The sequence below is a fragment of the Tachyglossus aculeatus genome, chromosome 17 (genome assembly GCF_015852505.1).
Source record: "Tachyglossus aculeatus isolate mTacAcu1 chromosome 17, mTacAcu1.pri, whole genome shotgun sequence".
NCBI lineage: Eukaryota > Metazoa > Chordata > Mammalia > Monotremata > Tachyglossidae > Tachyglossus > Tachyglossus aculeatus.
The window spans coordinates 56,855,769-56,915,310 of NC_052082.1; the positions used below are offsets into that span (position 1 = coordinate 56,855,769).

Below are 59,542 nucleotides of genomic sequence, written 5' to 3' on the forward strand. Positions count from 1 at the left end.
GGCGGGAGGAGGCATCCGTGGCTTCGTGGCGTGGATCGGATCCAGGGTGGAAAATCCCCACGATGCCTTCTGCCAAAGGAGTAATCCGACTCTGGTGGGGCGGGGTGGGAACGGGAGGCCTTGGCATGCAACGACAGCAGGAGTCTGATCCCCCAGAAGAGTTTTCCCGGCCCCTCACGGAGCCGGGAAGGCTCCAGAGGCCCGGGATCCGTACAGGCCCAGAGCGGGCCCTGGGACGTCAGGTAATAATAATAATAATAATAATAATAATAATAATAATAATAATGGCATTTATTAAGCGCTTACTATGTGCAAAGCACTGTTCTAAGCAGTGGGTCTATAAGGGGGATTGATTAGCTCCCCAGTCATTCATTAGCTCCCCAGTCTACAAGGGGGAGAGACAAAACATGTAACAGGCATCATTCATTCATTCAATCGTAATTATTGAGCGCTTACTGTATGCAGAGCACTGTACTAAGCGCTTGGGAAGGACAATTCAGCAACAAAGAGAGACCCTCCCTGCCCACAACGGGCTCACAGTCTACAAGGGGGAGAGACAGACAGCAAACCATGTAACAGGCATCATTCATTCATTCAATTGTAATTATTGAGCGCTTACTGTGTGCAGAGCACCGTACTAAGCGCTTGGGAAGGACAATTCAGCAGCAAAGAGAGACCCTCCCTGCCCACAATGGGCTCACAGTCTACAAGGGGGGAGACAGACAGCAAAACAGGCATTAGAGAAGCAGCGTGGCTCAGTGGAAAGAGCCCGGGCTTTGGACTCAGAGGTCATGGGTTCAAATCCCGGCTCCGCCAACTGTCAGCTGGGTGGCTTTGGGCAAGTCACTTCACTTCTCTGGGCCTCAGTTACTTCATCTGGAAAATGGGGATAAAGACTGAGCCCCACGTGGGACAACCTGATTCCCTTGTATCCTCCCCAGCGCTTAGAACAGTGCTGTACTGAGTGCTTGGGAGAGTGAGCTCTGCACACAGAAAGCGCTCAATAAATACGATTGAATGAATGAATGAATGGCGCACCATTCTTTAGATTGTATTTATTGAGCGTTTACTGTGTGCAGAGCGCTGTACTAAGCGCTTACCTCGGGACCAGGCCCGACTCTGCCCAGAGACGCCCGTGGGTCTCGAGCAGGTTCAGGGGTCCCGGTGAGGAGACCCAGCTGGGCCCGCACGACCGACACAACGGTCCGGCTCTAACCAGATTGATCTGCCCGGGGTGGCTCTGCTGTGGAAACTGAGGCACAGAGAGGCGAAGCAGCGTGCATCAGTGGAAAGAGACCGGACTTTGGAGTCAGAGGTCGTGGGTTCAAATCCTGGCTCTGCCAACCATCAGCTGTGTGACTTTGGGCAAGTCACTTCTCTGTGCCTCAGTTACCTCATCTGTAAGATTGTGAGCCCCCCGTGGGACAACCTGATCACCTTGTATCCCCCCAGCGCTTAGAACAGGGCTTTGCACATAGTAAGCGCTTAACAAATAACCGTCATTATTATTATTATTATTCTCTGCGCCTCAGTTACCTCATCTGTAAAATGGGGATTCATTCATTCATTCATTCGATCGTATTTATTGAGCGCCTACTGTGGGCAGAGTACTGTACTAAGCGCTTAGGAAGTACAAGTCGGCGACATATAGAGACAGTTCCTACCCCACAATGGGCTCACAGTCTAGAAGGGGGAGACAGACAACAAAACAAAACATGTGGACTGGTGTGAGCCCGCTGGTGGGTAGGTACCATCTCTAGATGTCACCGACTTGGACTTCCCCAGCGCTTAGTACAGTGCTCTGCCCACAGTAAGCGCTCAATAAATACCATGGAATGAATGAATGAATGAATTTCTTTATGTATGGACCGTCTCTAGATGTTGCCCACTTGGACTTCCCAAGCGCTTAGTATAGTGCTCTGCCCACAGTAAGCGCTCCATAAATACGATTGAATGAATGAACGAATGACAACCTGATGACCTTGTAACCTCCCCAGTGCTTAGAACAGTGCTTGGCACATAGTAAGCGCTTAACAATACCATTATTATTATTATTAAGGAGCTCTTCCAGGGTGGGTGGTGGTGGTCACGCAGTGAATCAGGGCGGAATCGGGATTAGAATTAGAGCTGTGAGCCCGCTGGTGGGTAGGGACCATCTCTAGATGTTGCCAGCTTGGACTTCCCAAGCGCTTAGTACAGTGCTCTGCACACAGTAAGTGCTCAATAAATAATAATAATAATAATAATAATAATAATAATATTAAGTGCTTACTCTGTGCAAAGCACTGTTCTAAGCACTGGGGAGGTTACAGGGTGATTGGGTTGTCCCACAGGGGTCTCACAGTCTTAATCATCATCATCATCATCATCATCATCATCATCATCAATCGTATTTATTGAGCGCTTACTATGTACAGAGCACTGTACTAAGCGCTTGGGAAGTACAAATTGGCAACATATAGAGACAGTCCCTACCCAACAGTGGGCTCACAGTCTAAAAGAGTGGGCTCACAGTCTAAAATCCCCTTTTTGCAGATGGGGTAACTGAGGCCCAGAGAAGTGAAGTGACTTGCCCAAAGTCACCCAGCTGACAATTGGCAGAGCAGGGATTTGAACCCATGACCTCTGACTCCAAAGCCCATGCTCTTTCCCCTGAGCCACGGTGAATGAATGAATGAATGAATGAATGAATTTATTACTGTATGTATGGGCCGTCTCTAGATGTTCAGGCCTTCCCAGACTGAGCCCCTTCCTTCCTCTCCCCCTCGTCCCCCTCTCCATCCTCCCCATCTTACCTCCTTCCCTTCCCCACAGCACCTGGATATATGGATATATGTTTGTACATATTTATTACTCTATTTATTTATTTTATTTGTACATAGCTATTCTATTTATTTTATTTTGTTAGTATGTTTGGTTTTGTTCTCTGTCTCCCCCTTTTAGACTGTGAGCCCACCATTGGGTAGGGACTGTCTCTCTATGTTGCCAACTTGTACTTCCCAAGAGCTTAGTCCAGTGCTCCGCACATAGTAAGCTCTCAATAAATACGATTGATGATGATGATGTTGCCCACTTGGACTTCCCAAGCGCTTAGTCCAGTGCTCTGCCCACAGTAAGCGCCCAATAAATACGACTGAATGAATGAACGAATGAACTGTGCTCCCTGGCATGGCCGCCCCTTGGTCAGGGAAGACTGAAAGTGCCAACCTCGCTGGCGGAGGACGCCCCGGGCTCGCTGATTCGACCAGGCCGGGGACTCGTCGGCCTTGCGGTGTCACTGGGGCAAGGGTGAGGCCACGGGGGTTGGCCGGGGCCGGTGGGAGGGGTTGGCGGCCACCAAAAGAGACCGACCCGGAGACCGCTCGGCTGCCAGGCCTGCTCAGCGGTGGGGACACTGAGTCACTGTCACCCTCATCTGACCTCCCCCACGGGCCCCGGACGGGGACAACCGATACAATAATAATAATAATAATAATCCTGGTATCTGTTAAGCGCTTACCACGTGCAGCCCCGGATGGTAATAATACAGTAATAATAATCCTGGTATCAATCAATCAATCAATCGTACTTATTGAGCCCTTCTTGTGTGCAGAGCACTGGACTAAGCGCTTGGGAAGTACAAGTTGGCAACATATAGAGACAGGTCTGTTATCTGTTTTCTGTTATCCTGGTATCTGTTTTAAGCGCTTACCACGTGCAGCCCCGGACGGCAATAATACAGTAATAATAACCCTGGTATCAATCAATCAATCAATCGTATTTATTGAGCCCTTCCTGTGTGCAGAGCACTGGACTAAGCGCTTGGGAAGTACAAGTTGGCAACATATAGAGACAGGTCTGTTATCTGTTTTCTGTTATCCTGGTATCTGTTTTAAGCGCTTACCACGTGCCATTCATTCATTCATCCATTCATTCAATCGTATTTACTGAGCGCTTTCTGTGTGCGGAGCACTGTACTAAGCACTTGGGAAGTCCAAGTCGGCAACATATAAAGACGGTCCCTACCCAACAGCGGGCTCACAGTCTAGAAGGGGGAGACAGACAACAAAAGAAAACAATTTAATGAAATAAAATAAATAGAATAAATATGTACAAGTAAAATAAATAAATTCATTCATTCAATCGTATTTATTGAGCGCTTCTTGTGTGCAGAGCACCGTACTAAGTGCTTGGGAAGTCCAAGTCGGCAACATATAAAAACGGTCCCTACCCAACAGCGGGCTCGCAGTCTAGAAGAGGGAGACAGACAACAAAACAAAACATATTAATGAAATAAAATTAATAGAATAAATATGTACAAGTAAAATAAATAAATTCATTCCTTCATTCACTCAATCGTATTTATTGAGCACTTCCTGTGTGCAGAGCACTGTACTAAGCGCTTGGGAAGTACAAGTTGGCCACATAGAGAGACGGTCCCTACCCAACAGCGGGCTCACGGTCTAGGAGGGGGAGACAGACGGCAAAACAAAACAGATTAACCAAATAAAATGAATAGAATAAATGTGTACAAGTAAAATAGAGTCATAAATATTAATTCATTCATTCAATCGTATTTATTGAGCGCTTACTGTGTGCAGAGCACCGTACTAAGCGCTTGGGAAATACAAGTTGGCCACATGGAGAGACGGTACCTACCCGACAGTGGGCTCACGGTCTAGAAGGGGGAGACAGACGGCAAAACAAAACAGATTAACCAAATAAAATAAATAGAATAAATGTGTACAAGTAAAATAGAGTAATAAATATTCATTCATTCATTCAATCGTATTTATTGAGCGCTTACTGTGTGCAGAGCACTGGACTAAGCGCTTGGGAAGTTGGCAACATATAGAGACGGTCCCTACCCAACAGTGGGCTCACAGTCTAGAGCAAAACAGATCATATTAATGAAATAAAATTAATAGAATAAATACGTGCCGGGCACTGTGCTGAGCGCCGGGGGTAGCCAAAAAGTGGGCATCGATCAACCGAGCTACACGAAGAGTTAAGGAGGGTCAAGAAGCAGAGCTGCCTGGCGGCTAGAGCCAGGGGGAGAAGGAAGGCCTGGGTTGGGAGCAGGAGGGGAACGTGAAGGGAGTTGGCTGGACTCCCAGGGAAGGATGACCTCGCCGAGTTTAACTTTCGCAACCCTGAAATCTCGGGAGGCCAGCGGGAGGCCGGACCCCGGCACAACGGTAGTGATAATCGTGGTATCTGATAATCGCTTAGTACAGTGCTCCGCACACAGTAAGTGCTCAATCAATCAATCAATCAATCAATCATATTTATTGAGCACTTACTGTGTGCCCAGCACTGTACTAAGTGCTTGGGAAGTCCAAGTTGGCAACATATACAGTCCCTACCCGACAGTGGGCTCACAGTCTAGAAGGGGGAGACAGAGAACAAAACCAAACATACTAACAAAATAAAATAAATAGAATAGAAAGGTACAAGTAAAATAAATAGAGTAATAAATCTGTACAAACATATATCATAAATAGAGTAATAAATCTGTACAAACATATATCCATATATACAGGTGCTGTGGGGAAGGGAAGGAGGTAAGATGGGGGGATGGCGGGGGGGACGAGGGGATACAATAAATACGATTGATTGAGCGCTTACTGTGTGCGCAGCACTGTACTAAGCGCTTGGGAAGTCCAAGTTGGCAACATATAGAGACAGTCCCTACCTGACAGTGGGCTCACAGTCTAGAAGGGGGAGACAGAGAACAAAACCAAACATACTAACAAAATAAAATAAATAGAATAGATAGGTACAAGTAAAATAAATAGAGTAATAAATATGTACAAACATGTATCCATATATACAGGTGCTGTGGGGAAGGGAAGGAGGTAAGATGGGGGGATGGAGGGGGGGACGAGGGGATACAATAAATACGATTGATTGACTGATTGATCTGTTCTTAATACTCTGGGCCATCCGTCGACCCGTGGGGTTGATTGAGGGCTTGGGTTGGTAGGCGTGTTGAGAAGCTGCGTGGCTCAGTGGAAAGAGCCCGGGCTTTGGAGTCTGAGGTCGTGGGTTCAAAACCCGGCTCTGCCACTTAGCTGTGTGACTTTGGGCAAGTCACTTCACTTCTCTGGGCCTCAGTTCCCTCATCTGGAAAATGGGGATGAAGACTGTGAGCCCGCCGTGGGACAACCTGATCACCTTGTAACCTCCCCGGCGCTTAGAACAGTGCTTTGCACATAGTAAGCGCTTAATAAATGCTATCATTTGCTAGAGAAGCAGTGTGGCTCAATGGCAAAGAGCCCGGGCTTTGGAGTCAGAGGTCATGGGTTCAAACCCTGGCTCCGCCAATTTGTCAGCTGGGTGACTTTGGGCAAGTCACTTCACTTCTCTGTGCCTTAGTTACCTCATCTGTAAAATGGGGATTAAGAATGTGAGCCCGACGTGGGACACCTGATCACCTTGTAACCTCCCCAGCGCTTAGAACAGTGCTTTGCACAGAGTAAGCGCTTAATAAATGCCATTATTATTATTATTATTATTATTACAGTGTGCTGCCTTGCCGCTGGCAAAACCTGCTAACAGCAGCACTCTAAAGAGGGGAGAGGCAAGGGGAATCACCTTTGACCTCCCGCTGTGTGATTCCTTTCCCTCTCGGAGTCTTGGTTTCCTCATTTGGAAAAGAGGGAAGCACGCTTACCGCCCATGAGGTTGGGGGGAAGTGGGAAGGCCGCACATGACAAACGCAAAAATCCACTTTGACGCCTCTGCTGCTTTCTGCTGTGTCACGACACGTCTGCTGGGTGACCCTGGGTAAGTCACTTCACGTCCCTGGGCCTCGGTGACCTCATCTGCAAAATGGGGACTAGGACTGTAAGCCCCATGGGGGACAGGGACTGTGTCCAACCTGGTTATCTTGCATCTACCCGGTGCTCAGTACAGTGCCTGGAGCAGAATGAAGTGTTTAACAAGTACCATTAAAACGAGAAAATCCCAAAGCATAAAGAACAGGAAGAGCCCCAGGCGGTCGGCCGGTTTTGTCTACATAGAGCAGGGGTGGGAGAGGAATGAGGCGGGAGGGGCAGTTGTTGTACCAGGAGGTTCTTCTGGATTGTTAGCATTGCTGGCCCTGGCACAGGGGTGGAGGGCACAGGTGAGGGCACAGAGGTAAGGCCTAATCTAAAGCAGGGAGAGGGACGAGGTGATCCCAGGCCAGGAGAGCCCTTATCATCAGACCAGGACTTTAGTTGACTTTGAACTTACTTCCCCTCCCCCTTCCTTCCCCTCCCCTTCCTCCTCCCTCCTCCCTTCCTCTCTTTTTCCTTCTCCCTCCTCTCTTACTCCCTTTCCTTTTCCCTCTCCCTTCTCTTCTTTCTTTCCCTCTCCCCTCCTTCCTTCTTCTTTCTTTCCCTCCCTCCCCCTCCTCTTCTTTCTTTCCCTCTCCCCTCCTTCTCTTCCTCTTCTTTCATTCCCTCCCTCCTCCTCTTCTTCTTTCTTTCCCTCTCCACTCCTTCTCTTCCTTTCTTTCCCTCCCTCTTCCTCCTCATCTTCTTTCTTTCCATCTCCCCTCCTTCTCCTCTTCTTTCTTTCACTCCCTCCTCCTTCTCTTCATCTTCTTTCTTTCCCTCTCCCTTCCTTCTCCTCTTGTTTCCCTCTCCCCTCCTTCTCCTCTTCTTTCTTTCCCTCCCTCCTCCGTCTCTTTCTCTTCTTTCTTTCCCTCTCTCCTCCTTCTCCGTTCTTTCCCTCCTTCCCCTCTCTCCTCCTCCTCATTTCTTTCCCTCCTTCCTCCTTTCCCTCTCTCCTCCTCCTCATTTATTTCCCTCCCTCCTCCTCCTCTTCTTTCTTTCCCTCCCTCCTCCTCCTCTTCTTTCTTTCCCTCTCCCCTCCTTCTCCTTTCTTTCCCTCCTTCCTCCTCCCTTCCTTTCCCTCTCCCCTCCTCCTCCTGTCCTTTCCCTCCTCCCCCTTTCTCCTCCTCCTCCTCCTCATTTCTTTCCCTCTCCCCTCCTTCTCCTCTTCTGTCTTTCCCTCCTTCCTCCTCCCTTCTTTCTTTTCCTCGCCCCTCCTCCTCCTCCTCCTCTCCTTTCCCTCCTTCCTCCTTTCCCTTTCTCCTCCTCCTCATTTGTTTCCCTCTCCCCCTTCCTCTTCTTTCTTTCCCTCCTTCCTCCTTCCTTCTTTCTTTCCCTCACCCCTCCTCCTCCTCCTCTCCTTTCCCTCTCTCCTCCTCCTCCTCATTTCTTTCCCTCTCTCCTCCTCCTCTTCTTTCTTTCCCTCCCTCCTCCTCCTCTTCCTCTCCTTTCTTTCCCTCTCCCCTCCTTCTCCTTTCTTTCCCTCCTTCCTCCTCCCTTCCTTTCCCTCTCCCCTCCTCCTCCTCTCCTTTCCCTCCTTCCTCCTTTCCCTTTCTCCTCCTCCTCATTTCTTTCCCTCTCCCCTCCTCCTCTTCTTTCTTTCCCTCCTTCCTCCTCCCTTTTCTTTCCCTCGCCCCTCCTCCTCTTTTCCTTTCCCTCCTTCCTCCTTTCCCTTTCTCCTCCTCCTCATTTCTTTCCCTCTCCCCCCTCCTCTTCTTTCTTTCCCTCTCCCCTCATCTTTCTTTCCCTCGCCCCTCCTCCTCCTCTCCTTCCTCCTTTCCCTCTCTCCTCCTCCTCTTCTTTCTTTCCCTCTCCCCTCATCTTTTTTTCCCTCGCCCCTCCTCCTCCTCTCCTTCCTCCTTTCCCTCTCTCCTCCTCCTCTTCTTTCTTTCCCTCTCCCCTCATCTTTCTTTCCCTCGCCCCTCCTCCTCCTCTCCTTCCTCCTTTCCCTCTCTCCTCCTCCTCTTCTTTCTTTCCCTCTCCCCTCATCTTTCTTTCCCTCGCCCCCCTCCTCCTCCTCTCCTTCCTCTTTTCCCTCTCTCCTCCTCCTCATTAATTTCCCTCTCCCCTCCTCCTCCTCTTCTTTCTTTCCCTCCTTCGTCCTCCTTTCTTTCTTTCCCTCTCTCATCCTCTTCTTTCTTTCCCTCCTTCGTCCTCCCTTCTTTCTTTCCTTCTCTCGTCCTCTTCTTTCTTTCCCTCCTTCGCCCTCCATTCTTTCTTTCCCTCCTTCGTCCTCCCATCTTTCTTTCCTTCCTTCCTCCTCCCTTCTTTCTTTCCCTCTGTCCTCCTCATTGCTTTCCCTCCCTTCCCCTCTTCTTCCTTTCCCTCTCCCCTCCTTCTCCCCCTCTTCTTTCCCTCCTCCTCCCTTCTTTCTCTCCCTCTCCCCCCCTCTTATTTCTTTCCCTCCTTCCTCCTCTCTTCTTTCCTTCCCTCCTTCCTTCTTTCTTTCCCTCCTTCCTCCTCCTCATTGCTTTCCCTCCCTCCTCCTCTCCTTCCTTTCCCTCTCCCCTCCTCCTCCCTCCTCCCTTCTTTCTTTCCCCCTCTCCCCTCCTCCTCCCCTCTTCCTTCCTTCCTTCCCCTTCTTTCTTCCCAACCCTCCCCCTCCTCCTCCTCCTCCTCTTCCGGCGCGGCCCCTTTAAGGATGAGGCGGGGCTCGAGCCTCTGGCCCCGCCCACCCGGGGGGGGCGCCCCGCTGGGGAAGGGGGGGGCGGAACGTACCAAGTGGAAAGGGGGGGGGGACAGGGCCCGGCGGGCGGGGCGGCTCCCGGGGATCCCTCGGCGGGGGCCCCCCCCGAGCGCCCCCCGTCCTGGTGGTTGTGCCCGCTCCTCCCCCCGCCCCCCCCCGCCTTTCCTTGTCCCGCTCTGCGCCTGCGCCAGCCTGGGGCCCGGGGCCCGCTGTCGCCGTCGCCGAGCGGAGGTGAGAACCCGGGCAGGGGGAGGGAGGGGGACGGGGGCGTCCACCCCGCTCATCCTACTTTCTGAGCGCCTCCCGGCTGCACAGCCCTGCGCTGAGCGCTGCGGGGAGGGCGAGCCGCCACCCCCCAGGAGGAAGCGCTTAGGCCAATCAACCAATCAATCAATCAATCGTATTTATTGAGCGCTTACTATGTGCAGAGCACTGTACTAAGCGCTTGGGCAGTTCAAGTTGGCAACATAGAGAGGCGGTCCCTACCCAGCAGTGGGCTCACAGTCTAGAAGTCGTAAGCGCTCAATAAATACGATTGATTGAATGAATGTCTTTCAATCAATCGTATTTATTGAGCGCTTACTTTGTGCAGAGCACTGTACTAAGCGCTTGGGAAGTCCAAGTTGGCAACATCTAGAGACGGGCCCTACCCAACAGTGGGCTCACAGTCTAGAAGTCGTAAGCGCTCAATAAATATGATTGATTGAATGAATGAATTTCTTTAATAATAATAATAATAATAATGGCATTTATTAAGCGCTTACTATATGCAATCTGTCCATATTTACTCTTCTATTTATTTTATTGTGTTAATATGTTTGGTTTTGTGGTCCGTCTCCCCCTTCTAGACTGTGGGCCCACTGTTGGGTAGGGACCGTCTTTTTCTGTTGCCAACTTGGACTTCCCAAGCGCTTAGTCCAGTGCTCTGCACACGGGAAGCGCTCAATAAATACGATGGAATGAATGAATGAATTTATATTTCTTTTACCCGTTCATATTTACTCTTCTATTTATTTTATTTTGTTCATATGTTTGGTTTTGTCGTCCGTCTCCCTCTTCTAGACTGGGAGCCCGCTGTTGGGTAAGGACCGGCTCTAGATGTTGCCAACTTATACTTCCCAAGCGCTTAGTACAGTGCCCTGCACACAGGAAGCGCTCAATAAATACGATGGAATGAATGAATATGCACACACACTCCCACCCTGTCGACGGGGGCTTTATGTGTGTTTATATAAATATAAATTATAAATATAATTATTCATATATAAATTATATATTTATGTGTTTATATAGCATATATGTGCTTATATATAAATTATAAATGTAGTTTATATATCAACTATATATAAATACATAATTATTTATTATATAATTGTAATATATATGTGTGTATATATGCACACATATATATGTATGTATATGTGTGTACATAATACACACATATGTATGTATATATATACACACACATATGTGTGTGTATATATATATACACACACATATATATGTTTGTATATATATATATATATATATACACACACACATATACATAGTTCATATGTATGAACATTTTTACGGCACTGTTCTAAGCGCCGTAAAAAGAGGATTAAGAGTGTGAGCCCCGTGTGGGCCAGGGACTCTGTCCAAACTGATCAGCTTGCAGCACGTAGTGAGCGCTTATTATTATATATTATTATTATAACAAATAATATATAAAAAAAATCACTGCTCCGTGCCTGTTCCCTCATCTGTAAAAAAGAGGATTAAGACTGTAAGCCCCATGTGGGCCAGGGACGGTGTCCAAACTGATCAGCCTGTATCTACCCCAGCACATAATGAGCGCTTAACACATAATATTAAAAAAAAATCACGTCTCCGTGCCCGTTCGCTCATCTGTAAAAAAGAGGATTAAGACTGTGAGCCCTACGTGGGGCAGGGACTCTGTTCAACCTGATTAGATAAGAAGAAGCGGCTTGGCTCAGTGGAAAGAGCCCGGGCTTGGGAGTCAGAGGTCATGGGTTCAAATCCCGGCTCTGCCACATGCCTGCTGTGTGACCTTGGGCAAGTCGCTTCACTTCTCTGAGCCTCAGTGACCTCATCTGTAAAATGGGAATTAAGGCTGTGAGCCCTACGTGGGACAACTTGATCACCTTGTATCCCCCCAGCGCTTAGAACGGTGCTTTGCATCATCATCATCGTCATCAATCGTATTTATTGAGCGCTTACTATGTGCAGAGCACTGTACTAAGCGCTTGGGAAGTACAAATTGGAAACATATAGAGACAGTCCCTACCCAACAGTGGGCTCACAGCCTTAAAGACTGTGACTTTGCACATAGTAAGCGCTTAACAAATGCCATTCATTAAAAAAAAAAAAAAAGAAGCCACGGGGCTCAGTGGAAAGAGCCCGGGCTTGGGAGTCAGAGGTCATGGGTTCAAATCCAGGCTCCGCCAATTGTCAGCTGGGTGACTTTGGGCGAGTCACTTCACTTCTCTGGGCCTCAGTGACCTCGTCTGGAAAATGGGGATGAAGTCTGTGAGCCCCCCGAGGGACAACCTGATCACTTTGTAACCTCCCCAGTGCTTAGAACAGTGATGAGCACATAGTAAGCGCTTAATAAATGCCATCATTATTATTATTATTACCCTTCTTCCTCTCCTCCTCCTCCCCATCCCTCCCACCTTACCTCCGTCCCCTCCCCACAGCCCCTGTATATATGTTTGTACATATTTATTACTCTATTTTAATTGTACATATTTACTATTCTATTGATTTTATTTTGTTAATATGTTTTGTTCTGTTGCCTCTTCTAGACTGTGAGCCCGCTGTTGGGTAGGGACGGTCTCTAGATCAATCAATCAATCATATTTATTGAGCGCTTCCTGTGTGCAGAGCACTGTACTAAGTGCTTGGGAAGTCCAAGTTGGCAACATATAGAGATGGTCCCTACCCAACAGTGGGCTCACAGTCTAAAAGGGGGAGACAGAAGAAAACCAAACATCCTAACAAAATAAAATAAATAGAATAGATAGGTACAAGTAAAATAAATAAATAAATTGTGCCGACTTGGACTTCCCAAGTGCTCTGCACACAGTAAATGCTCAATAAATCCAATTGAATGCTCTGCACACATTAAGCGCTCAATAAATACGATTGAATGAATTGAATGAATGAGTAGTACAGTGCCCGGCACACGATAAGCGCTTAACAAATTCCATTTTTATTTTAAATAAAGGGGAGGAGGCAGGTTGGGCAGTGCTTTGGTTCATGGGTGAGTCAGGCCTGGTTACGTGCTGAGAGGCTTGGGAAGGGCAGGTCTGCCTGTTAATTAGGGACTCATTAAAGACCTATCATCAGTCGTATTTATTGAGCGCTTACTGTGTGCAGAGCACTGTACTAAGCGCTTTCTGATGCTGCGCTGACAGTGATTAATCGTCCTGATTAATTCATTCATTCAATCGTATTTATCGAGCGCTCACTGTGTGCAGAGCACTGGACTAAGTGCTTGGGAAGTCCAAGTCGGCCACATCTAGAGACGGTCCCTACCCGACAGCGGGCTCACCGTCGGGAAGGGGGAGATGGACGCCAAAACAAGACATATTAACAAAATAAAATAAATAGAATAAATATGGACAAGTAAAAATAAATAAATAGAGTAATAAATCCGTACAAACATATATCCAGGTGCGGTGGGGAGGAGGGGGAGAGGAAGGAGGGGGCTCAGTGTGGGATAGAGCTGTCCTTTGGATCCCAAACGCTTAGTCTAGTGCCCTGCACACAGTAAGCGAGAAGCAGCTTGGCTCAGGGGAAAGAACCCGGGCTTGGGAGTCCCAGGTCGTGGGTTCGAGTCCCCGACCCCGCCACTTGTCAGCCGTGTGACTTTGGGCCAGTCGCTTCACTTCTCTGAGCCTCAGTTACCTCATCTGTAAAATGGGGATTAAAAGCGTGAGCCCCACGTGGGACAACCTGATCACCTTTGTATCTCCCCCAGTGCTTAGAACAGTGCTCAGCACATAGTAAGCGTTTAACAAATACCATTGTAATAATAATAATAATAAATAAATGCTCCAAGCTTCTCCAGGCCTCACTTTCTTCATCCGTAAAATGGGGATTATGACTGTAAACCCCACATGGGGCAGGGACTGTGTCCAACTGTATTAGCTTGTATCTGCCCCAGTGCTCAGAACAGTGCCTGGCACATAGTAAGCGTTAAAAATAAATAGGATTGATTGGACTGGATTTGAAGACCACACAACCCGCAGTAAGAGAAACGGCATGACTTAGTGGTTAGAGCAGTGGCTTGAGAGGCAGAAGGTAATGGGTTCTAATCCCGGATTGGCCACTTGTCTGCTGTGTGACCTCGGGTAAATCACTGCACTTCTCTGGGTCTCAGTTCCCTCATCATCATCAATCGTATTTATTGAGCGCTTACTATGTGCAGAGCACTGTACTAAGCGCTTGGGAAGTACAAATTGGCAACATATAGAGACAGTCCCTACCCAACAGTGGGCTCACAGTCTAAAATCCCCATTTTATGGATGAAGGAACTGAGGCCTGGAGAAGCTTGGAGCATTTATTTATTATTATTATTATTATTACAATGGTATTTGTTAAACGCTTACTATGTGCCGAGCACTGTTCTAAGCACTGGGGTAATAATAATAATAATAATGGCATTTGTCATCTGTCAAATGGGGATGGAGACGGTGAGCCCCACGTGGGACGGACTGTGTCCGACCCGATTTGCTTGTATCCACCCCAGCGCTTAGTACAGTGCCAGTGATAATTATTATGGCATTTGTTAAGCACTTACTATGTGCCAAGCACTGTTCTAAGCCCTGGGTGGTCCCATGTGGGACTCTCAGTCTTAATCCCCATTTTACAGATGAGGTCACTGAGGCCCAGAGAAATGAAGTGACTTGCCCAGAGTCACACAGCTGACAAGTGGCAGAGCCGGGATGAGAACCCACGTCCACTGATTATGATGATTATGATTCTCTGTGCCTCAGTTTCTTCATCTGTAAAGTAGGGATTCAGTACCAAATCCTGCCTCCGTCAATTGTCAGCTGTGTGACTTTGGGCAAGTCACTTCACTTCTCTGTGCCTCAGTGACCTCATCTGGAAAATGGGGATTAAGACTGTGAGCCCCCCGTGGGACAACCTGATCACCTTGTAACCTCCCCGGCGCTTAGAACAGTGCTTTGCACAGAGTAAGCGTTTAATAAATGCTATTATTATTATTATTATTATTATTATTATTATTACTATTTCTCCCTCCTAATTAGACTGAGTCCCCAACCTGGTTTAATTGTATCTATTTCAGTGTTTAGAACAATATTGATGTGTCTGTCTTCTCCCCTCTACACTGAAAGTGTTTGTGGGCAGGGAATGTATCTGTTTATTGTTGTATTCATTCATTCAATCGTATTTATTGAGCGCTTACTGTGTGCAGAGCACTGTACTAAGCGCTTGGGAAGTCCAAGTTGGCAACGTAGAGAGACGGTCCCTACCCAACAACGGGCTCACAGTCTAGAAGGGGGAGACGGACAACAAAACCTGGAGACGGGTGTCAAAATCATCAGAACAAATAGATTTAAAGCTATTGTCCTCTCCCAATAATAATAATAATAATAATAACAATGGTATTTGTTAAGTGCTTACTATTTGCAAAGCACTGTTCTAAGCACTGGGGAGATTACAAGGTGATCAGGTTGTCCCATGGAGGGCTCACAGTTTAAACCCCCATTTTACAGATGAGGTAACTGAGGCCCAGAGAAGTGAAGTGACTTGCCCAAAGTCACACAGCTGACAGTTGGCGGAGTCAGGATTTGAACCCATGACCACTGACTCCAAAGCCCGGGCTCTTTCCACTGAGCCACGCTGCTTCTCCTAAGCTGGGGTAGATACAAGGTAATGAGGTTGTCCCCCATGGGGCTCCCAAGCGTTTCACACAGTGCTCTGCACACAGTAAAAGCCCACTAATAATAATAATGACATTTATTAAGCGCTTACTATGTGCAAAGCACTGTTCTAAGCGCTGGGGAGGTTACAAGGAGATCAGGTTGTCCCCCGGGGGGCTCCCAGTCTTCATCCCCATTTTCCAGATGAGGGAACATGTGCTCTGCACACAGTAAGCGCTCAATAAATACGATTGAATGAGTGAATGAATGGATTTATTAATAATGATGGCATTTATTAAGCGCTTACCATGTGCAAAGCACTGTTCTGAGCGCTGGGGAGGTTACAAGCGTGGCTCAGTGGAAAGAGCCAGGGCTTTGGAGTCCGAGGTCATGGGTTTGAATTCCGGCTCTGCCACACGTCAGCTGTGTGACCTTGGGCAAGTCACTTAACTTCTCGGAGCCTCAGTTACCTCATCTGTAAAATGGGGACTTTGAGCCCCATGCGGGACAACCTGATCACCTTGTATTCCCCCCCTCCCCAGCGCTTAGAACAGTGCTTTGCACATAGTAAGCGCTTAACAAATGCCATTATTATTATTATTATTACAAGGAGATCAGGTTGACCCCCGGGGGGCTCCCAGTCTTCATCCCCATTTTCCAGATGAGGGAACTGAGGCCCAGAGAAGTGAAGTGACTTGCCCAAAGTCACACAGCTGACAGTTGGCAGAGCCGGGAATGAATGTATGCCTGCCGCAGAGTAAGCGCTTAAAACAGATACCAGGAAGAAAAAAAAAATCAGTGGAGGAAGGGAAAGGAGATAAAAGTCGATGAGAGTGCTTGGTCTGCATTTGGAGGAGATAATAGGCGAGGAGATTAGAAATTAATCGGGGTTGGCCTTCTGGAGGAGATGTGATTTCAGAAGGGCTTTGGGAGAATTAATTGTGCAATGTGAGCTGTGCAGCTTGGACTTCCCAAGCGCTTAATACAGTCCTCTGCACACAGTAAGCGCTCAATAAATACGATTGATTGATTGATTGATTGAATGTCTCTTGACCAAGCAGAAACCCGACAAGCTGCAGGCCTCCTCCGGACTGTCCTTCCCCGGCTGGCCCAGTCCCATTTCTCCTTTTTTCATGGCTTTGTTAAACACTTACTGCGTGCCAATCAATCAGTCGTATTTATTGAGCGCTTACTGTGTGCAGAGCACTGTACTAAGCGCTTGGGAAGTCCAAGTTGGCAACATCTAGAGACGGTCCCTACCCAACTGTGGGCTCACAGTCTAAAAGGATGAGGGCGAGGGGGTCCCGGCGAGAAGGTGGGCGTTAGAGGAGGAGAGCGGCCAGGTGAGGTGAGAGGGGACAAGGAGATGGACGGCTTTAAAGCCGATGGCGAGGAGCTTTCGTGTGGTGCGACGGTACATGGACAACCCCTGGAATTTCTTGAGGAGGAGGGGGAAACGGATCCCGGAGTGACACGGGGAAAATCGTTTTCCTGTGGGAAAATGATCCGGGCAGCAGAGTGAAGTATGGCCTGGAGTGGCGAGAGACAGGAGGCTGGAAGGTCAGCCAGGAGGCCGATATGGTCATCCAGGCGGGAGAGAATAATAATAATAATAATAATAATAATAATGATGGTGTTTATTAAGCGCTTACTATGTGCAAAGCACTGTTCTAAGCACTGGGAAGGTTATAAGATGATCAGGTTGTCCCACGTGGGGCTCACAGTCTTCATCCCCGTTTGACAGATGCGACGCTGAGAAGTGAAGTGACTTGCCCAAAGTCACACAGCTAAGTGGCAGAGCTGGGATTTGAACCCACGACCTCTGACTCTAAAGCCCGGGCTCTTTCCACTGACCACGCTGCTTCTTAGCCACGCATTTATAAAGCGCTTACTATGTGTAAAGCACTGTTCTAAGCACTGGAGAGGTTACAAGGGGATCAGGTTGTCCCACGGGGGGCTCACGGTCTTCACCCCCATTTTCCAGGTGAGGGAACTGAGGCCCAGAGAAGTGATGCCTTGTACATATTTCTCTTCTATTTATTTTATTTTGTCGATACGTTTCGTTGTCTGTCTCCCCCTTGTAGACTGTGAGCCCGCTGTTGGGTAGGGACCGGCTCTAGATGTTGCCAACTTGGACTTCCCAAGCGCTCTGCAGACAGTAAGCGCTCAGTAAATACGATTGAATGGTTGAATGAATGAATGGAGTCGCCCGAAGTCCCACAGCTGACAAGTGGCGGAGGTGGGATTCGAACCCACGACCTCTGACTCCAAAGGAGAAGTGCTCGGATGAACGTGGCAGCCGTTTGGATGGAGAGGAAAGGGTGGATTTCAGCGATGTCGCGAAGGGGCGGGAGCGGGGACCGTCAGGATTTCGTGAGGGGTTGGCTGTGTGTGTTGAATGACAGAGAGGAGTCAAGGGTAGCGCCAAGGTTGCGGGCTTGTGAAACAGGAAGGGTGGTGGTGCCGTCTACAGTGATGGGAAAGTCAAGGGTTTAGGAGGGAAGATAAAGAGCTCGCTTCCTTGGTCCTTCCCCCCTCCCAGCCCCACAGCACTTAACGTGTCTATCTGTCATTTACTGATTTCTATTCACCATAAGCCCGTTGTGAGCAGGGAATGTGACTGCTTATTGTTGTATTTTACTGTCCCAAGCGCTTAGTACAGTGCTCTGCCCTCTATAAGCGCTCAATAAATATGATTGAGTGACTGCAGGAGTTCTGTTTTAATAATAATGGCATTTATTAAGTGCTTACTATGTGCAAAGTACTGTTCTAAGAGCTGGGGAGGTTACAAGGTGATCAGGTTGTCCCCCGGGGTGCGCTCAGTCTTCATCCCCATTTCACAGATGAGGTCACTGAGGCCCAGAGAAGTGAAGTGACTTGCCCAAAGTCACAAAGCTGACAATTGGTGGAGCCAGGATTTGAACCCGTGACCTCTGACTCCAAAAACTGTGCTCTCTTTTCCACTAAGCCACGCTGCTTCATGCTGTTTTGGACTGAAAGCTCACCTCCTCCAAGAGGCCTTCCCAGACTGAGCCCCCTTTTTCCTCTCCTTCATTCATTCATTCATTCAATGGTATTTATTAAGCGCTTGCTGTGTGCAGAGCACTGGACTAAGCGCTTGGGAAGTCCAAGTTGGCAACAGATAGAGACAGTCCCTACCCAACAGTGGGCTCACAGTATAGAAGGGGGAGACAGAGAGCAAAACAAAACATATTAACAAAATAAAATAAGTAGAATAAATATGTACAAATAAAAGAAATAAATAAATAGAGTAATAAATCTGTACAAACATATATACAGGTGCTGTGGGGAAGGGAAGGAGGTAAGGCAGGGGGGATGGGGAGAGGAAGGAGGGAAATCCTTCTCCCCATCCCCCCGGCCCTACCTCCTTCCTCTCCCCACAGCCCCTGTATATATGTTTGGACGATTTATTACTCTATTTATTTTACTCGTACATATTTACTATTCTATTTATCTTGCTAATGAGGTGCATTTAGCTTTAATTCCGTTTGTTCTGACGACTTGACACCCGTCCACCTCTTTGGTTTCGTTGCCCGTCTCCCCCTTCTAGACTGGGAGCCCGCTGTTGTGTAGGGACCGTCTCCGTGTGCTTCGCAAGCGCTTAGTACAGGGCTCTGCACACAGCAAGCGCTCAATAAATACGATTGAATGAATGAATGACAGATTAAACTTGAAGTGATAGGAGGACATCCAAGTACAGCTATCTTAAAGGCCACTTGCCCAGGGTCACACGGCAGACGGGGGACCTTCCGACTCGCGGGCCCCTTGGTCTGTCCATTACACCACCTTCCTCTCTCTCCCTCCTCCCTTTTTCCTTCCCCTCCACCATCCCGTCTCTCCCACCCTCCCAGCCTTATTGCAAACTGTTCAGAGGGGTGATTAGTTGGTCACCAAGTCCCCAGACCTCACTTCAGAAGGAAAAAAAAACCCCAAAACCCACTGAAGGCTTTTTTTTTGGTTACAGACTGGAAGGTCATTTAAGGGGTCAGTAAGCGGACGGACCTTACTCGGAAAAAACCCCACCGTCCAACGGTCCGAAACGTTCCTGAACCTGCTCCGTGGAGAGCCTTCCGAGGTACGTTGCGTTTGCGAGGGGAAGGTACCTTTGACACCACCGCCTCACAGGGCGGCAGACGGTTTCAACTGAGCCCTGTGACGTTCCCGGGCCACCCGCCAAAGGAGAAGGAGCACACGGGGTGTTCGAGAAGGGCCTCGGAAATCGCTGGCATGTACCGAGCGCTCACCGTGTGCGAAACGCCCCGCCGTTCCCGAAGGGAGAGAGGAAATCCGCGGGTCTCCTTTTTAAGAAGCTGTGAATAGGGGAAACCGGACCCTCTTTGTCTTAATCTGGCTCTTGGGGCCAAGCGGGGGCTATCGGATTTCTATTTGGGGCTAGAGATGAGTGTAAAGAGCAAGGTCAACCGCGTCATTTTATCCCCTAATCCAGCCCAGGCCGAGGAGGGGTGGATCCTGAGAAGTTTCTTAAGCGTTTCCTTCTCAGTTGTAATTGGGCCATCGGCCAATATTAATAATCAATCAATCGATCAATCAATCGTATTTATTGAGCGCTTACTGTGCGCAGAGCACTGTACCTTAGTACAGTGAATGAAACCCCTTTCATTCATTCTTCATTCATTCAATCATTTGAGCGCTTACTGTGTGCAGAGCACTGTACCTTAAACCCCTTTCATTCATTCATTCAATCATATTTATTGAGCGCTTACTGTGTGCAGAGCACTGTACCTTAGTACGGTGAATGAAACCCCTTTCATTCATTCATTCATTCATTCAATCGTATTTATTGAGCGCTTACTGTGTGCAGAGCACTGTACCTTAGTACAGTGAATGAAACCCCTTTCATTCATTCATTCATTCATTCAATCGTATTTGAGCGCTTACTGTGTGCAGAGCACTGTACCTTAGTACAGTGAATGAAACCCCTTTCATTCATTCATTCATTCATTCATTCAATCGTATTTATTGAGCGCTTACTGTGTGCAGAGCACTGTACCTTAGTACAGTGAATGAAACCCCTTTCGTTCATTCATTCATTCATTCAATCGTATTTATTGAGCGCTTACTGTGTGCAGAGCACTGTACCTTAGTACGGTGAATGAAACCCCTTTCATTCATTCATTCATTCAATCATTTATTGAGCGCTTACTGTGTGCAGAGCACTGTACCTTAGTACAGTGAATGAAACCCCTTTCATTCATTCATTCAATCGTATTTATTGAGCGCTTACTTTGTGCAGAGCACTGGACTAAGCGCTTGGGAAGTCCAAGTTGGCAACATCTAGAGACGGTCCCTACCCAACAGTGGGCTCACAGTCTAAAAGGGGGAGATGGAGAACAAAACCAAACAAGTGCTCAGTCTGGGTAGAACGTTCTACTAATTTAATAATAATAATGAATCATGATGATGGTATTTGTTAAGCGCTTACTCGGTGCCAAGCGCTGTTCTAAACTCTGAAGTGGCTACAGGGCGATCAGGTTGTCCCACGGGGGGCTCACAGTCTTCATCCGCGTTTTACAGGTGAGGTCACTGAGGCCCGGAGAAGTGAAGGGGCTTGCCCAAGGTCACCCAGCAGACAGAGGGTGGAGCCAGGATTAGAACTCACGTCCTCTGACTCCCAAGCCCAGGCTCTTTCCACTAAACCACGCTGTTTTTCACTAATCTGACTAATTTGTTAGATTTTGAGCCCCTCAAGGGTCAGGGGCTGGGTCTCCCAACCACGTTTTCCTGCCCAGCTTTTTGTACAGGGGTCTACACCCAGGAAATGCTTATAATAATAATAATAATTATTATTAATAATAAGCAATTATTATTATTATATTTATAATAATAATAATAATAATAATAATGATAATGGCATTTGTCAAGCGCTTACTATGTGCCGAGCACAATTAAGCGCTTGAGAGTCCGATAGAGTTTAGTAGACCCGATCCCCGCCCTCAAGGGGATCTATTTATTTATTTATTTTATTTGTACCTATTTATTCTATTTATTTTATTTTGTTAATATGTTTTGTTTTGTTTTGTTGTCTGTCTCCCCCTTCTAGACTGTGAGCCCGCTGTTGGGCAGGGACCGTCTCCATAATGTTGCCAACTTGGACTTCCCAAGCGCTTAGTCCAGTGCTCTGCACACAGTAAGCGCTCAGTAAATACGATTGAATGAATGAATGAATGAAAGGGGTTTACAGTCTAGCCGGGCGGTGAATCTGAAAATCAGTTGTAAGTAATAATAATAATATTTGTGGCATTTGTTACGCGCTTACTGTGTACCAGGCACTGTACGAAGCGCTGGGGTGGAAACAAGTTAATCAGGTTGGACACAGTCCCTGTCTCACAAGGGGCTCGTACTCTTAACCCCCGTTTTACAGATGAGGTAACTGAGGCACAGAGAAGCGAAGTGACCCGTCTGAGGTCACACAGCAGGTAATAATAATAATAATGATGGCATTTATGAAGCGCTTACTATGTGCAAAGCACTGTTCTAAGCACTGGGGAGGTTACAAGGTGATCAGGTTGTCCCACGGGGGACTCCCAGTCTTCATCCCCATTTGACAGATGAGGGAACTGAGGTGCAGAGAAGTGAAGTGACTTGCCCAAAGTCATCATCATCAGTCGTATTTATTCAACGCTTACTGTGTGCAGAGCACTGTACTAAGCGCTTGGGAAGTACAGGTTGGCAACATATAGAGACAGTCCCTACCCAACAGTGGGTTCACAGTCTAAAAGTCACACAGCTGACAATTGGCGGAGCCGGGATTCGAACGCAGGACCTCTGACGCCAAAGCCGGCAGAGCCGGGATTAGAACCCGAGGCCGGGCTCTAGCCACTCCGCCACGCTGACAGAGTTTTAGGTGCCCGGAGTTGAGGGGAAAGGGGACTTCCTAAGTGCTTAGGTGACGCGGGAGGGTTGGACTTGGGGGCGGGGGGGCGAGATGAGAGGTTAATCAGGGAAGGCCTTCTGGAGGAAGCGTGGTTCTGGAAGTCTTGGAAGACGGAGAGAGCCGCGGTCCGCAGAAAATGAAGTGCTCCGGGATTGAGCCCCTTCCTTCCTCTCCCCCTCGTCCCCCTCTCCATCCCCCCATCTTACCTCCTTCCCTTCCCCACAGCACGTGTATATATGTATATATGGTTGCACATATTTATTACTCTATTTATTTATTTATTTATTTTACTTGTACATTTCTATCCTATTTATTTTATTTTGTTGGTATGCTTGGTTTTGTTCTCTGTCTCCCCCTTTTAGACTGTGAGCCCACTGTTGGGTAGGGACTGTCTCTATGTGTTGCCAATTTGTACTTCCCAAGCGCTTAGTACAGTGCTCTGCACATAGTAAGCGCTCAATAAATACGATTGATGATTGATTGATTGGAGAGATGAGAAGCCCGGGCCCAGGTTGGCTTGAGAGGAACGGAGGGCGAGAACTGGGGTGAAGTGGGAGAGGAGAGTGGAGCGGTAGGGTGAGAGAGCTGACTGAGTGCTTTGGAGCCAGCCCGTCAATCGGCGCTATTTGTCGAGCGCTCAGCGTGTGCCGGGCGCTGTACTAAGCGCTTGGGAAAGTACATCATCGTCATCATCAATCGTATTTATTGAGCGCTTACTGTGTGCAGAGCACTGGACTAAGCGCTTGGGAAGTCCAAGTTGGCAACATATAGGGACGGTCCCTACCCAACAGTGGGCATCACAGAGTTGGTAGCCACGATCCCTCCCCCGCGAGAAGTGGCATGGCTCAGTGGAAAGAGGCCGGGCTTTGGAGTCAGAGGTCATGGATTCAAATCCCGGCTCCGCCAGTTGTCAGCTGGGTGACTTTGGACAAGTCACTTCACTTCTCTGGGCCTCAGTTCCCTCATCTGGAAAATGAGGGTGAAGAGTGTGAGCCCCCTGTGGGACAACCAGATCACCTTGTAACCTCCTCAGTGCTTAGAACGGTGCTTTGCACATAGTAAGCGCTTAATAAATACCATCATTATTATTATTAGTGGAAAGAGCCCGGGCTTTGGAGTCAGAGGGCATGGGTTCAAATCAATCAGTCGTATTTATTGAGCGCTTACTGTGTGCAGAGCACTGTACTAAGCGCTTGGGAAGCCCAAGTTGGCAACATCTAGAGACGGTCCCGACCCAACAGCGGGCTCACGGTCTAGAAGGGGGAGACAGACAACGAAACAAAACATCTTAACAAAATAAAAATCCCGGCTCCTCCAACTGTCAGCTGTGTGACTTTGGGCTAGTCGCTTCACTTCTCTGGGCCTCAGTTACCTCATCTGTAAAATGGGGATTAAAATTGTGTGAGCCTCCCGTGGGACGACCTGATCACCTTGTAACCTCCCCAGCGCTTAGAACAGTGCTTTGCACTTAGCGCTAAACAAATACCATCATTATTATTATTATTATTATTCAAGTCCACAGTGGGAGACGGATGTGAAAATAAACGATGGCTAGCCGGACGGTGAAAAAGCAGAGTAGGAGGAACATAGATTCTTTGGAAATGTTGGGTGGGAAAAGGCTTTGGCGAATACCGTGGACTGCCCGAGAAACCAAATAAATGGATTATAAAGCAAACCTGGTCTTCAGAATAATAATAATAATAATGATGGCATTTATTAAGCTCATACTATGTGCCAAGCACTGTTCTAAGCACTGGGGAGGTTACAAAGGAGATCAGGTTGTCCTGCGGGGGGCTCACAGTCTTAATCCCCACTTTACAGATGAGGGAACTGAGGCCCAGAGAAGTGAAGTGACTTGCCTAAAGTCACCCAGCTGACAATTGGCGGAGCTGGGATTCGAACCCATGACCCCCGACTCCAAAGCCTGGGCTCTTTCCACTGAGCCACGCTGCTTTTCTAAGACTTGCGCTCAACGTGGGGCTCGAACCCCCGACTCTGAGATTGCGAGTCTCATGTGCTACCGACTGAGCTAGAAGGCCAGGTGACTCGACTTAGCAGATTTCGGACACGTGATCCGGAGGACCGATTCTCCGGAGAAGACGCTAATGCCGGGAAAAGTCCAGGGAAAAACGTGGAAGAGAGGCAGACTGGCGGCTAGAAGGAGAGACACCGTGACAGCGATAACATAAGAACTGTGAGAAAGGTTGCGGATTATGGCAGAGGACGGGATGTCCTGGAGAAAGGATATCCATGGAGTCGCTATGAATTGGAAGCGACTCCACGGCGCTTAATGGGAAAATAGTAGAGCCAAAGGATGTTTACTTTCATGCTGTGGGGCTGGGCTGGGTAAAAAGGTGATTAAGAAAATAGTCGACACAAAGGGGAGGGCGGATAGGGAAAATCAGGGCTCCCTGGGAATCCGGAGGTAATGGGTTCTAATCCCGGCTCTGTCGCTTGTGTGCTGCGGGACCGTGAGCAAGTCACTTCTCTGGGCCTCAGTTCCCGCCTCTGTCAAATGGGGTTTGAGACCGCGAGTCCTGGGTGGGACAGGGATCGGGTCCAACCCGATGCGCTCGTATCCGCCCCGGCGCTTAGGACAGTGCCTGGCCCTCAGTAAGCGCCCAACGAATACCACGGTCATAATCAGAGAGTAGGTTGGCGTTGGAGGAATGGATCTGCAGGCTGGGCTGTAGTAGGAGAGCGAGGGGGCGAGGCGATTGGGAGGATAGGGGAGGGTTTCTGTTTGATGCGGAGGTGGATGGGTGGTCGTCGGAGGTTGTTGAGGAAGAGGCAGGGGAGGTGGACCGGATGGTTTTTCAGAAAAAATACCATCCAAGCAGCAGAGTGAAGAAGGACCGGATTGGGAAAAACATGATGTCTGTGTGATGCAGAGGTGGATGGGTGGTCGTCAGAGGTTGTTGAGGAAGAGGCCGGGGGAGGTGGACCGGATGGTTTTTCAGAAAAAATACCATCCAAGCAGCAGAGTAAGGAGGACCGGATTGGGAAAAACATGATGTCCGTGTGATGCAGAGGTGGATGGGTGGTCGTCGGAGGTTGTTGAGGAAGAGGTGGGGGGAAGTGGACCGGATGGTTTTTCAGAAAAAATACCATCCAAGCAGCAGAGTGAAGAAGGACCGGATTGGGAAAAACATGATGTCGGAAGAGTTTCTGTGTGATGCAGAGGTGGATGGGTGGTCGTCGGAGGTTGTTGAGGAAGAGGCGGGGGGAGGTGGACCGGATGGTTTTTCAGAAAAAATACCATCCAAGCAGCAGAGTGAAGGAGGACCGGATTGGGAAAAACACGATGTCCGTGTGATGCAGAGGTGGGTGGGTGGTCGTCGGAGGTTGTTGAGGAAGAGGCGGGGGGAGGTGGACCGGATGGTTTTTCAGAAAAAATACCATCCAAGCAGCAGAGTGAAGGAGGACCGGATTGGGAAAAACATGATGTCCGTGTGATGCAGAGGTGGGTGGGTGGTCGTCGGAGGTTGTTGAGGAAGAGGCGGGGGGAGGTGGACCGGATGGTTTTTCAGAAAAAATACCATCCAAGCAGCAGAGTGAAGGAGGACCGGATTGGGAAAAACATGATGTCCGTGTGATGCAGAGGTGGATGGGTGGTCGTCGGAGGTTGTTGAGGAAGAGGCGGGGGGAGGTGGACCGGATGGTTTTTCAGAAAAAATACCATCCAAGCAGCAGAGTGAAGGAGGACCGGATTGGGAAAAACATGATGTCCGTGTGATGCAGAGGTGGAAGGGGTGGTCGTCGGAGGTTGTTGAGGAAGAGGCGGGGGGGAGGTGGACCGGATGGTTTTTCAGAAAAAATACCATCCAAGCAGCAGAGTGAAGGAGGACCGGATTGGGAAAAACATGATGTCCGTGTGATGCAGAGGTGGATGGGTGGTCGTCGGAGGTTGTTGAGGAAGAGGCGGGGGGAGGTGGACCGGATGGTTTTTCAGAAAAAATACCATCCAAGCAGCAGAGTGAAGGAGGACCGGATTGGGAAAAACATGATGTCGGGAGAGTTTCTGTGTGATGCAGAGGTGGATGGGTGGTCGTCGGAGGTTGTTGAGGAAGAGGCGGGGGGAGGTGGACTGGATGGTTTTTCAGAAAAAATACCATCCAAGCAGCGGAGTGAAGAAGTACCGGATTAGGAAAAACGTGATGTCTGTGTGATGCAGAGGTGGATGGGTGGTCGTCGGAGGTTGTTGAGGAAGAGGTGGGGAGGTGGACCGGATGGTTTTTCAGAAAAAATACCATCCAAGCAGCAGAGTGAAGAAGTACCGGATTGGGAAAAACATGATGCCGGGAGGTTGGTGATGCCGGAGTCAAGGCAGGATACGATGTGACCGGATCTCCTTGGTAGCAGTTTGGACGGAGAGGAAAGGGTGGATTCTCGAGCTGTTGTGAAGGTAGAACTGACAGGATCTCATGACAGATTGAACGCGCTGGTTGTTGGAAAGAGATGAGATGGGATAATACCAAGGTCACAGGTTTGTGAGACGGCAGGGTTGCGGCTGTTATCTCCGGGAAAGTCAGGGGAGGACAGGGTTTGGGTGGGGAGGTGAGGAGTTCTGTTTCGGACCTGTTAAGTTGGAGGTGTCGCTGGGAAGTGCTCGGAGAAGTGTCCAGAAGGCGGGAGGAAATGCGAGATTGCAGAGAAGGAGAGGAGGGCCGTTTGGAAATCACCTGCATAGAGGTGGTAGTTGAAGCGATTGAGTCCAAGAACCAAGAAAGATGAAACAGTGTTGCTTAGTGGATAGTGCACGGGCCTGGGTTCTAATCCCGGCTCCGCCACTCGTCTGCTGCGTGACAATGGGCAGGTCCCTTCACTTCTTCCGGGCCTCAGTGACCTCATCTGTAAAACGGGGGGTGAAGACTGTGAGCCCCACTTGGGACAGGGGCTGTGTCCATCTTAATTACCTTGTATCTCCCCCAGCGCTCAGAACGGTGCCTGGCACGTAGTAAGCGCCTAACAAATACCCCCCAAAAAACCAAGAACGGAGTTCGGACCGGAGAAGGGAGAGGCTAGGCACTCTGCGACTCTGCCGAGAGGCTGACGCAGTAGTCGATTCGTTCATTCAGTCGTATTTATTGAGCGCTTACTGTGTGCAGAGCACTGTACTAAGCGCTTGGGAAGTCCAAGCTGGCAGCATATAGACGGTTCCTATTCAGCAGCGGGCTCACGCTCTAGAAGGGGGAGACAGAGAACAAAACATATTAACAAATAAATAAAATAAATAGAATAAATATGTACAAATAAAATAAATAAATAGATTCGGGATACGACAAGTGTTGGGCCAAGCGGGGGTGTGGTTTGGATGGTGGGAGAAGGGGCGGATTTTATTATCATCGGATTTGAGCGCTTACTATCTGTCCAGTACTGTTCTAAGCACTGCGTCGGGTACAAGCTAATCAGGCGGGACACAGACGGGGCTCACGGCCTAAGCGGGCGGGAAACCGGCATCGAATCCCCATTTTACGGAAACTGAGGCCCGGAGAAGCGAGGTTGTCTTGCCCGAGGTCACACGGCCGGCAGCTGGCAGGACCGGGATTGGAACCCAGGTCCTCCGGCTCCCAGGCCTCCGCTCTTCCCACTAGACCGCACCGCTCCTTCTGGGAATGATTTTTAAAAAGTCGAAAGGATTTGGGGGCCGGCGGAACGCATTCATTCGGACGCGTTTGTCGGGCGCTTACTGCGTGCAAGCGCGCCATACGAGCTCTTGGGAGAGGACGGGACAACAAAAAATGGGCTCATTCCCTGCCCTCAACGAGCATACGGTCTAGACGGGGGACGGCGGACGTGAATAGAAATCAATCAATCGTATTTATTGAGCGCTTACTGTGTGCAGAGCGCTGTACTAATAATAATAATGATGGCCTTTGTTAAGCGCTTACTATGTGCAGAGCACTGTTCTAAGCGCTGGGGGGGATACAAGGTGATCAAGTTGTCCCACGTGGGGCTCACAGTCTTCATCCCCATTTTACAGATGAGGTAATTGAGGCTCAGATAATAATAATAATAATGATGATGGCATCCGTTAAGCGCTTACTATGTGCAAAGCACTGTACTAAGCGCTTGGGAAGTCCAAGTTGGCAACATATAGAGACAGTCCCTACCCAACAGTGGGCTCACCGTCTAAAAGGGGGAGACGGAGAACAAAACCAAACATACCAACAAAATAAAATAAATAGAATAGATATGTACAAGTAAAATAAAGAAGCAGCAGCATGGCTCAGTGGAAAGAGCGTGGGCTTTGGAGTCAGTGGTCATGGGTTCGAATCCCGGCTCCGCCACATGTCTGCTATGTGACCTTGGGCAAGTCACTTCACTTCTCTCAGCCTCAGTTCCCTCATCTGTAAAATGGGGATTAAGACTGTGAACCCCGGTGTGGGACAACCTGATCATCTTGTATCCCCCCAGCGCTTCGAACAGTGCTTTGCACAAAGTAAGCGCTTAACAAATGCCATCATTATTATTATTATTATTATTATTATTATCAATAAATAAATAAATAATAATGATAATTAAATAAAGCTAAGCCATTGCAGCAGCGGTTCTAGTACAACTAACAACATTAATAATACTAATGATGACAGTAATAATAATTGTGGTATCTGTGGAGCATTTACAACGTGCCAGGCCCCGTACTAAGTGATACAGAGCAAGTCAGGTTGGACACAGTCCCCGTCCCACGCAGGGCTCGTAGTCTCAATCCTCATTTTACAGACGGGGAAACTGAGGCACAGAAAAGTGACGCGCCCAAGATCACGCAGCAGACAAGCGGCGGAGCCGGAACTCGAACCCATGACACGAGAAGCAGCGCGGCTCACTGGAAAGAGGCCGGGCTTGGGAGTCAGAGGTCATGGGTTCGAATCCCGGCTGTGCCACTTGTCAGCTGGGTGACTTTGGGCGAGTCACCTCATAAGTGGCAGATGGGGAGCGTGGCTCAGTGAAAAGAGTATGGGCTCTGGAGTCAGAGGTCATGGGTTCAAATCCCGGCTCCGCCACTTAGCTGTGTGACTTTGGGCAAGTCACTAAACTTCTCTGTGCCTCAGTTCCCTCATCTGTAAAATGGGGATTAAGATTGTGAGCCCCACATGGGACAACCTGATCACCTTGTATCCTCCCCAGCACTTAGAACAGTGCTTTGCACATAGTAAGTGCTTAACAAATACCAAAATTATTATCTTTCAGACTGTGAGCCCACTCTTTTAGACTGTGAGCCCACTGTTGGGAAGGGACTGTCTCTCTATGTTGCCAATTTGTACTTCCCAAGCGCTTAGTACAGTGCTCTGCACATAGTAAGCGCTCAATAAATACGATTGATGATGATGGGGACATAAGCGGTGTGGGGCTGGGACCGGGGGGATGAATGAAGGGAGCGAGTCAGGGCGCCGCAGAAGGGAGTGGGGGAAGAAGAAAGCGGGGGCTTAGTCAGGGAAGGCCTCCCGGAGGAGATGGGCCCTCGATAAGGCATTGAAAGTGGGGAGAGGAATCGTCTGTGGGAATTAGAGAAGCAGCGTGGCTCAGTGGAAAGAGCCCGGGCTTGGGAGTCAGAGGTCAGGGGTTCAAATCCCGGCTCCGCCACTTATAATAATAACAATGATAGCATTTATTAAGCGCTGACTATGTGCAAAGACTGTTCTAAGCACTGGGGAGGATACAAGGTGATCAGGTTGTCCCACGGGGGGCTCACGGTCTCCATCCCCATTTTCCAGATGAGGGAACTGAGGCTCAGCGAAATGAAGTGAGTTGCCCAAAGTCACCCAGCTGACAAGTGGCGGAGCCGGATTCGAACCCGCGACCTCTGACTCCCAAGCCCGGGCTCTTTCCACTGAGCCACGCTGCTTCCAGTCAGCCCGGCATGGGCCATTCACTTGCTTTTGGGAGACTTAAGATTAAAAAAAATAACTCCGGTACTTGTTAAGCGCTTACTATGTGACAAGCACTGTTCTAAGCACCGGGGTAATAATAATAATAATAATAATAATAATAATAATAATAATGATAATGGCATTTGTGAAGCGCTTACTATGTGCAAAGCACCGTTCTAAGCACCGGGGAGGATACAAGGTGATCAGGTGGTCCCACGGGGGGCTCACAGTCTTATCCCCATTTTACAGATGAGGTCACTGAGGCCCAGGGAATAATAATAATTGGCATTTGTTAAGCGCTTACTATGTGCAGAGCACTGTTCTAAGCGCTGCAGGGGGATACAAGGTGATCAAGTCGTCCCACGTGGGGCTCACAGTCTTCATCCCCATTTTACAGATGAGGGAACTGAGGCCCAGAGAAGTTAAGTGACTTGCCCAAGGTCACGCAGCAGACATGTGGTGGAGCCAGGATGTGAAGTGACTCGCCCGGAGTCACACGGCTGACAAGCGGCGGAGTTGGGATGGCGTGGAGCTCCGGAGCCGGGATGGAGGGGGCCGGGAGCCGGAACCGGGGATTCCCAGACGGGTTCCCGTCGGGGCTGCTTCCTGCCCAACTGCTCCGCTGAGTCACCCCCGGAGCGGGAGAGCCGGCCCAGCTGGCCCAGAGTCAGGGGGAAGTCAGCGGCCGGGCGAGAACGGAAAGATTTGGGAATGCCTCCCTTCCCATCCGGGAAGTCCGCCGGCCCTCATTCATTCATTCATCCAGTTGTATTAATAGACCGCGAGCCCACTGTTGGGTAGGGACCGTCTCTAGATGTTGCCATCTTGGACTTCCCAAGCGCTTAGTCCAGTGCTCTGCGCACCGTAAGCGCTCAGTAAATACGATTGAATGAATGAACGTACGAATCGAGCGCTTACCACGTGCAGAGCGCTGTGCTAAGCGCTGGGGAGAGGACCAGACAACAACAAGCTCATCAGGTTGAACACAGTCTGCGTCCCACCTGGGGCTCACCGTCTCAGTCCCCATTTTCCGGGTGAGGTAACTGAGGCCCAGAGAAGTGAAATGACTTGTCCAAGGTCACACAGCCAACAAGTGGCGGAGCTGGGATTAGAGCCCAGGTCCTTCTGACTCCCTAGTGTGTGATCTAGCCACTTGGACACACTGCCTCTTTTTTCCTAGCGCTGCTGAATTATTGCACCAAGATGGAATCAGTAGTTTTTGAGCTACTTCCTCTGTGCAGAGTACTGTACTAAGCGTTTGGGAGAGTACATTACAACGGAGTTGGAGGACAAATTCCCTGCCCAGAAGGAGTTTACAGTCAAGAGTTTATAATCCATGACCTACTTTTTACCAAGACGGCATCTGCTAGACTGTGTGCCCGCTGTTGGGTTGGGACCGTCTCTAGATGTTGCCAACTTGGATTTCCCAAGCGCTTAGTCCAGTGCTCTGCGCACCGTAAGCGCTCAGTAAATACGATTGAATGAATGAACGAACGAATCGAGCGCTTACCACGTGCAGAGCGCTGTGCTAAGCGCTGGGGAGAGGACCAGACAACAACAAGCTCATCAGGTTGAACACAGTCTGCGTCCCACCTGGGGCTCACCGTCTCAGTCCCCATTTTCCGGGTGAGGTAACTGAGGCCCAGAGAAGTGAAATGACTTGTCCAAGGTCACACAGCCAACAAGTGGCGGAGCTGGGATTAGAGCCCAGGTCCTTCTGACTCCCTAGTGTGTGATCTAGCCACTTGGAGACACTGCCTCTTTTTTCCTAGCGCTGCTGAATTGTTGCACCAAGATGGAATCAGTAGTTTTTGAGCTACTTCCTCTGTGCAGAGTACTGTACTAAGCGTTTGGGAGAGTACATTACAACGGAGTTGGAGGACAAATTCCCTGCCCAGAAGGAGTTTACAGTCAAGAGTTTATAATCCATGACCTACTTTTTACCAAGACGGCATCTGCTAGACTGTGTGCCCGCTGTTGGGTTGGGACCGTCTCTAGATGTTGCCAACTTGGATTTCCCAAGCGCTTAGTCCAGTGCTCTGCACACCGTAAGCGCTCAGTAAATACGATTGAATGAATGAACGAACGAATCGAGCGCTTACCACGTGCAGAGCGCTGTGCTAAGCGCTGGGGAGAGGACCAGACAACAACAAGCTCATCAGGTTGAACACAGTCTGCGTCCCACCTGGGGCTCACCGTCTCAGTCCCCATTTTCCGGGTGAGGTAACTGAGGCCCAGAGAAGTGAAATGACTTGTCCAAGGTCACACAGCCAACAAGTGGCGGAGCTGGGATTAGAGCCCAGGTCCTTCTGACTCCCTAGTGTGTGATCTAGCCACTTGGACACACTGCCTCTTTTTTCCTAGCGCTGCTGAATTATTGCACCAAGATGGAATCAGTAGTTTTTGAGCTACTTCCTCTGTGCAGAGTACTGTACTAAGCGTTTGGGAGAGTACATTACAACGGAGTTGGAGGACAAATTCCCTGCCCAGAAGGAGTTTACAGTCAAGAGTTTATACGACCTACTTTTTACCAAGACGACATCTGCTAGACTGTGTGCCCGCTGTTGGGTCGGGACCGTCTCTATATGTTGCCAACTTGGACTTCCCAAGCGCTTAGTCCAGTGCTCTGCACACAGTAAGCGCTCAATAAATACTATTGAATGACTAAACGGACACATTCCCTGCCCTCAACGAGCTGACGGCAGGGCGATGGGTAGCGATACGAATAAATAAATGACGGATGTGGACGTAAGCGGTGTGGGGCTGCGAAGAACCAGGGGAGCGAGTCAGGGGGACGCCGTAGGGAGTGGGAGAAAAGGAAAGCAGGGGCTTAATCTGGGAAGGCCTCTTTTTTTTTTTTATAATGACATTTATTAAGCGCTTACTATGTGCAAAGCACTGTTCTAAGCGCTGGGGTGGATACAAGGTGATCAGGTTGTCCCACGGGGGGCTCACAGTCTTAATCCCCATTTTACAGATGAGGTAACTGAGGCACAGAGAAGCGAAGTGACTTGCCCAAAGTCACCCAGCTGACAACTGGCGGAGCCGGGATTTGAACCCATGACCTCTGACTCCAAAGCCCGGGCTCTTTCCACTGAGCCACGCTGCTTAGTAGTAAGTAGTAAGCTTAGTACTTAGTAGTTACTTAGTAGTTACTTAGTAAGTAGTAAGCGCTTAGCAAATGCCATTATTATTATTATTATAGAGCACAGGCTTGGGAGTCGGAGGATTTGAGTCCTAATCCCGGCTCTGCCACCCTTGCTTGCATGCCCTTGGCCTCACGAGCGCTTAATAATAATAATAATAATAATGATGGCATTTATTAAGCGCTTACTATGTGCAAAGCACTGTTCTAAGCGCTGGGGGGATACAAGGTGATCAGGTTGTCCTGCGTGGGGCTCACAGTCATCACCCCCATTTTGCAGGTGAGGTAACTGAGGCTCCGAGAAGTGAAGTGACTCGCCCACGGTCACCCAGCAGACATGTGGCGGAGTCGGAATTTGAACCCGTGACCTCCGACTCCAAAGCCCGGGCCCTTTCCACTGAGCCACGCCGCCCCTCTGCTCCTGCTTCACTTCTCTGAGCCTCAGGGCCCTCATCCGTAAAACGGGAACGGAGACCGCGTGGGATGGGGCCGGGGTCCAGCCCGATTAACCCATATCTTCGCCGGCGCTTAGAACAGTACTTGGGGCACAGCGTGAGCACTTCAGGACCGTAATTATGTGAAGGTTCACACAACTCCACGGCAGTTGTGTGACTTTGTAGGTATTTGTATCCGCACGGCCTCCCGTTTTCGGGTGAGCACCCCCCAGTTCCCTAACAATATTCCATCCAAGTGTTGAGGCAAAACAGAGTGTAATAGCCACCTCTTGATGACTTGGATATTTATCCATTTGTGGATTACCCGGCCCCTTGACTGAGCCACTGAAGCAGCGTGGCTCAGTGGAAAGAGCCCGGGCTTGGGAGTCAGAGGTCGTGGGTTCGAATCCCGTCTCCGCCACTTGTCATCTGTGCGACTCTGGGCAAGTCAGTTCCCTCCTCTGTAAAATGGGGATTAAGACTGTGAGCCCCGCGTGGGACAACCTGATTTCCTTGTATCTCCCCCAGCGCTTAGAACAGTGCTTGGCACATAGTAAGCGCTTCACAAATACCATAATTATTATTAGAGAAGCAGGGTGGCTCAATGGAAAGAGCGCGGGCTTGGGAGGCAGAGGTCATGGGTTCGAATCCCACCTCCCCCACATGTCTGCTGTGTGACCTTGGGCAAGTCACTTCACTTCTCTGTGCCTCAGTTCCCTCATCAGTAAAATGGGGATTAAGACTGTGAGCCCCACGTGGGACAACCTCATTTCCTTGTGTTCCCCCCAGCGCTTAGAACAGTGCTTTGCACATAGTAAGCGCTTAACAAATACCGACATTATTTACCCATTACCCCCTATTTAGTCACCGCCACTCCTTGACATTCCCACCCTCAGGTGGGTCTGGAAGAGAGAAGATGACGTGTAAGTTCGGTGAATTGTGTTAAGCTGTTTTCACTTGCAGTGACAGTTCCCAAGATGTGGCACTCGTCACCTTGGCTGTAATAAGCACTTAGTACCGTGCTCTGCACACAGTAAGCGCTCAGTAAATACGACTGAATGAAGCGCTCAATAAATACGATTGAATGAATTAATATATCTACACACACACACACACACACACACACACACACACGCGCGCGCGCACTCAATAAATACGATTGAATGAATGAATATGCACACACACTCCCACCCTGTCGACGGGGGCTTTAGGTGTGTTTATATATATATATATATAAATTATAAATTTAATTATTCATATATAAATTATATATTTATGTGTTTATATACCATATATGTGTGTTTATATATACATTATAGATATAATTATTCATATGTAAATTATATATTTATGTGTTTATATACCATATATGTGTATATATATATATTATAAATGTGATTGTTTATATATAAATATATAATTATTGATTATATGATTATAATATATGTGTATGTATACACACACACATATATATATATATGTTCATATATATATGAGCCCACTGTTGGGTAGGGACCGTCTCTATATGTTGCCAACTTGTACTTCCCAAGCGCTTAGTACAGTGCTCTGCACACAGTAAGCGCTCAATAAATACGATTGAATGAATCAGTATATCTATACACACACACACACACACACACACACACACGCGCGTGCTCAATAAATACGATTGAATGAATGAATTATAATAATGTGTGTGTGCACACACACTCCCACCCTGTCGACGGGGGCTTTGTATATATATATATATATATAAATTATAAATTTAATTATTCATATATAAATTATATATTTATGTGTTTATATATCATATATGTGTATTTATATATAAATTATAAATGTAATTGTTTATATATAAATATGTAATTATTGATTATATGATTATAATAATATATGTGTGTATATATACACACATATATATGTTCATATGTGTGTGTATATATATATATATACATATATATATATGTATGTATATATATATGTATATATATATATATATATATATATATGCCCACTGTTGGGTAGGGACCGTCTCTATATGTTGCCAACTTGTACTTCCCAAGCGCGTAGTACAGTGCTCTGCACACAGTAAGCGCTCAATAAATACGATTGATTGATTGATGAATGAATGTGGGTTCTAGTCCTGCCCCTGGATTTCTCATATACGTCCTTGTCCCGGGCCTCAGTTTCTTCACATACAGAAAGCCGGACTGGGACGGCGACTGGAAGTGGGATCTCCAGTCATTCATTCAGTCATATTTATTGAGCGCTAGCCGTGCACAAAGCATAGTACTAAGCGCTTGGGAGAGGACGATCGAACACCAAACAGACACATTCCTGCCCACGACTTCTTCTAGACTGTGAGCCCACTGTTGGGTAGGGACCGTCTGTAGATGTTGCCAACTAGGACTTCCCAAGCGCTTAGTACAGTGCTCTGCACACAGTAAGCGCTCAGTAAATACGATTGATTGATTGATTGATTGATGAGCCCACAGTCTTGATCAGATCCAGGAAGGCCCAGGGTAGCAGCATCAGCTGAGTGCCGTGATCCTGAGACATCCTGGCCCCCTCCCCTTTGCCCCTCGTCTGGGGAGAGATCCCCCCCGTCTCTCCCACCTAAAATGAAGGAAATTTTAGGGTCCTGAGTCCAAAACGGGGGCCAGTGGGAATGATTTCCGGATTGTCTGTCTTATTGTTTTGTTTGGAGATCTGCCTCTCTCCCTTCCCCTCTGGTTTTTGGAGATGCCCCCCCAAAATACCCTCTGTAGGGTTGGGGGATGTAGATGGGGCTTGGGACCCCGCGGCGGTCAAGGGGAGGGCCGTCCCCGCCCTCCTCCGTACCAGGGTCTCCCTCCGTCCCGAGCGTGCCAGGACTTGCCGGATCACGAGGACAGACGTCGTCCCCGGCCCCTTCGGTTCTCGAGCATTTATTAGAGAAGCAGCGTGGCTCAGCGGAAAGAGCCAGGGCTTTGGAGTCAGAGGTCATGGGTTCGAATCCCGGCTCCGCCAATTGTCAGCTGGGTGACTTTGGGCAAGTCACTTCACTTCTCTGGGCCCCAGTGACCTCATCCGTCAAATGGGGATGAAGACTGCGAGCCCCCCCCGCGGGACAACCTGATCACCTTGTAACCTCCCCAGCGCTTAGAACAGGGCTTTGCACATAGCCATTATTATTATTAGAGGGAGAGGGAGCGGGCATCCTCTCCCCATTTTCCGGAGGGGGAAACCGAGGCCCAGAGAGCTGGGACCACGTCCTGGTCCCTGGCGCTCCCGCTGTCCCACCGGGCCGCACCGCCCGCCTTCCCCAACGCCCTCGGGAGCTGCGAGGGAGGTCGGAGGGGCTGCCTCCTTCCCGGGCACAAGCCCACCCGCTCTTCCCACCTCTGCTTGACCCCCGGCCTGTGTCTTCCTCTCCCCTCAGCTTTGCCACGCAGCATGGGGGACTCCGCCGCGCCCGCCGGGCCCGAGGCCCTGGCCGAGGAAGCGTCGTCGTCGCTGTTCAGCCTGACGGACGTGTTCCTCTTCTCCCTCATCGTGGGGCTCCTGACCTACTGGCTCTTCTACAACAAGAAGAAGGAGGAGATCCCGGAGTTCACCAAGATCAGTGCGGTGTAAGTCCACCCCCCATGATGAGGGCGCGGCGGCCCGGCTCGGTCTGGAACCGGGGGCGTCCCCGACGCACGTAAATTCGCGCTGTCGCTCGTCCCTGGGGCGGCGGGGCATCAGTCAATCGATGGGTTGCCCACTATGGCAAGCGCCGGGCAGCCCCCAGTAGAGTCACAGCCACGACCCCTGCCCCCGACGAGCTTCCAGTCTGCAGATGGCCTCCCGGCTGCAGCCCGGGGCAGGTTCGCATTGTGGGATTCGTTCATTCAGTCGTATTTATTGAGCGCTTCCTGCGGGCAGAGCACTGGACTAAGCGCTTGGGAAGTCCAAGTTGGCAACATCTAGAGGCGGCCCCTACCCAATAGCGGGCTCACAGTCCAGACGGGGGTGGGGGGGACAGACAACGAAACAAAACATATTAACAGAATAAACTAAATGGAATAGTAAATGTGTATAAGTAAAATAAATAGAGCAGTAAATCTGTACAAACAGAGGTCTGCTTAAGTCAGCAAGGAGGAGGGAGGGGCTCCAGCTTTATCTTTGCTTTCCTCCTCTCCCCTTCCTCACCCATCCCCAACTAGTAGGGCCCTCCCACTGACCAGAAAAAAGGCTTTAATACTCAACTGGAAACGGGATTGATGTTACCTGCCATGGCCTTGCAGCTCTAATGCAAACCCATGGGATCACCATCCCTTCAGCGGGCTTCAGGAGGCAGACGGTCGTCTCCCTGGGGACAGTAGGGAGACGGAGGGGGGGCGGTCCAAGATTCCAGATTTGGGCCTTCTGAGGTGGGTGATGATGATGGTATTTGTTAAGCGCTTACTATGTGCAAATAATAATAATAATGATGGCATTTGTTAAGCGCTTACTATGTGCAAAGCACTGTTCCAAGCGCTTGGGAGGTTACAAGGTGATCAGTTCTCGCCTGTCCCGCCATCGACCCCCGGCCCACGTCATCCCCCGGGCCTGGAATGCCCTCCCTCTGCTCATCCGCCAAGCTAGCTCTCTTCCTCCCTTCAAGGCCCTACTGAGAGCTCACCTCCTCCAGGAGGCCTTCCCAGACTGAGCCCCTTCTTTCCTCTCCCCCTCGCCCCCCTCTCCATCCCCCCGTCTTACCTCCTTCCCTTCCCCACAGCACCTGTATATATGGATATATGTTTGTACATATTTATTACTCTATTTATTTATTTTACTTGTATATGTCTATTCTATTTATTTTATTTTGTTAGTATGTTTGGTTTTGTTCTCTGTCTTCCCCTTTTAGCCTGTGAGCCCGCTGTTGGGTAGGGACTGTCTCTATATGTTGCCAATTTGTACTTCCCAAGCGCTTAGTACAGTGCTCTGCACATAGTAAGCGCTCAATAAATACGACTGATGATGATGATGATGATGATCAGGTTGGCCCGCGGGGGGGCCCACATTAGTCCCCATTTTCCAGATGAGGGAACTGAGGCCGGGAGAAGTGAAGTGACTTGCCCACAGTCACACAGCTGCCGGTGGGCGGAGCCGGGATTTGAACCCACGACCTGTGACTCCAAAGCCCGCGCTCTTTCCCCTGTGCCACGCTGCTCCTCTGGCTGACCCGGGCCCACGGCGAGCCCCCCTCTCCCCTCCCTCCGGCCCCCGCACAGTCTCGGGGAGGGAGAAAGTCCCCCTTCTTGGTGCTGCTCTGATTTTACAAGGGAGTGTCCTGGCCGGAGAAGGGAGGGCAGGAGGCAATTCCAGTGCGTTCCTCAAATCGCCGTTACCCGTCATTTCAAAACATCACCCCCCCCGCATCAATCAATCAATCAATCGTATTTATTGAGCGCTTACTGTGTGCAGAGCACTGTACTAAGCGCCAGACCCGGCCAACTTTCTTTCTCCCCAACCTGTCCTGACTAGCCATCTCCAACGGTTCCCGGTCACCCGGGCCTGGTGGCCAGAGGCTGGGTCCCAACGTCGGAAGGACCTGAGTTCTAATCCCAGCAGCACCTCTTGCCTGAAGTGACCTCGGGCAAGTCACTTCACTTCCCTGGGCCTCAGTCGTCTTTACCTGTGGGGATTAATAATAATAATAATAATAATGAAAGCATTTATTAAGCGCTTACTATGTGCAAAGCACTGTTCTAAGCACTGAGGGGTTACAAGGTGATCAGATTGTCCCACGGGGGGCTCACAGTCTTCATCCCCATTTTCCAGATGAGGGAACTGAGGCCCAGAGAAGTGAAGTGACTTGCCCAAAGTCACACAGCTGACAGTTGGCGGAGCCGGAATTTGAACCCACGACCTCTGACTCCAATGCCCAGGCTCTTTCCACTGAGCCACGCTAGACTGCGAGCCCCTTGTGGGACTGGGACCGTGCCCAACCCGATTACTTTGTAGCTACCCCAGCGCTTAGTACAGTGCCTGACACTTGGGATGCGCTTAACAAGTACGATAAAGATAAAAACCTTCCCACTTCCCCAGGGCGTCATTGGAAAAATGGAAAAGGCCAGGATGCGGGGGCTGCCGGGACACGGGCGGAAATAGGACAGGGCCGCAAGGCATAAAACCAGAAAGCGGGTGGACGGGTTGAACGCAGATGCGCCATTCCCGCTAAATCCCAGAGCCCCGGGGCGGGCTCGGAACAAACCCAAGGAGACCCATCTCCACCATCCCGCGGGAGAGCACGGGGATTCCATTGCCACGGGAGACGGGCAGTTGGGAAAATAGATGTGGACGCACTCAGGCGGGAGACTCGTGATGGATTAATGAACAGGAAGGCGAAGGGAAGAAAAGAGGGATTTGAGAAGGGTCAAGGACGGTTGGAATTATGGCGGAATGATGGGCCCGTAGAGGGAGAAGAGATTGGTGATAATACCCTGTCTTTAGTTTTACCGCGCTTCGATTTTTCCAAGCCCCCGTTACGTGACTTCCCATTTGATCCCCACCTCATCCCTGGCAGGCAGGGAGAGAGGCAGGGGATAGAACCCCCATTTTACAGGTGGGGAAACCAAGGCCCAGAGACGGGAGCGACTTGGCTGGGGGCAGAGCCGGGATCAGGACTCGGGCGTCCCAATTAATGATAATGATGGCATTTATTAAGCGCTTACTATGTGCAAAGCACTGTTCTAAGCGCTGAGGGGGATACAAGGTGATCAGGTTGTCCCACGTGGGGCTCCCATTTTACAGATGAGGGAACTGAGGCCCAGAGAAGTGAAGTGACTTGCCCAAAGTCACCCAGCTGACAAGTGGCGGAGCCGGGATTTGAACCCGTGACCTCTGCCTCCAAAGCCCGGGCTCTTTCCACTGAGCCACGCTGCTTCCCAATTCCCAGCTGAGTGCCCTTTCGGCTCCGCCGTGATCGGGAGGGTCACCAAGCTCAGGCAGAGTCTGGGCATCCTTTATTCGAGCCATCCTCATAATAATAATAATAATAATGGCATTTATTAAGCGCTTACTATGTGCAAAGCACTGTTCTAAGCGCCGGGGGTGGGGATACAAGGTGATCAGGTTGACCCTCATGGGGCTCACCGTCTTCATCCCCATTTTCCAGATGAGGGAACTGAGGCCCAGAGAAGTGAAGTGACTTGCCCGGAGTCACACAGCTGACAAGTGGCAGAGCTGGGATGTGAACCCATGTCCTCTGACTCCAAAGCCCGGGCTCTTTTCCACTGAGCCACGCTGCTTCGTGTCTGCTCCTCATCCCCCGCCGACACGGATTCCCGCGGAATCGGAGACCGGAAGGTCTCCGCGGGAAAGCGGGGCGAGCCCGGAGATGCCGACTGTCCGCTCCCGGCTCATCTCCCAGAAACCGTTGCGATTCCCCTTGGTCGCCCCCGAAACCCGGGCCTGGAAACGGGGAGCCTCCTGACCCTTCCTCGCCGGTGGGCGAACCCCGGCCTGGGAATCCCCCCTGGCCCTCACCCACTGGCGGTGTGCTGACCACCCCCAGGAGGTGATGGGGCGGCTGCCTCCCCCGCAAATTTGGTTTCCAGCCGGGGCGCGACGTGGGGGGGTGAAACCGTCTTTTAAGCTCAGCCGGGCACCCGGCCAGACCCGGGAGCTTCTGAAAGGACAGGAAGACCAGGAGCTCCGGGCCTCTTGGAAGCCATCCCGGCCCGTCCCGCCCCACGCCCCGGCCACTCCGATGGAAAGCCGGTCAACCTCCGGGTTCGGCTCCGAGGGGTTCTGGGAAATTGCGGCAGCGGAGGAGAGGAGGGGGCTGTTTTCCCCACAGGAAAACCGGTGCCCCCACCCTTAAAAGATGAACTCCAGCGGGGTCTGGTCCGGGCAGTTCCCCCCGACCTTCGCCCCTTTCCCTGGACTCTGGGACTGATAAGAGAAGCAGGTCACTCCCTTTGTTCTTTCCGTGGGCAAATCACACGCCGCCTGCGGTCCTCTCCCAGTCCCTCCCATCACGGCCCCTGGCGGGAGGTCAAACCATACTGGTTGGCCCCCGTGCCCAGCCCGAGGGTCAGTGTAGGGGGGGGGTGGAGATCTCCTCCCCCCACGCCCCAGCTTTGCCCCGGGCCGGCCGGCGTGGCGGGCCACGGGCAACTCGGAGAGCGGGTCGGCGTGCCGTTCCCCGGGCCGCCCGCCACTCCCTGGGCCAACGAACGAACGAACCCTGGCCAACCCTGTTCCCAAGCGCTTAGTACAGTGCTCCGCACGTAGTAAGCGCTCAATAAATACGATTGATGATGATGATGTTGCTTGGCAAAATCCAGGGTGTAGCTTCCCCTAGCCCTGGCTGGGCTGCAGGGCACCCTCCCTCCCCAACAGTGGGCTCACAGTCTACAAGTCGTAAGCGCTCAATAAATACGATTGATTGAATGAATTTCTTTCAATCAGACGTATTTATTGAGCGCTTACTGCGTGCAGAGCACTGTACTAGGCGCTTGGGAAGCACAGGTTGGCAACATCTAGAGACGGTCCCTACCCAACAGTGGGCTCACAGTCTAGACGTCGTAAGCGCTCAATAAATACGATTGATTGAATGAATGAATGAATTTCTTTAATAATAATAACGGCATTTATTAAGCGCTTACTATGTGCAGTCTGTCCGTATTTACTCTTCAATTTATTTTATTGTGTTCGTATGTTTAGTTATGTGGTCCGTCTCCCCCTTCTAGACTGTGAGCCCACTGTTGGGTAGGGACCGGCTCTAGATGTTGCCCACTTGGACTTCCCAAGCGCTTAGTCCAGTGCTGTGCACACAGCAAGCGCTCAATAAATACGAGGGAATGAATGAATGAATGAATTTATTTCTTTTACCCATCCATATTTACTCTTCTATTTATTTTATTTTGTTCATATGTTTGGTTTTGTTCTCTGTCTCCCCTTTCTAGACTGTGAGCCCGCTGTTGGGTAGGGACCAGCTCTAGATGTTGCCCACTTGGACTTCCCAAGCGCTTAGTCCAGTGCTCTGCACACAGTAAGCTCTCAGTAAATACGATTGATTGATTGATTGATTGATTGCCCGTCTAAGTGGCTCGGCTCTAAGCGGGGACGTGGGGCGGACGGGGCAGCGACCGGCGGGAGAAGAAAGGGGGGAGAGGCCGGCTGAGCGCCTGGCCGGGGTCTTCAGAGCTCCCGGTCCCGCCGTGGGACTCGGCCCGAATTGGTCTGGGCCTGCCTGCCCTCCTCTGTAAAACGGGGATTAAGATTTTATTTTGTTAGTATGTTTGGTTTTGTTCTCTAGTCTCCCCCTTTTAGACTGTGAGCCCACTGTTGGGTAGGGACCGCCTCTATATGTTGCCAATTTGTACTTCCCAAGCGCTTAGTACAGTGCTCTGCACATAGTAAGCGCTCAATAAATACGATTGATGATGATGATGATGTGGGCAGGGACCGTGCCCATATCTACCCCAGCATTTAGTCTGGTGCCTGGCAAATAGTAAGCGCTCAATGAAAAAAACCAAAGGGCAGAGGGCAGGGTTGGGCCAAGAAAGACCTCTTGTCCCGCTGGGAAGGAGTGGGTCAGTTTATCAGATGTATTTATTGAGCGCTTACTGTGTGCAGAGCACTGTACTAGGTGCTAGAGAGAGGACAAAAAGAGCAGGAGACGGAAACATTCCCTGCCCACGATGAGCTTCCAGGCTAGGGGTCGGCTTGCGGGCACCCAGGACGGGCTCTCTGATTGCATCCATCCTCCCGCCCCGACTCCCGGGGCACAAACCGGGCAGCTCAGACCCGCGGGATCAGGCCCGGCCCGGCCGATGGGATTTGGCCAAGGGCCTTTTCCCAGAAGTGGGCCCGGGGAGACCCCCCTCGGGAGTTCCCGGCCCGCTTCCAGAGGGCAACACTGGCCTGGCTGGGGTGGGGGACCACAAGCAGGCCGCCCGCTAGTTTCCCATCCCACGGGGGTGCCCTCCTCTCCCGTGCCCACGCAGGGGGCCGGCAAGCAGAGCTGAGCTTCGTGCCCGCTCCAGGGGACGGGAGAGCAGCGCCATAGCAACCCCGAGCCTCCGCCCCTCGTCTGGAAGAGCTTTGTTCAACCTCTACGGTTTCCCTGCAAAAAAATTGGGAAAGGGTGGGCGGGGGGGGGGGAGCGGGACACCGTTGCCAGGGGCTACGGGGCTGGGGGAAGGGAGCGTTTTCTCCCTCTCTTGTTCCATCTGGACGGCGCCGGAGGAGGGGGGCTGCCGGGAATCATGGGAGGTTTTGTTCGCCTGTCCCGACTCCTCTCCGCCGGAGCTGCCAGATGTTGGAGCTGTCCCAGCCTCGCGGAGGTCGGAGCGGTGGCTTGGCGACCGAGCCCGGGCCCGCATCCCGTGGCACCCTCCCCTGGCCGGGCCGGGAGGAATGGAAGGGCCCGGAGGCACTGCCGGATCCCCCCGCCGACCCCCGGCAGCCCCCGTTCGGGCCCGGGGCCCAGGAGGCCCCTCCGCCGGGGCGCACCGGTGACGCCATGGGGTGTGTGTCCTCGGCCCCCCGCGACGAGCCGCCCGCCGAGGGGAGGTCAGTGGTGCCAGGCCGTGGGGGCCAAGCGGGTGCCCCTCAGGGTGCCCGGGGATGTGCGCCGGCTGGGGCCGGAGGGTCCGTCTTGTGGGGAATGGGTTGGGGGGAGCCCCCCGGCCCCTCACGGCTCCAGACCCGGTGGCCGCTGAGCAGGTGCACCCCGGGGGTCGTTCCCACCGCGCCGGGGCGGTCAGCCGTCCGCCGTGGAGCGGGATGGGGGGCCCTTCCTGCTTCCCGCCTGTCCGGACTGGTGGGAAGCAGGATGGGGGGCCCTTCCTGCTTCCCGCCTGTCCGGACTGGTGGGAAGCAGGATGGGGGGCCCTTCCTGCTTCCCGCCTGTCCAGACTGGTGGGAAGAGGCGGCCACCCGCCCCTGCCCACCGTGGGAAGCCTAGGCTGACCGTGGGGAAGCTGTGCCGGAGTTGGCTGGACAGAGAGGGGTCGCCGAGAAGGATGGCCGGGGCCACGGGAAGCGAGGTGTCCCTCGGCCTGCCCGCCTCATGCCCGGAAAGTGGGCAAGGGACAGGTTGGCATCCATCTCTTTGGGTGCCACCCTTGGGTGCCGCTGGTTCAGGGGCGGCGCCTTCCCCGCCCCGGGCGGCGCTGGCATCGGGATCCTCCGGCCGGGAGCGGGGGGACGAGCGTGGGCGACGACTGTTTGTTATTAAGCTCGAGATCCGGTCGGTCCCTAAAGCTCAAACAGCTGTGGGAGCTCCGAGCCGCTGCCCGGCGCCTGCAGTCCCAGAGGAAGCGGGCCCTCGGCCGGCAGGGCGGGTGGGGCTGCCGTCCCGCTCCCCGGGGGGGCAGAGCCCCGTCTCAGCGCTCGCCCGCTAGCGGACCAGCCTGCCCGACACCGGGGGCTCGGGGCTGCCCATCGTGGCTCCGGCCGTCTCCACTCCCGACTTGGTGGTCCCCTCCCTCAGGACGGGCCCACACCGGACCCTTGAGCCCTGGGCCCGCCGGGCAGTCTGGATGGGTGCCGGTCTCTTCCCCAGTGAGCGGGCGACCTAGCAAAAAGGCGGCGGGTTTCCACGGCCGTCCCGCAGGGGTTCTTCCCTCTCCCAGCCCCATCCTTGCCCCGGGACCCCTCCAGGGTCAGCTCCAGCGGCTCGCGGACACGGGGCTGGTGGGGTAACGGCAGTTCCCCCGAGACTGGCCCTGTCCACGCCCCCTTCCCCGCACGGTGCTCCGTTGGCCGGTGGGCCACCCTCCCCACTTGGGACTGGCGTGGCCCTGAATGGGAGAAGGGGTTCTAGCCTGTGAGCCCGCTGTTGGGTACGGACCGTCCCTATATGTTGCCAACTTGGGCTTCCCAAGCGCTCAGGACGGTGCTCTGCACACAGTAAGCGCTCAATAAATACAGCTGAATGAATGAAGGGTCCAGGGCCTCTGTGGGAACCGAGGTTAGTTGGGGTGGAAGAGGGTCAGCCCAGCTTTTTGGGGTCAGGGGTCAGGGGGAGAGAGGAGTTGGGAGCCGGGAAGGAGGAATACCCCCCAACTTTCCCCTCTTCATCCCCAGGATCATCCAAACCCCCCTAACTCTTCCCCTTTCCCTCCCTGGCTCTTCCCCCGGGAATCCACCCCAGGCCATCCAACGCCCTCTGACTCATTAGTTCATTCAGTCGCATTTTTTGAGCGCTTACTGTGTGCAGAGCGCTGTACGAAGCGCTTGGGAAAGTACAATACAACAATAAACAGTGACATTCCCTGCCCACGGTGAGATTACAGTTGCGGGGAGGTGAGGTGACGGACACCAATGCAAATAAATAAAATTGCAGATATGGACATAAGTGGTGTGGGGCTGGGAGGGGGGAAGAGCGAAGGGAGCCAGTCAGGGTGATTCAGGAGGGAGTGGGAGATGAGGAAAAGCGGGGCTTAATCTGGGAAGGCCTCCTGGAGGAGATGTGCCTTCGGTAAGGCTTTGAGGGATGGGGAGAGGAATTGTCTGTCAGATTTGAGGAGGGAGGGCGTTCCAAGCCAGAGGCAGGATGTGGGCGAGGGGTCGGCGGTGAGACAGGTGAGATCGAAATAAAGTGAAAAAGTTGCCATTAGAGGAGCAAAGTTGCGCGGGCTGGGTTGTAGGAGAGAAACGAGGTGTGGTAAGGAGGGGGCAAGGTGATGGACTGCTTTAAAGCCAATGGTGAGGAGTTTGTATTTGATGCAGAGGTGGATGGGCAACCCCTGGAATTTTTGGGGGGAGGCGGGGATGATGTATCCTGAACGTTTTTGTGGAAAAATGATCCGAGCAACAGAGTGAAGTATGGACTGGGTGGGGAGAGACAGGAGGCTGGGCTGATGAAGTTTTCCAGACGGGAGACGACGAGTGATTGGATTAACGTGGTAACAGTTTGGATGGAGGGGAAAGGGCGGATTTTCGCGATGTTGTGAAGGGGGGACCGACAGGATTTGGTGACAGATTGAATGGGCGTGTCGAGTGACAGGAGTCAGGGGTGACGCTAAAGTTCTGGGCTTGTGAGACAGGAAGGATGGTGAGACAGAGACATCTTGTGAGACGGAGATGGGAAAGTCAAAGGGAGGCCAGGGTTTGGGTGGGAAGATAAGGAGTTCGGTTTTGAACGTGTTCAGTTTGAGGTGACGCGAGGACGTCCAAGTAGAGATCTCTTGAAGGCAGGAGGAGATGCAAGGCTGGAGAGAGATCGGGCCTGGAGATGTAGATGAGGGACGGGGGGCTTGAAGAGGGAGTTAAGTGTCTGGAACAGCTGGCGAGGGCGATGGGCGTAGTTGTCAGTAAGGGTAGAGAAATAGTTTTGCCGGGCAGAGTCGGCAAAAGGATAAGGATCATCATCATCAATCGTATTTATTGAGCGCTTACTGTGTGCAGAGCACTGTACTAAGCACTTGGGAAGTACAAGTTGGCAACATATAGAGACAGTCCCTACCCAACAGTGGGCTTACAGTCTAAAAGGGGGAGACAGAGAACAAAACCAAACATACTAACAAAATAGAATAAATAGAATAGATATGTACAAGTAAAATAGAGTAACAACTATGTACAAATATATATACATATATACAGGTGCTGTAGGGAAGGGAAGGAGGTAAGATGGGGGGGATGGAGGGGGGCAAGGGGGAGAGATGGTAGATTAAGCCCAGGCCTGGGAATCAGAAGCACCTGGGTTCTAATCCCGGCCCTGCCACTTGTCTGCAGTGTGACCTCGGGCAAGTCACTTCTCTGTGCCTCAGTCCCCTCTTCTGTAAAATGGGAATTAAGACTGAGCCCCGTGAGGGACAGGGACTCTGTCTGACTTGATCAGCTTCCATCTACCCCAGCACTTAGTACAGTGTCAGGCACATAGGGAATGCTTAAATACCATTTAAAAAAACACATACAAAACAGACAAAACCGCCATGGGGAATCAGCGGAGAGGGTGGACAGGACAACGCTCGGCCAAAGGATATTGGATAAACTCGGATAAACTCGAAGCGGACAGAGTCGGCCTGGTGTTTAGATTTCCGGCAGCAGCGCCCCGGGGGTCGGGGGTACGGGATCCACGGAGGGAGAGGGGAGCGAGGGAGATGAGTTCAGTAGAGAGGGTGATGTTGAGGATGGCTGTTGGGTCATCAGGGGCGGGTAGTTTGGGTACGGAGGCCAAGTGGGGCGTGATGAGATGGTTGGAGGGGGTCCGGGGATCGGAGGTCTCTGGGGGGGAACCGTAGAGATTTACGGGGAGGAAGTCAGGAGGCGAGTGAGGAGGCCGTGGTCAAAGAGGGGGATTTCAGAGTCGGGGAGGGCCGAGACGATATCGAGTGTGTGTCCAGGCTGGTGAGGGGACAAGGTGGCGGGGGGAGCGGGAGGGCAGCGGACCTCATTCATTCATTCAGTCGTATTTATTGAGCGCTTACTGTGTGCAGAGCACTGGACTAAGCGCTCGGGAATTGGCCACATATAGAGACGGCCCCTACCCCACGACGGGCGCACGGTCTAGAAGGGGGAGACAGGCAACAAAACATATTAACAAAAGAAAATCAATAGCATAGTAAATCTGTACAAGGAAAATAAATAGAGTGATAAATCTGTACTAACATATACAGGGGCTGTGGGGAGGGGAAGGAGGTGGGATGGGCTCAGTCTGGGAAGGCCTCCTGGAGGAGGGGAGCTCTCGGTAGGAGTTGAGGGGTGAGAGAAGGCAGGCGGCAGCGGAAGGGTCATCAGGAGCATCTCTGTGCGGGATATTGAAGTCCCTAAGGATTAAAGCGGGCACGGAAAATGTGAGGAGGGGAGCCCTGGGGTGGTTGAATTGTCCCTGGAGACTGGAGAGTCCAGTGTTTAGAGCAATCCTGAGGAGATGGTTGAATTGTTTTAGGGGTCTTGGGAGTGAAGAGGCCGGAAAAGAGTAGTAATAATAATAATAATCATGGCATTTGTTAAACGCTTACTATATGCAAAGCCCTGTTCTAAGCGCTGGGGAGGATACAAGGTGACCAAGTTGTCCCACAGGGGCTCACAGTCTTAATTCCCATTTTACGGACGAGGGAACTGAGGCCCAGAGAAGTGAAGTGACTGGCCCAAGGTCACCCAGCAGACAGGTGGCGGAGTCGGGATTAGAACTCACGACCTCTGACTCCCAAGCCCGGGCTGTTGCCACCGAGCCACGCTGCTTCTCGATAGCCTGGGTGCCGAGTGGCTCTGGGTTCCGGTCCCGACTCCGCCGCTTGTCTGCTGTGTGGCCTTGGGTAAGTCACTTCACTTCTGTGCCTCAGTTCCCTCATCTGTCAAATGGGGATGGAGACCGTGAGCCCCGCGTGGGACAACCTGATCACCTTGTATCCTCCCCAGCGCTTAGTACAGTGCCTGACACATAGTAAATGCTTGACAAACACCACAGTTATTATTAAGGCAGGCAGCTTTTGAAATGTAATAAAAAGAATGCTCTGCCAGCGTTATACTGTAGTCTCCGAAGCGCTTAGTACAATGCTCTGCACACAGTAAGCGCTCAATAATGAACGAATGCGCCTGGGTCTCTGTCACCTGGGGGTTAGGCAGCCACACCCGGATCCGACCACAAGGAAAGCGGGAAGGGGAAGGGAATGTCCACCCCTGGGCCGCAGCAGATCGGGAACGGAATGTCCCCCAATCCTGGTGGGCAGACGGTTTTGACGGCTGATCAATCAATCAGTCGTATTTATTGAGCGCTTACTGTGTGCAGAGCACTGTACTAAGCGCTTGGGAAGTACAAGTCGGCAACACATAGAGGCAGTCCCTACCCAACAGCGGGCTCACCGTCTAGAAGGGGGAGACAAAGAACAAAACCAAACATACTAATAAAATAAATAGAATAGATATGTACAAGATAAATAGAGTAATAATTATGTACAAACATATATCCATATATACAGGTGCTGTGGGGAAGGGAAGGAGGCAAGATGGGGGGGATGGAGAGGGGGGCGAGGGGGAGAGGAAGGAAGGGGCTCAGTCTGGGAAGGCCAGAAGGTCATTTGAACCCCTGACCTCTGACTCCAAAGCCCGTGCTCTTTCCACTGAGCCACGCTGCTTCTTTGTTAAGCGCTTACTGTGTGCAGAGCACTGTACTAAGCACTTGGGAAAGTACAATACCACACTGAAGAGTGACAAGAGTGTACATATTTATTACCCTATTTATTTATTTATTTATTTATTTATTTTGCTTATCTATTCTTATTATGTACCTATCTATTCTATTTATTTTATTTTGTTAGTATGTTTGGTTTGGTTCTCTGTCTCCCCCTTCTAGACTGTGAGCCCACTGTTGGGTAGGGACCGTCTCTCTATGTTGCCAGCTTGGACTTCCCAAGCGCTTAGTCCAGTGCTCTGCACACAGTAAGCGCTCAATAAATACGATTGATTGATTGATTGATTGACAATCCCTGCCCACACTGATGACCTGGAGGGGGGCCGAGGCCGCCCGGAGGAGAGATCTCAGCACCCGTGGGCCGGTCCCTAACCCACGGACTCTCCCCTCAGTGACCCAGCCCGGACCATCCAACACCCCCGACTCTCCCCTGTCCGTCCCCGGCCCCACGGCCCGCTGTGTGGACGGATTCCCCGTCTCCACCCTCGGCTGGGTGGGGGTGGGTGGCCTTCAGATTGCTCGGCAGCTGCCCCTCTCCAGCTCCAATTGAGGCCCCTCACCCTGGCAGAGTGGCATTTGGGGAGCAGCTGTTCGGCTTCCGCCCTTCCCCATCCCATCTTCACGGATCCGTAGCTACAGTCCAGTCTCCCGACTCCAGGCCGCCCACTGGGCGGCCATGGGAGTTTGACAACGGAAATTCCGGCTGGAATTCTGGCTCCCGTTCCCCTTGGGAGACCGCGGCCTTCGGCTTCCACGTCCGCCTGTGGCTGCTGCCGCCGCCCCCCTCCAGGGAGAGAGCGTAGAGGGAAAGGGGGCGGCTTCTACCCCGGGGATTCTCCGTGCCCGTTCCCAGAGGGTGAGCGGCATTCTTGGGGCCTTCCCGGGCGAGCCAGCCGGGAGCCCGGAATCTGGGAGCGGAGCCAGCTAGAGGACTTGACCTTCCCCCCGATACCCACCGCGTCCCTCTCTGACGTCCGCCCGGGGCCCGTTGGAGCCGAGGTCGGGAGCAGGAAGGCTCCGGTGGCCTCCGCTCCCACCGGGAAGGCGAAGGGTCCATTTTGCCCGTCAGGGAACGGAGTGTCCTTAGGCCCCGGAAGCGTAGGAGTCGCATGGACCGCACCCCCAAGGTGACAGCGAGCTCTTGTTTGTGTATTCTAGAACCCCGTCCGCCAAAGAGAACAGCTTTGTGGAGAAGATGAAGAAAACGGTGAGCCCCACCGGACCTTCCTTCCCTTCGCGGCCCCTCATTCCATTTCCATTCGCACCCCAGGGGCCGAGGGAGCCAAGAATCCAGGGGGAAGAAGAGGAATTGAGCGTGACCTTTGATCCCTTCCCGTTCAGATCTCCTGTTCCCCCCGGGACCAGGCCCTTCTGAGGCCCTTGAGGCTTCAGTGCCCTCCCTGCCGAGTTCATTCATTCATTCAATCGCATTTATTGAGCGCTTACTGTGTGCAGAGCACTGTACTAAGCGCTTGGGAAGCACAGGTTGGCAATGCTGGGGTTGTGGGAGCGGGGATGGGAAGAGGGGGTCCTCGTCCCCTCCTTCTCCTCTTCCTCCCCACCCCAATTCTCCTTCCCCCTGCCCTTCCGCTGGTTCCCGGTCGCCAAGACGTGGCCGTCTGCCCCCACAGGGGCGGAACATCATCGTCTTTTACGGGTCCCAGACGGGGACGGCAGAAGAGTTCGCTAATCGGCTGTCCAAGGATGCCCACCGCTACGGCATGCGGGGCATGGCGGCCGACCCTGAAGAGTACGACTTGGTGAGCCCTGGCTCCCCGCCCAGCCTTAGCCCCGGCCTTGGGCATCCGTGCGTTGCGGCGGAAGCCCTCGGCGGATAGAGCGGGATAAGAGTCCCTCGGGGGCTCGGCACGTGTTGGCAGGGAATGGGGCCGCAAGGTCAAGACGGCGGCGGGGGCCCGGAGAGCCCCCCATCCCCAAACACCATCACCGGATCCGCGCCGGCCCCTCCCACTTCCAAGGCAGCGGGGGACCTCGCTGGGTGGGCGGTGGAGGTGGGACGTGGAAGGGTCTCGGCTCCGGCCGTCGACGCCCCCAGACCCGACGTTGGCTCTCCCCCCCCCCTTTTTTTTTGGATGGCATTTATTGAGCGCTTCCTATGTGCAAAGCACTGTTCTAAGCACTGGGGAGGTTACAAGGTGATCAGGTGGTCCCACGGGGGGCTCACAGCTTTCATCCCCATCTTACAGATGAGGGAACTGAGGCAAGGAGAAGTGCTGTCCCTTCAAGGCCCTGCTGAGAGCTCACCTCCTCCAGGAGGCCTTCCCAGACTGAGCCCCTTCATTCCTCTCCCCCTCGTCCCCCTCTCCATCCCCCCATCTTACCTCCTTCCCTTCCCCACAGCACCTGGATATATGGATATATGGTTGTACATATTTATTCCTCTATTTATTTTACTTGTACATTTCTATCCTATTTATTTTATTTTGTTGGTATGTTTGGTTCTGTTCTCTGTCTCCCCCTTTTAGACTGTGAGCCCACTGTTGGGTCGGGACTGTCTCTATGTGTTGCCAATTTGTACTTCCCAAGCGCTTAGTACAGTGCTCTGCACATAGTAAGTGCTCAATAAATACGATTGATTGATTGATTGATTGATTGACTTGCCCAGAGTCACCCAGCTGACAATTGGCGGAGCTGGGATTTGAACCCGTGCCCTCCGACTCCAAAGCCCGGGCTCTTTCCCACCGAGCCACGCGGCTTCTCCTGGGCGCAGAATGCCAGGGCCCACCCCGTCTCTAGGACCCCTCCCCTCCGCTCACCTTCCCGTCTCGGCCCCGGAACCGAGCCGCCCGACCCCCTTCCCCGTCCTTTCCCTCCTCTAGGCCGACCTGACCAGACTCTTGGAAATCGAGAACTCGCTGGCCGTGTTCTGCATGGCCACCTACGGGGAGGGCGACCCGACGGACAACGCCCAGGACTTCCACGACTGGCTGCAGGAGACGGACGTGGATCTCACCGGGCTCAAATTTGCGGTAATTTGGTGGGCGGGGGGGGGGGTGCGCATCGGATCAAGGCCCGGGGCCGGCTGACCGACTCTCCCGCCCCGCCGAATCGGATCGCGGCCGGGAGAAGCCGGCCCGTTTTCCCCCGGCTGGGCGGCCCCGTCCCGTGTCGGGGCGGGGGGGAGCGTTGGCGCTGCCCCCGAGCGCGTCCGAGCTGCCGGTGCCCGCAGGTGTTCGGTCTCGGGAACAAGACCTATGAGCACTTCAACGCCATGGGCAAGTACGTGGACAAGCGGTTGGAGCAGCTGGGCGCCCACCGGATCTTCGAGCTGGGCATGGGTGACGACGATGGGAAGTGAGTCAGGGGTCTCCCCCTTCATTCAGTCATATTTATTGAACCCTCACGGTGTGCAGGGCACGGGACTGAGCGCTTGGAAATAGCGCCTGTATATCTGTTTTGTACCTATTTATTACTCTCCTTATTTATTTTACTTGTACACATCTATTCTAGTTATTTTATTTTGTTAGTACGTTGGGTTTTGTTCTCCGTCTCCCCCTTTTAGACTGTGAGCCCACTGGTGGGTAGGGACCGTCTCTAGATGTTGCCAACTTGGACTTCCCAAGCGCTTAGTGCAGTGCTCTGCACACAGAGCACTCTCACCTCCTCCAGGAGGCCTTCCCAGACTGAGCCCCTTCTTTCCTCTCCCCCTCGTCCCCCTCTCCATCCCCCCGTCTTACCTCCTTCCCTTTCCCACAGCACCTGGATATATGGATATATGGTTGTACATATTTATTACTCTATTTATTTATTTATTTATTTATTTATTTTACTTGTACATTTCTATCCTACTTATTTTATTTTGTTGGTATGTTTGGTTCTGTTCTCTGTCTCCCCCTTTTAGACTGTGAGCCCACTGTTGGGTAGGGACTGTCTCTATGTGATGCCAATCTGTACTTCCCAAGCGCTTAGTACAATGCTCTGCACATAGTAAGCGCTCAATAAATACGATTGATTGATTGATTGATTGATTGCTCAATAAATACGATTGATTGACAATTCCTCCACCCCCGGCCGATCCCACGACGGGGGGAGGGAGGCCGGGGAGGGGGTCTCTCGGGGGTGGGGGGCGAAAAGCGGGGAGGACTGAGGGGGCTGGCGGGGTTCAGAGACCCTCCCTTCCTCCCGCCCCGCAGCTTGGAGGAAGATTTTATCACCTGGCGGGAGCAGTTCTGGCCAGCCGTGTGCGAGCACTTCGGGGTGGAAGCGACCGGGGAGGAGTCCAGGTGAGGGGGCGTCGGGGGCCGGGGGGGAGGGCGCGGGATGGCCCCGGGGGGCCGGGCCTGACCCCCCTCCCCGCCACCCTCCTCCCCAGCATCCGCCAGTACGAACTGGTGGTCCACACGGAGGTGAACAAGACCAACGTATACACGGGCGAGATGGGCCGGCTGAAGAGCTACCAGAATCAGAAGCCGTGAGCCACGGGCCCGGGGTGGGAGGGGGATCCGGGGAGTTTGGGTTGCCCCCCTCGTGCCGCGCGGTGGGAGGGCGTGCGGCCCAGCGGAGGGAACACGGGCCTGGGGGACGGGCGGGATGAGTTCTCATCCCGGCTCCTCCATGTCTGTGCCGTGTGGCCATGGGCAAGTCACTTTACGCCTCTGTTACCTCATCTGTAAAACGGGGATTAGGACCGTGAGCCCGGGGCCCCGGCACAGGCCCCGATTCGCTCGTATCCACCGCAGCGCTCAGAACAGTGCCCGGCCCGAAAGAAGCGCTTAAATACCGCAGTTGTCGCCGTTAAGGAGGGGAGAGGGACGGGAGGAAGTGGGATCGGAGATCGAAGGGGTGGCCGAGGGGGCCGGACGGCGAGGTCAGAGCGGCGTCCTCGCCTCCCTTTCCCCGCCCCCAGCCCCTTCGATGCCAAGAACCCGTTCCTGGCCACGGTCACCACCAACCGGAAGCTCAACCAGGGCGGGGAGCGCCATCTCATGCACCTGGAGCTGGACATCTCCAACTCCAAGATCAGGTACCGGCCTCGCCCCGGGACGGGGGCCGCCCGAGTCCCCCGCACCGGCCCGAGGACCCCCCGGCTCACCTCCCTCCGCCGTCCCCCCGCCCAGGTACGAGTCCGGCGACCACGTGGCCGTCTACCCCGCCAACGACTCGGCCGTCGTGGAGCAGATCGGCGAGATCCTGGGCGCCGACCTGGACCTGGTCATCTCCCTGAACAACCTGGACGGTAGAGTCCCGGACCCCCGCCTCCTCCCCGCCCTCCCCCTGCCCCTTGGCTGGGGGCGGAGGGTAAGCCCGGGCCCGAGTTGACGCTGCCCAGCAGTTCCCCCTCCACCCCTTGCGGAAGGGCACTCGGTTGCCGGCGGGCGACCGAGCCCGAGGGTCCACCCCGCCCCGTCCCCTGTCCCCGGCAGAGGAGTCCAACAAGAAGCACCCGTTCCCCTGCCCCACGTCGTACCGCACCGCCCTCACATACTACTTGGACATCACCAACCCCCCGCGCACCAACGTGCTGTACGAGCTGGCCCAGTACGCCGGCGCGCCCGCCGAGCAGGAGCAGCTGCGCAAGATGGCCTCGTCCTCCGGCGAGGGCAAGGTAGGGCGCCCGGCCGCTTCTTCGGTTGCCGTCCCCGGCGCCGTCCCCGCCTGACGCGGCCTCCGTCCCCTCCCCGCCCTCCTCCCGCAGGAGCTGTACCTCCATTGGGTGGTGGAAGCTCGGAGGAACATCGTGGCCATCCTGCAAGACTATCCGTCCCTGCGTCCCCCCATCGACCACCTGTGCGAGCTCCTGCCGCGCCTCCAGGCCCGATACTACTCCATCGCCTCCTCCTCCAAGGTGCCACCCTCCCTCCCTCCCCCAGGTTCTCCCTCAGCGGCACATCCCAGTGGGCCGGGCGGGAGGAGGCCCTGAGTTCGAATCCTGCCCCCGCCCCTTGTCTGCCGTGGGACCTAAGGCCAGGCACCCCGCCGGGCCTCAGTTACCGCATCAGGAAGATGGAGACCGTGAGCCCCGTGTGGGATGGGCTTGCAAGCCTGGCACACAGTAAGCGCTTTAACAATAATAACGATGGCACTTGTTAAGCGCTTACTATGTGCAAAGCACTGTTCTAAGCGCTGGACAAGGACCACCGTTACTGTTAAGCAGCGTGGCTGCTCTAGGCGCTGGGGAGGTTACAAGAGAAGCAGCGTGGCTCAGTGGAAAGAGCCCGGGTCATGGGTTCAAACCCTGGCTCCGCCAGTTGTCAGCTGGGTGACTTTAGGCCAGTCACTTCCCTTCTCTGAGCCTCAGCGACCTCATCTGGAAAATGGGGATGAAGACTGCGAGCCCCCCCCCCCGTGGGACAACCTGATCACCTTGGAACCTCCCCAGCGCTTAGAACAGTGCTTTGCACATAGTAAGCGCTTAATAAATGCCATTAACAACAACAGTGCTTTGCACATAGTAAGCGCTTGACAAATACCATCATTATTATTGTCACTTCACTTCTCTGGGCCTCAGTGACCTCATCCGGAATATGGGGATGAAGACTGTGAGTCCCCCATGGGACAACCTGATGATAATAATAATGGCATTTATTAAGCGCTTACTGTGTGCAAAGCACTGTTCTAAGCACTAGGGAGGTTACAAGGTGATCAGGTTGTCCCACGGGGGGCTCATAGTCTTCATCCCCATTTAACAGATGAGGTCACTGAGGCCCAGAGAAGTGAAGTGACTTGCCCAAAGTCCCCCAGCTGACAATTGGCAGAGCCAGGATTTGAACCCATGACTTCTGACTCCAAAGCCCGGGCTCTTCCCACTGAGCCACGCTGCTTCTCTTGTAACCTCCCCAGTGCTTAGAACAGTGCTTTGCACATAGTAAGCGCTTGACAAATACCATCATTATTATTATTATTATTAAGTCACTTCACTTCTCTGGGCCTCAGTTCCCTCATCTGGAAAATGGGGATGAAGACTGTGAGTCCCCCATGGGGCAACCTGATGATAATAATAATAATAATGGCATTTATTAAGCGCTTGCTGTGTGCAAAGCACTGTTCTAAGCGCTGGGGAGGTTACAAGGTGATCAGGTTGTCCCACAGGGGGCTCATAGTCTTCACAGGGGAGGTGACTGAGGCCCAGAGAAGTGAAGTGACTTGCCCAAAGTCCCCCAGCTGACAGTTGGCGGAGCCGGGATTTGAACCCATGACTTCTGACTCCAAAGCCCCGGCTCTTTCCAGTGAGCCACGCTGCTTCTCTTGGAACCTCCCCAGCGCTTAGAACAGTGCTTTGCACATCGTAAGCGCTTAATAGATGCCATCATTATTATTATTAATTGCTGCCTCCAGCCCATGGGTCCTCTCTTGCCCTGACCCCTGCTCCAAAGTGGGTCCTCTCCCCTCCCGGGCTGATCCCACGGGGGGGGCTCAAAGTCTTAATTCCTATTTTACAGATGAGGGAACTGAGGCCCAGAGAATAATCAATCAATAAATAATGATAGTATTTGTTAAGCGCTTACTATGTGCAAAGCACTGTTCTAAGCGCTGGGGAGGATACAAGGTGATCAGGTTGTCCCCTGTATATATATGTGTATATATATATACACACACACACACACACACACACACACACACACACATATATATATATCTCTGCATATATGTGTATATATATGTATATATACACATATATACATATATGTGTGTACATGTGTGTATATATATGTATATGTGTGCATATATATACACACATATACATATATGTATACATACATATATACACATACACACATATATACATATACATATATGTGTATATATGTATATACATATATATGTGTATATATGTGTGTATACATATATATATGTGTGTGTGTATATATATATGTATATGTATATATATATATATGTATTTAGACTGTGAGCCCACTGTTGGGTAGGGACTGTCTCTATGTGTTGCCAATTTGTACTTCCCAAGCGCTTAGTATAGTGCTGTGCACATAGTAAGCACTCAATAAATACGATTGATGATGGTGATGATGATGTATATGTGTGTGTGTATATATATATATATATATATATATATATATATATATATATATATATATGTATATGTCTCCCCCTTTTAGACTGTGAACCCACTGTTGGGTAGGGACTGTATATGTTGCCAATTTGTACTTCCCAAGCGCTTAGTCCGGTGCTCTGCACATAGTAAGCGCTCAATAAATACGATTGATGATGATGATGACGATGATGATGATGATGATTGGCGCCGCGTCTGCCCCGCCCAGGTGCACCCCGGCTCCGTCCACGTCTGCGCCGTGGTCGTGGAGTACCAGGCCAAGTCCGGCCGCCTCAACAAGGGCGTGGCCACCTCCTGGCTGAAGGGCAAGGAGCCCGTGGCCAACGGGCACAAGGCCACGGTGCCCATGTACGTCCGCAAGTCGCAGTTCCGCCTGCCCTTCAAGCCCAGCACGCCCGTCGTCATGATCGGGCCCGGCACCGGCATCGCCCCCTTCGTCGGCTTCATCCAGGAGCGGGCCTGGCTCAAGCAGCAGGGTGAGGCCCCCCGTCCCGTCCCGTCCCCCCGCCCGGCTCGCGCCCGCCGGTCCCCGCGGCTCACGCCGCTGCGCGCCCGCTCTCTCCCCAGGCAAAGAGGTGGGCGACACGGTGCTGTACTACGGGTGCCGGCGGGCGGGCGAGGACTACCTGTACCGGGAGGAGCTGGCCCAGTTTCACCGCGACGGGGCCCTCAGCCACCTGCACGTCGCCTTCTCCCGCGACCAGGACCACAAGGTGCCTCCCGGGCCGGAGGGAGACGGGGGACCCCCTCTCTGCCCCCCGCCCCGCTGAGCCGCCCCCTCTCCCTCCCCAGATTTACGTGCAGCACCTGATGAAGGAGAACAAGGCCCACCTGTGGAAACTCATCCACGAGGACAACGCCCACGTCTACGTCTGCGGGTGAGCTGGTTGGGGTGGCCCCCGCTCCCCCGGGCCCCCTTCCCCGCCCTCTCTGACCGCTCCGCTCCCCCCTTCCTCCCAGGGATGCCCGCAACATGGCTCGGGACGTGCAGAACACCTTCTACGAGATCGTGGCTGAGTTGGGCCACCTCAGCCAGCCCCAGGCCGTGGACTATGTCAAGAAGCTGATGACCAAGGGCCGCTACTCTCTAGACGTGTGGAGCTAGGGGTGGGGCCGGGCCTGCCCCCACGCCCCCCTCCACCTAGCTGTAACCATTAATCAATTCGTCTCTGATTGCCTTCTTGCACTCACACCTGCTCAGCGCGGCGGGGAGGGGGCTACCAGCAGCCCCGGCCCGGTGAACCGGAGGAATCATCCCTCTTCTAGACTGTGAGCCCACTGTTGGGTAGGGACTGTCTCTATATGTTGCCAACTTGGACTTCCCAAGCGCTTAGTACAGTGCTCTGTGCTCAATAAATACGATCGACTGATTGCTTGATCCCCCTCCGCCCCCACCACCACCACCACCAGCAGTCGGGAGCGGGCACGGCTCCGCATCCCTCACCCGCCCTTGCCTGGACGGCCCGCTGAGTGTAAATAATTTAAATACCCCCTGTCCTTGGAATAAACCCCATTTCTGTAAGAGCTTCTGGCCCCGTGCTGATTCTTGGGTGCCGGGAGGGGTGGGCGTTAGTGGGGCTGGGTGCCAGCAGATGCCCGGTCTTTCCCAGGCTGGGGTGGGCCCCACCAGCTCTGCCCCTTGGGTAGCCAGGGTGGTAGAGGAGG

The 59,542-nt window shown here is 52.2% G+C and overlaps 1 protein-coding gene across 3 annotated transcripts; it reads left to right on the forward strand.

Annotated features, from left to right (window-relative positions):
* Window positions 1-223: 223 nt before the first annotated feature.
* On the forward strand, window positions 224-59,202 carry LOC119939405 (NADPH--cytochrome P450 reductase). 3 transcript variants are annotated; one of them, XM_038759415.1, is made up of 17 exons: window positions 224-242; window positions 19,369-19,479; window positions 37,171-37,360; window positions 51,007-51,055; window positions 51,480-51,608; window positions 52,689-52,838; window positions 53,039-53,163; window positions 54,003-54,092; window positions 54,182-54,280; window positions 54,716-54,832; window positions 54,927-55,045; window positions 55,233-55,414; window positions 55,505-55,654; window positions 58,086-58,353; window positions 58,445-58,590; window positions 58,670-58,755; window positions 58,838-59,202. In XM_038759415.1, the coding sequence occupies exons 3-17, from the start codon at window positions 37,185-37,187 to the stop codon at window positions 58,980-58,982; spliced, it is 2,031 nt and encodes a 676-aa protein (XP_038615343.1). In that variant the 5' UTR covers window positions 224-242; window positions 19,369-19,479; window positions 37,171-37,184; the 3' UTR covers window positions 58,983-59,202. The 3 variants fall into 3 exon arrangements, with proteins under 3 accessions (XP_038615343.1, XP_038615342.1, XP_038615341.1); XM_038759414.1 differs by lacking the exon at window positions 224-242 and adding an exon at window positions 9,637-9,717; XM_038759413.1 differs by lacking the exons at window positions 224-242; window positions 19,369-19,479; window positions 37,171-37,360 and adding an exon at window positions 44,003-44,279.
* Window positions 59,203-59,542: the final 340 nt, after the last annotated feature.

Coding starts and splice junctions, on each gene's coding strand:
- LOC119939405 (XM_038759413.1), top strand. CDS start 44,023: ATGTTGGAGCTGTCCCAGCCTCGCGGAGGTCGGAGCGGTGGCTTGGCG. Junction 54,281..54,715: donor AGCTACCAGAATCAGAAGCC/GTGAGCCACGGG, acceptor CCCCGCCCCCAG/CCCCTTCGATGCCAAGAACC. Junction 58,756..58,837: donor GCCCACGTCTACGTCTGCGG/GTGAGCTGGTTG, acceptor CCTTCCTCCCAG/GGATGCCCGCAACATGGCTC.